Source organism: Salmo trutta, chromosome 15 (assembly GCF_901001165.1).
Source record: "Salmo trutta chromosome 15, fSalTru1.1, whole genome shotgun sequence".
In the NCBI taxonomy this organism is placed as follows: Eukaryota; Metazoa; Chordata; class Actinopteri; order Salmoniformes; family Salmonidae; genus Salmo; species Salmo trutta.
Genome location: NC_042971.1, coordinates 16,745,436 through 16,806,383, shown reverse-complemented (window position 1 = coordinate 16,806,383; position 60,948 = coordinate 16,745,436). Strand labels below are relative to the sequence as shown.

General features: G+C 41.3%; 2 protein-coding genes across 5 annotated transcripts; both read left to right on the top strand.

Annotated features, from left to right (window-relative positions):
- Window positions 1–5,752: 5,752 nt before the first annotated feature.
- Window positions 5,753–22,152, top strand: LOC115148557 (voltage-dependent anion-selective channel protein 1). 2 transcript variants are annotated; one of them, XM_029690545.1, is made up of 9 exons: window positions 5,753–5,873; window positions 9,947–10,016; window positions 10,873–10,922; window positions 13,219–13,371; window positions 13,758–13,810; window positions 14,041–14,268; window positions 18,334–18,484; window positions 18,688–18,745; window positions 21,157–22,152. In XM_029690545.1, the coding sequence occupies exons 2-9, from the start codon at window positions 9,950–9,952 to the stop codon at window positions 21,246–21,248; spliced, it is 852 nt and encodes a 283-aa protein (XP_029546405.1). In that variant the 5' UTR covers window positions 5,753–5,873; window positions 9,947–9,949; the 3' UTR covers window positions 21,249–22,152. The 2 variants fall into 2 exon arrangements, with proteins under 2 accessions (XP_029546405.1, XP_029546404.1); XM_029690544.1 differs by lacking the exon at window positions 5,753–5,873 and adding an exon at window positions 7,969–7,992.
- A 547-nt stretch (window positions 22,153–22,699) lies between these two features.
- Window positions 22,700–52,663, top strand: LOC115148556 (vegetative cell wall protein gp1). Of its 3 annotated transcripts, XM_029690543.1 has the most exons (4): window positions 22,701–22,842; window positions 42,231–42,776; window positions 43,029–43,552; window positions 51,099–52,663. In XM_029690543.1, the coding sequence occupies exons 1-4, from the start codon at window positions 22,731–22,733 to the stop codon at window positions 51,231–51,233; spliced, it is 1,317 nt and encodes a 438-aa protein (XP_029546403.1). In that variant the 5' UTR covers window positions 22,701–22,730; the 3' UTR covers window positions 51,234–52,663. The 3 variants fall into 3 exon arrangements, with proteins under 3 accessions (XP_029546402.1, XP_029546401.1, XP_029546403.1); XM_029690542.1 differs by having other exon boundaries at window positions 22,700–22,842; window positions 42,234–43,552; XM_029690541.1 differs by having other exon boundaries at window positions 22,700–22,842; window positions 42,231–43,552.
- Window positions 52,664–60,948: the final 8,285 nt, after the last annotated feature.

The following is a 60,948-nucleotide window of genomic DNA, read 5'->3' as shown; positions in this document are numbered from 1 at the left end:
ATATCATCTAGTTGGGAATCAATCTTGGGAACAAACATTATTCTCCCAGGCCTTCTGATTGGCTCAAAATAATTTAAAGTGATGGCACCCTGGAAGCGCTAAACCAAATCTGTTCTGGTTTTATGATGGGCTAGATTACAGGGTTGCTCTGGCAATGGCAGCAAGAGATTCACCACACATATATCAACTGTTGTTATTTCTCTTGATTTTCTAAACTGGAACAACTGAAAACATTCATTGAGGCTAGATAGACCTCTTATCTTTACTACTGATATGATGTATTGGTCTTGAATGGTGGTTGGTGGAGCAGTGGTTGATATAATTGCCATTGTTGTTGCATGGTGTTAAGGACTCTTGGTTTTCACATATTTGCTCCAAACTGCAGTTTTTTAAAAATATTTTGTCAGGGCTGAGCAGTTACGGTTTTGGGGAAAGAGATAACTATGTAGAGCTTTGTAAATGTGTTATTCTTACACTGAGCAAGCCAAAGATGCACCATCACTAAAGTTGGCTTTACAGTCCATAGTGACTCGAACTAGGAAGACAAAAATACATCATGTTAAATAATGTACGTCATTTCGTTATCCGGGACCAGAATTAATAAAGGGGATCTAGTGGGGCCATTGGGGAACGCTACGTCTCCTCCTCAGAACTATAAAAGATGATGGACTGAGACTGATATTTCTCATACTGAGGGGAAAAGCAATGATGTATGTTTAGAAGTGTTATTTAGGGTTGCTTGGATGTGACAAGACGGTCTGAAGATGTACTGTATGTTCGTTACTCAGAGACGCAAGCCTGGCATTTAAGGTTTCCTGTCTATCTCCTCAAAGCTAGCACATATGCCAAGCCTTGGAGTAGACATCTCCTTTTGTTGTCTGATTTCTTTACACTTTAGATAAAGGAGCTGCACATTTCTCAGTAAGGTGTTACACAACAAGCAAAACGCTTGTTTCCACTGCATAACAGTCTGGAAGTTATCATCCATCATTGCCTCTCAGTTGCTGTTTGCTGTGTTTGAAAATATGTTCATTTCAAAAGGGTCGAGTGTGATTGATTACATTTTCCTTTCTCTGTGCTACATCTTGTCAAAGTACTGTAGTATTTACTTGATAATGAATCTTAATTAGGGCTTTGTTTCTTTTGTGGTCCAACCTTACCTAAAGGTTGCAAATGGTATCAAAACATCAACCATGCAGCGGTAGAGTAATGAAATTCAATTTCCTAGGTTTCTTCTTGGCCATGTCTAGTGGGTTAAAACCAGGCTTGTTCACAGTAGTAAGTGCAGGCATAGAGATACCGTTCCATCCTTTGCCCCTTTGATGTGCAGACACCAGGGGGGGAAGAATATGGAGAATCTGTTGATTAGATGATCACATTCAGTACACATGTTGATGTTGGGTACAGTGAGGTGCAGGCCTCTCTGAGCTGTATAGCTGTTGTCCAATAACGTCAATGCTGAACACCTCTCCCTTCTCTGAGTCAAACCTGTGTTGTTGTTATCAATGGCAAAAATATCATCATTGTTTGAATGATCAGTTGTTGTGTTGAAAATATTAATCTAGACACATTGGCCCTTCATATGTTTCTATTAGTAAACAGAAAGATTGATAACATATCTATGGAATTATTACCACAGTGTTACACTGCGAGGTGATTTGGGAAATAGAAAGTGGGCGATTGCAGAAATACTTTTGTTCCCACAACAAAGCTTGTTCTATACTGGAAAAAGGTGCATCTGAGCATACCCAATTATCAGCACAGATCTCTCCACTACTGTGAAACTGTCTGTTACCCATCTTACTGCAATCCCTGGACTACAGTGCATGGTAGCTAGATAAAGATCTCAGTCTCTCACACTTAGAACAAAACATGCAGGCATAGCAAGAGTGACTCAAGGCTCAAATGTGTGTGTGTGTGTGTGTGTGTGTGTGTGTGTGTGTGTGTGTGTGTGTGTGTGTGTGTGTGTGTGTGTGTGTGTGTGTGTACGTATGCAAGAACAGCTTTGACCACAGTCAAGCCTTGACATGTCTCATACCTTCTACCAAAGTTCAGCCAGGAAACACACACACACACATCTTTTTTCCCCTATAATGTTAACAACTTCTGCGACGGTGAACTGAAGAGAAAAAACAAACCCTTTCAAAGTACACCTTTTGTCACATTCTTGAATATGATCGGACTAAGGCGCAGCGTGAGTATAGTTCCAAATATTTATTTAAGTGAAACTAACAAAACAAAATAACAAAACTTACAAAGACCGTGAGGACGTAGTGCCCAAACACACTAACAATCAATATCCCACAAAACACAGGTGGGGAAATAGCTACCTAAATATGATCCCCAATCAGAGGCAACGATAAACAGCTACCTCTAATTGGGAACCATATTAGCACCAAGATAGAAATAAACATACTAGATCACCCCCTAATCACGCCCTGACCTACTACACCATAGAGAACGAAGGGCTCTCTACGGTCAGGGCGTGACACCTTTCATATTGTTTTAGCTCATCTTTGGCATCACTAACTTTATGTGCTAGGGCAGGACAGCCAACAGTGGACTATGGGGGCTTCAAAACGTCAAGAAGTCCAGAAAAGGTTGACTGAATCTCCTACTAACTACTTATTGTATTCTGTGTCACCCCCTCTCTAAAAAACATTTCCAATCATTGATAGAAATTATGTTTTACTTAGAAAAGTGCGAGACAATAAACCATCCCATCTTCAAAAACATCAGTTACCATATTCAATCATTGCCTATAGCTAATGGAAGTTAGAAGGTCTTTGGAGAGCGGCTGTTTGAGTAGGAACTTGGGGAAAATAAAATGATTTATACAACCATAACCAGAGTCTGGGTTACGGACTTCCATTCAGCGCTGAATGGAAAAAGCATCAACATACATCAGGCTCCAGTGAAGTCATTGACTCATGAGGGGCTTGGTTGGATGGGAGGGTTTTGGACCTCGCTTGAACCGCTGTTTTGAAAAAGATGACATAGTGCTTTATTTATCCATATGTTGTAAATTATGGCATCTGTTTATAATTTCTTTATTTACTTTGTAGATGCGGGCCCTGGGTTGATTAGCATTTTCTGTTGTGTTTGTCATCTTTAGATACGTGATTGGCAGTTGGTGATGGCTGTTTGAAGTGTGCATTGGTTGGCTTTGATGCGTGGGGATGAAAGGAGAATCCAGATATTACTTGAGGATCATTTTAAAATGAATTTGGCTTCATATGCAGGCGACTGAAAGGCGACAAATGAGAAATTGGTGGTAAAATGTGATTCAGGATACAATGACACAAGAACAGCAAAATGCAATGTTGCATGTTCAAGACAAAAGAGCAGTTCAAGAATTTAAGGAAATACCTCAAAGCTAGAATCCTTAATTGAAACAAAAACAAAACCGCTTCTGTTTTGGTAAAAAACTAAGAAATGCAACCACTCTTAAATTCATAGACAGAGCTATGGATGCAAGGACTAACTATCCATGATATAAAAAAATGTGAGTTTAAACCATGTTTTGAGGCTATACATTGTTTGTTTTAATTTACATTGTTTACAAATATTGCAGCAAAACAAGATTATATTTTGGGTTCTGATGTGGTACGACAGTTGAACTAAGCTCATGAGGCATTTCTATATTCTTCAAGAATCAATGAGTATATATATATCATACATTTATAAGTCCAAAAATGGATGTAGCAACTAAGGATTGTAGCTTTAACTTGAGTTGATTAAAACAATCAGTCGCTGTTGGTAAATAAATAAATATAAGAGTCTCTACGTCAATGACAGACTGTTTGTTAGTTCTGAATCATGCTGTTTATAACTGCTCTGCTGTTATAATTAACATAATTCATTATTGTTTACTGACATGACTTACTTCAAGCCATCTTAAAGAAAATTAAATCACAAAAGAACTGCCTCAAACACTGCATGACATTATCTTGGAATTAATCAATTATTATAGAAATTAAATGACAAAAACAGCTCCTATTTACTTTGAAGAATTAGCTCAAATGAAATAACATAAATGCCACTTAAAGTACTATCAATTAAAATAAGAATTGAAATGTTGCTATTAAGATTAAGGCAAATTTAAAGAATCTATCAGATAGTTATGTAACTACATAACACTTAAATCATTTTCATAGTAGTTGTTATTTTCTGGCTGACAGTATGAGAATGTTCACATAAATTATTTAAAAATGCTGAGGCTTTTTATTTAATTTGAGGTGTTGCTATTTTATGTGATATTAATGTGTTTATTAGTCAGAGAAATACAACATGTTCCTTATTCTTTTCAACTGAGCTAAAACCCAACAGTATATGTTATTTTTAGCAGTATATTCATCATATGATTAACATTGAAACCAAATGTATTTTCTTTTTAGAAATACAAATAGTTTAAGTTCATACAGTAACTAACCTTTTCTAATCAATCAAATAACTTCAAGAAAATACTATATGAAGATTTATCAAATTATTAAAATGAATTTGAAGTTCTTAGTTGCCTTTTTTTTGTAATTTGAGGAGACTTTCACTGTGCTTTCTGGAAACAGAGAGGAGTCACATTACATTGCTTACACTGTCACCTACTGGCCAAAACAGCTCACAGCTTCTCCCATGCCCTCATTCAGTCTGCGGCCTCTCCTTTGGTTCTTTGATAAGGCAGTTTCATGGTCCCCTTGTCCTCTGAAGATATTGTAGTGCTACTAACATTCCTAGAAGCCATTCGAGCACATTAGGGATTGCAAATGTTCATAAATGCTTGCAAAACAAACGGCTTTCCAAATGTCTTTATTTGTAGGGTATTTTGCCTATTTCGTAGCAGCAAAGATAAAATATAATTCAATAAAGGGAGACATAATTACCGTAGGTGCATATCATAGTTTCGAAGATGAACATGGTACTGAATGCTCTCCATTGGCCTAGCTTTGCATTTCTACTTCCTGGGTCACCTGGGTGCCTATAGACACGTACCGTAACCAGCGATTTAATTTATATTTAAAAAAATATATATATAAATATGTTATCTTGAGCATAACTAATCTGACATCGAAAGTGAACTGCTATAGACGGTATCACATTGTAGTTATTTTCACTAGATAATAGCTGGAGGTATTTGCTGCCAGCTGCACCCTAACTATGACAGAGGAAGTCGTGGGGTTTGGCAGGGTTCCACACAACCACTTCCACACTATTCTATGAAAACAAGTTACACACTATTTCACAAAAAAGCTTTGCACCTATGCTGCCATGCACAACACTCATGAGGCTCACAAGAGTGCAGAACACAGTTTATAAACTGGCACTGATGTGACTTGTATATGACAAAAAAAAGTTCAAAATTGCAACTGCATGATAGGCTTACACATAAAAAGGCCTTCACAATATGCACATTTTGAATGTACAAATTGCGTTAAACAGCCAGGATTTGCTGGGGATACAGACAATGCCTTACAGAAGTCGACTGTGATGAGTGCTCAACGTTACCTCTTGCCTCTTCTCCTGTGCAACGTTGATGCGACATTCCTGCATTCCAGCGATTAGGCTACTCGTTGACCAGGGACGGTTTTGTTATAAGCACATAATGATGGGGTTTGGTGAGGAGGTGGGACGAGCTGATTCTAGATCGGCTGTTAACGGTGGCGGGTTTGAAGCCTACCGATGACGCGCTATGCGGACGTCAAACGATCGACAGCGCGTGCGCCACAAAGACAACGCAAGAGTCATGCCTCTTTTTTCTTTTCTTCTTCATACGCTTGCTTGACTTCTAGCGTGTGAAACGCTCTGGCACCTCCTCTCACCCCTCCCGTTGTCGAGTTGACAGGAATCTCCTCAGGCAGGGTTGGAAAGCACTGACAGAGGTATGTTGAAATGTAGCTAGTATTGTGGCATATTATGGGGCACTATTGTGATAGACATTGACCTCTTGGCTTGAGTCGGAAGAGATGGCACGCGTATCCACCACGCAACCAGTAACGGTGCGTTAGAAGCAGTCCAGGAGGAGAAATGCTGATCAGCAAACGGCTAGCTAGCCTGATGAGTTAGCTATCTGGCTAGCTAGCTACGTGAACATGGCCTCGAGTAACTACCTAATACCCTGACGCGTTCTTATTTGAATTGAATGAGCTTAGGTACTGTTCTCTGCATTTTGATTAAAGTTGCTAGCTATAGCCAGCGATAATGTGTAGTGTATGCGCTTGTCCCGCAGTCCACCAATTGCTTGCCAACCTCTGCAAGCGAGCAAGTTTTCTACTTCGTTAGCAAGTAAGCTAAAGATGTTTAAGCACAAGCAGTGATGTTTCTGCCGCCTTGTTGCATAACCCCTTGGACATCACCAGGCAGAAGGACTGCTCGTATCAGGCAGCAGGTTGCAGATTCTGTGACAACTGTCTGGGAAACGTGTACATTGCATTTCCATCTCTCTAGTGCACATGGAACGTGAGACCCGTGTCAGACAGCTGGTTTAATGCAACAATGCTAACGTTCTCAATTGACTGCTTGATCAATCTCCTATATCAAGGTCCTGTCAGTCGATGTTCCCTTGATATTTATGTTCAGATATGCTTATTTGAAAAAGCTATCGTCTGATGAGATTTCATTGGCTTTGTGCAACGAAGTATTTCTATCTCAAGAGGGAGCAGAAGGACACATTGTGTGGCTTTCCTTGAAGACCCTGTTATGTAGACTAGCTAGTACATTCCTCAAGACCCCACGGACATAATTCTCTGTATGGCCTAATATTCTAACCTCTCCCACCAATAATGATCCTCAAATGTTCAGTGCTTCTTCCTGTGTGTGTATTTGTGTAATGTGTGTGTGTGTGTGTGTGTGTGTGTGTTCTGGAATGCCTGATGTTTGACACTTCCTGTCTCCTACCGTGGTCCCCTTCGAGTGAGTGCCTGTTGGTCACTGAAGATGGCTCGTATTAAAAACTGAATGCTGAACTGAAATGTGCCTTCCGCATTTAACCCAACCCCTCTGAATCAGAGAGGTGCGGGGGGCTTCCTTAATCCACATCCAAGTCTTTGGCGTCCGGGGAACAATCTGTCGTTATGCCTTGCTCAGGGGCAGTTATGCCTTGCTCAGGGGCAGAATGACAGATCTTTACCTTGTCAGTTCTGGGATTCGATCCAGGAACCTTTCGGTTACTGGCCCAATGCTCTACCACTAGGCTACCAGCCACCCCACTGAATTTCAAAGCGTGTAGAAATGAGAGATGTGTAATAATTGGTTTTGGTTTTTGGTGTCACTAAACCATGCATTTACACTGAACAAAAATATAAACTAAAGTGTTGGTCCTATGTTTCATGAGCTGAAATGAAAGGTCACAGAAATGTTCCATACGCACATTATTATACCATTTTTCTAGTTTTGTGCACAAATTTGTTTCCATCACTGTTAGTGAGCATTTTTCCTTTACCAAGATAATCCATCCACTTGATGGGTGGGGCATATCAAGAAGATGATTTAACAGCATGATCATTACATGGGTGCACCTTGTGCAGGGCACAATAAAAGGCCACTCTAAAATGTGCAGTTTTGTCACATCACAATGCCACAGATGTCTCAAGTTTTGAGGGAGCGTGCAATTGGTATGCTATTGCCATAGAATTGAATGTTAATTTCTCTAACATGTGCCACCTCCAACATCATTTTACAGAAACCGTCTCAGGGGAGCTCATCTGCATGCTCGTCATCCTCACCAGGTTCTTGACCTGACTGCAGTTCGGCATTGTAACCAACGTCAGTGGGCAAAAGCTCACCATCGATGGCCACTGGCACGCTGGAGAAGTGTGCTCTTCACGGATGAATCCCGGTTTCAACTCTACCAGGCAGATGGCAGACAGCGTGCATGGCGTCGTGTGGGCGAGCGGTTTGCCGATGTCAGCGTTGTGAACAGATTACCCCATAGTGGCGTTGGGGTTATGGTATTGGCAGGCATAAGCTACGGACATCGAACATAATTGGATTGTATTGATGGTAATTTGAATGCACAGAGATACTGTGACAAGATCCTGAGGCCCATTGTCGTGAATTCATCCGCTGCCATCACCTCATGTTTCAGCATTATAATGCACGGCACCATTTCGCAAGGATCTCTACAAAATTCTGGGAAGCTGAAAATGTCCCAGTTCTTCCATGGCTTGCATACTTACCAGACATGTCACCCATTGATCATGTTTGGGATGCTCTAGATCGATGTGTATGACAGCGTGTTCAAGTTCCCGCCAATATCCAACGACTTCGCACAGCTATTGAATAGGAATGGGACAACTTTTCACAGACCATAATTAACAGCCTTATCAACTCTATGCGAAGGAGATGTTTTTTTATTTCACCTATATTTAACTAGTTGAGAGCAAGTTTTCATTTACAACTGCGACCTGGCCAAGATAAAGCACAGCAGTTCGACACATACGACAACACAGAGTTACACATGGAATAAACAAACATACAGTAGAAAAAAGAAAAATCTATATACAGTGAGTGCAAATGAGGTAAGATAAGGGAGGTCGGGCAATAAATAGGCCATGGTGGCGAAGTAATTACAATATAGCAATTAGACACTGGAATGGTAGATGTGCAGAAGTTGAATGTGCAAGTAGAGATACTGGGGTACAAATGAGCAAGATAGATAAATAAATACAGTATGGGGATTAGGTAGTTGGGTGGGCGGTTTACAGATGGGCTATGTACAGGTGCAGTGATCTGTGAGCTGCTCTGAAAGCTGGTGCTTAAAGCAAGTGAGGGAGTTATTGGTCTCCAGCTTCAGTGATTTTTGCAGTTCGTTCTAGTCATTGGCAGCAGTGAACTGGAAGGAAAGGCGGCCAAAGGAGGAATTGGCTTTGGGGGTGACCAGTGAGATATACCTGCTGGAGCGCGTGCTACGGGTGGGTGCTGCTATGGTGACCAGTGAGCTGAGATAAGGCGGGGCTTTACTTTATGTATCGGGCTGCATGAGGCAAGTGCTGGTCACACCAGATACTGACTGGTTTTCTGATCCACACCCCTACCTTTTTATTTTAAGGAATCTGTGGCCAACAGATGTCTTTATTCCCAGTCATGTGAAATCCATAGATAAGGGCCTAATGAATTTATTAGTAAAATCTTTGAAATTGTTGCGTGTTGCGTTCGTTCAGTGTATGACAGGGAGAAAGGTGTAGTAATTTATCATTAATATTCTATTATAGTGTTTGAAGGAAGTGATCGAGGCTGTAGGCTATGTGGCATGCACTGCTGTACAAAATAGCCATTTGGGCTATAGGCTATTCTGTTTGCAAATTAGCATTGTGCACACGTGTGTAGAGGGCAAGTGTTCTAGTTTAAGCCTAGTCTTGGACGAAAAAGCATGATCAATGCCGAAATCCTTTATGGAATCTGCAACAAGCAGATTTTTCCCTCCTGTTACTCAACATTGAAGTCTCTCCCCCCACACATTCTCTTATAGCAAGAGTGGAGTTGAGGTCGTCTAACAAGTGATAAAACACATCTAACCTTCCATTTAGAAATCACTTATTGATTCATAAGCTGTGTTTTTGCGTTTTTAATTTGGCTGTCAGTCCAGTGTATCAGGTTTGGCTGCTGTTGTGAAATCTCTAGCCTGGCAAGGCAAGCACATCACTCTTTTTCTGATGAGTCAGAGCAAACGGGTTAGTCTGTTCAGGCAGATGTGAGGCATGTCTGCCTGCCCCTCTGTCTGCCTGCCCCTCCCCCTACCGGGCCACCCCGTCCATCAATGACCTCAATCCTCTCCCACCTCCTCCCCCACACGCAGTGTTCTCTCCCCAGTTGCCTTGTCAGTGAAGGCCTAGCACACTGCTAATGCTTTATGTATGCCATTGCTATCTCACAGAGCTTTGTGCTAAGCAGTAGCCTAACACAAAGCTGTCTCCTTTTTTTTTCCCTTATGATTTTTATTTTATTTATTTTACAGATAATGGCCGTTCCTCCTACCTATGTTGACCTTGGCAAGTCCGCCAAGGATGTCTTTACCAAGGGATACGGTGAGCACTGAGCAGTACTACTTACTACCCACTATTTCCTAGATCATTCTTCAACTCAGCCTTTGCTCCTGTCCTGCAGAGAATCAGGAGTGGACTGTAGTCGTACTGGCCTAGTGTTATAGCCATTTGGTAAACCCTCTAGTTTAGACTGGCTGTCCTTAGGCAGTTATTGACTGAGAGACACAAAGCTGTACTGAGCTATTGAGGCCTAGGCCTTATTATGGGGATTCACAGGTAAATCCCCCAGGCGAGGGTGGGACGACCAGCACACTGCCTCACAGAGATGGATGGGAAGGAAGCTGGTGCGGTGAACTGTGCCTGACGTGACAATGTACTCTAGTGTAGAAACTAGGGCTGGGAAAGATGCCAGTATCGCAGTACTCGTTAGTATCGTGGCAAGGAAACAAAGCACATTTAACTTTAGGAAAACAGCCCAAATGTTGGAAACATTTATGGAGAAAAATATTGTGATACTGGTATCAAATCAATAAACTCAATCTATCAATGTAATGTAATATTTGTAATGGATGTGTGATAGGCTAGACTGGTATTTCTCAGAGAGGGATGTATTGAACAGTGGTTTACAGTGCATTCGGAAAGTATTTAGACCCCTTGACTTTTTCTATATTTTGTTACGTTGTCACTTCATAAGCACTGTATGTGTTTAGGAAGTGATTAAATAAGTCTGCAAGAGACGGCATGCTTATTTTGAAAACAGAAGCCATGCGTTAACAGATTGCTAGGAATGTTAGTGGAAATAATGAACTGAACAGGAATATATCATCAGTTTAAAAAGCACTCATAGAATATATTTTAATTACAATGGTTTGATTTAATTTTCTTCCATGCCTTTCAGGTTTTGGTCTCATCAAGCTGGACTTGAAAACAAAGTCAGAGAATGGACTGGTAAGTTCCACTGCAATCCGTATACCCCTTGAGCCAAAAGAGGTGAACAGGTCAGGGTTCCATAGCCGCAGACAGAACAGTTGAAACTGGAGTAGCAGCACGACCAGGTGGACTGGGGACAGCAAGGAGTCATCGGGCTAGGTAGTCCTGAGGCATGGTCCTAGGGCTCAGGTCCTCTGAGAGAGAGAAAAATAGAGAGAGAATTAGAGAGAGCATACTTAAATTCACACAGGACACTGGATAAGACAGGAGAAATACTCCAGATATAAAGGCATATAATAGCATCCCGACACATAAATTATTGCAGCGTAAATACTGGCGGCTGAGACAGGAGGGGTCGGGAGACACTGTGGCCCCGTCCGACGATACCCCCGGACAGGGCCAAACAGGCAGGATATAACCCCACCCACTTTGCCAAAGCACAGCCCCCACACCACTAGAGGGATATCTTCAACCACCAACTTACCATCCTGAGACAAGGCCGAGTATAGCCCATGAAGATCTCCCCCACTGCACAACCCAAGGGGGGGGGCGCCAACCCGGACATGAAGATCACGTCAGTGACTCATCCCACTCAAGTGACGCACCCCTCCTAGGGACGGCATGGAAGAGCACCAGTAAGCCAGTGACTCAGCCCCTGTAATAGGGTTTGAGGCAGAGAATCCAAGTGGAGAGAGGGGAACCGGCCAGGCAGAGACAGCAAGGGTGGTTCATTGCTCCAGTGCCTTTCCGTTCACCTTCACACTCCTGGGCCAGACTACACTCAATCATAGGACCGTCTGAAGAGATGAGTCTTCAATAAAGACTTAAAGGTCGAGACCGAGTCTGCGTCTCTCACATAGATAGGCAGACCATTCCATAAAAATGGAGCTCTATAGAAGAAAGCCCTGCCTCCAGCTGTTTGCTTAGAAATCCTAGGGACAATGAGGCCTGAGTCTTGTGACCGTAGCGTTGGTGTAGGTATGTACGGCAGGACCAAATCGGAAAGATTGGTAGGAGCAAGCCCATGTTATGCTTTGTAGGTTAGCAGTAAAACCTTGAAATCAGCCCTTGCCTTAACAGGAAGCCAGTGTAGAGAGGCTAGCACTGGAGTAATATGATCAAATGTTTTGGTTCTAGTCAAGATTCTAGCAGCCGTGTTTAGCACTAAATTAAGTTTATTTAGTGCTTTATCCGGGTAGCCGGAAAGTAGAGCATTGCAGTAGTCTAACCTAGAAGTGACAAAAGCACAGATTCATTTTTCTGCATCATTTTTGGACAGAAAGTTTCTGATTTTTGCAATGTTACGTAGATGGGAAAAAAGCTGTCCTTGAAACAGTCTTGATGAACAAAAATATAAACGCAACATTAAACAATTTCAAAGATTTTACTGAGTTACAGTTATGAGGAAATCAGTCAATTGAAATAAATGAATTATGCCCTAATCAATGGATTTTACATGACTGGGAATACAGATATGCATCTGTTGGTCACAGATACCATAAACAAAAATGGGCCTCACAATGGGCTTCAGGATCTCGTCACGGTATTTCTGTGCATTGAAATTGATAAAATGCAATTGTGTTTGTTGTCCGTAGCATAACTCATACCATAACTCCTTCTGCCACCATGGGGTACTCTGTTCACAAAATTGACATCAGCAAACCGCTCACCCACACACGCCATACACCTGGTCTGCGGTTGTGAGGCCGGGTGAATGTACTACCAGATTCTCTAAAATGACATTGGAGGCCGCTTATGGTAGAGAAATTAACATTCAATTCTCTGGCAAACGCTATGGTGGACATTCCTGCAGTCAGCATGCCAATTGCACTCTCCCTCAACTTGAGACATCTGTGGCATTGTGTTGTGACAAAACTTCACATTTTAGAGTGGCCTTTTATTGTCCCCAAAACAAGGTGCATCTGTGTAATGATCATGCTGTTTAATCAGCTTCTTGATATGCCACACCTGTCAGATGGATGGATTATCTTGGTAAAGAATAAATGCTCACTAGTAGGGATGTAAACAAATTTGTGCACAAAATCTGAGAGAAATAAGCGGCTTGTGCGTATAGCAAATTTCTGGGATTTTTTTATTTCGGCTCATGAAACATGGGACCAACACTTTACATGTTGTTTTTATATTTTTCTTCTGTTTAGTCATCTGGCTCATCGACACCTGTGAAAGACCTCTCGGATTGTCCGCGTCACTTGTGACGTGCCAATGTGGTCCTCAGCGATCCAAATCCTCACTAATAATGTCTGATGCTATAATAACGTGATCACATCTGACCTCTGTTTGACCCCAATCCCAGGAGTTCACCAGCACGGGCTCTGCCAACACCGAGACGAGCAAAGTGGCCGGCGCCCTGGAGACCAAGTACAAGTGGGCCGAACACGGACTGACCTTCACTGAGAAGTGGAACACCGACAACACTCTGGGCACCGAGATCACTCTGGAGGACCAGGTCAGGACTAAGTGTTCTTTAGATCAGGGTGTACTCTAGTCTGAAGAAAACAATCTGTCATTGTTCGAAGGATGCTATAAGCCAATGAGTAATCCCTTAGTGTAAATATAAAAAAGATCAGCACTCACTGACTTGTTTCATTGATTTTTATTCTATATTTTATGACTATATATACATAACTTTACATGTTTAGTCTTCATCGTGTGGGAGTCTGTTCCCTATGGTGCCCCCCACCCTGTTAAGTGGTGAAATGCTCATAGCAATATGCCTTTTAATTACGCAACAATGCTTTCTTAATCGTTCTTTCCATCTGTCTCGGAAATTAATTTACTTAACCTCTCCATCTTTCTTAACCTCTCCATCTTTCTCTCACCTTCTCCCTTCAGTTGGCCAAAGGGCTTAAACTGACGTTTGATTCCTCCTTCTCGCCAAACACTGGGTAAGAAGTGGCTATCCAATTCATTCATTGAAGATAGCATTTAATTGTTTCACAATGTTAATTAATTGCAATCAATGATGTCATCACACAATACATGTTGCCATTCTTTTGGTCTTGCTCAGCTCAATGTAGATTGTTGGATGTATTTGCCATTCTGTCACTGTGATTCCTATATTACTTCATACTCAAGTTTTTCCTTCCTTCCATTCCTCTCATATCCCCACCTCCAGCAAGAAGAGTGGTAAGATTAAGACTGGCTACAAGAGGGAGCACATCAACCTGGGGTGTGATGTGGACTATGACATTAACGGGACGGCTGTGCACGGCATGGCGGTGGTGGGCTACGAGGGCTGGCTGGCCGGCTACCAGATGACCTTTGAGGCCGGGAAGAACAGGGTCACCCAGAGCAACTTCGCCGTGGGCTACAAGACCGACGAGTTCCAGCTCCACACAAATGTGTAAGTAGATATTTATTTAACTAGGCAAGTCAGATAATAGCAAATTCTTATTTATAATGACGGCCTACCCCGTCATTGTATAGATACATAAATATGGTTCAGGTAGGCCTCCGCGCTTCAGCAAACAATGGAAGTAAGAAGGGGGCTCAACAACACTGACAGTAAGCCAGCGATGGGGCTTAACAACACTGACAGTAAGCCAGCGATGGGGCTCAACAACACTGACAGTAAGCCAGCGATGGGGCTTAACAACACTGACAGTAAGCCAGTGATGGGGCTTAACAACACTGACAGTAAGCCAGTGATTGGGCTTAACAACACTGACAGTAAGCCAGTGATGGGGCTTAACAACACTGACAGTAAGCCAGTGATGGGGCTTAGGGACCATATATATATGGTCTTTAAGATCCTTCTCCAAAATGATTTACAGTGATGAAGTATTTTGTATATATGGCACACCCCCAACTCTGTTGCAAGCACCATGCTCCAACCATCTGAGCTTTTTGAATGACTAGTCACTAACATTTTGTTTCCAGCTCTGAACTATGAGAGCTGACGTTGTCTGGACACTAGCAGCCCTAAGCACTTGCTGTCTCTCTGGTCCCTCAGATGCAGACTGGCAGTTATTTTATGTATCCCACATGGATGGGATTTGTCAAAGGGCTTTGTTGGTAGGATAGTAAGCTAACCTCCTGCCGCGACCTTGCCTTCCATTCATGATCACTTTTTTGACAAGGTCAATTAGCTCTGAGACATGGCTATTTAATAATTTGACAGGTCATCCTTGATATACACTGAGTGTACAAAACATTATGAACACCTGCTCTTTCCATGACAGACTGACCAGGGGAATCTAGGTGAAGCTATGATCCTTTACTGATGTCACCTGTTAAATCCACTTCAATCAGTGTAGATGAAGAGGAGACAGGTTAAAGAAGGATTTTTAAGCCTTGAGACAATTGAGACTTGAGCTGTGTTCGCATACCCATACGAACATATTGTATACTACATAATGAGTATATACTACTTACTATATACTATTAGTTAATTTTAGTATACAGTAAACGAATGGTATCCTTTCAGTTGAGCTTATTCTGTCTACTGGAAGTTGATGCTGTTGCTATGCAACCTCTTGTTAGCATAACAAATTACTAGCTAGACTTCAGGTGTGTTCGTAAATTCAATCTGGGGTGTCAGAGTGCGTTCTGGAGCGCATACTGGAATCTCTGGCCGAGGAGTAGGATTGATCCGAGTGTTCTGACCTCACACTGGTAGTCAAGCACCCAAGCTAACTGGCTAGCTACTTCCAGACACAAATGAGAGAACAGTTCTCTCTGACCATTGTACTCACCCTAGCAGAGCTGGTAGGCAGTTTTTATGTTATCCAGACTGTTGGTAACTGTAATGGTGCTGCTGGCAACAATTTAATTACACTTTTTTGACATTTACTGACACCGGCCACATTCAACGGGTGTTGAGCGTTTGTAAATTCATCAGTTATTCTGCGCTCTGGTACAGTCAGACCAGAGTGCTCTGAAATCGGAGTAGGTAGCCAGAGCGAATTTACAAACACACCCGAACCACTTTACCACTTAGCTAAGCTATAAATGACGTGAATAATCAAGTTAATAAATGTTGGGTAGTTAGCATAAAGTAAATATACTGGCAAGTCCGATATATTAGTAGCCAACTGACGTTACAGTAGGTAGCTAACATAGCATATCATTACAACAGTATGTACCGGGTATGCGGTTTGTAAGGATAGCGTAGCTAGCAAATTGTCAGCCAACATAACGTGTAATGTAACTTATTTGAAAAGTAATTACTTTATTACATTGCTCAACATTTTCTTAACATTTGTCATAATTTGTTAAAGCAACAAATTTGTATCCGCTTTCGTCAGACTTCAGCTGCATATTTTCCGCCACTTTTTTTCTGTAGAATTGAATTACTGACCCGAAAAGCACGGAAAAAGTGTCCATTGCTTGTATACTTTGTATTTTGGCGAATGTAGTACGACATCTGGGAACTTTTGGCATGCTAACTATATCCATACTATGACCAATAAGCATATACAAACACTGTTATGGATTGTGTATGTGTTCTGTTCAGAGGGTGAATGGGGAAAGACAAAGGATTTCAGTGCCTTTGAACAGGGTATGGTAGTAGGTGCCAGGCGCACCGGTTTGAGTGTGTCAAGAACTGCAACGCTGCTGGGTTTTTCACGCTCAACAGTGTCATGACGTTGGCCTGTGGGTAAGGTTTATGACCCCCCCCATAAATACCTTTCTCCCTTCCCCTCTCTCTCTGACCCTACTGAAGGACTGTTGATTAGCCTTTGTTAAACATAGAGAGCCTGGGAACATCAAATAAATGGGGAAAAGGAACCATATTTCGGTAATAAAACCAGTTGGAAATATGCGTTGGAACTTAATGAATATGGATGTCAGTTCGGTTGTCATCTGAGACATTATGACTGATGTCATAAACTGTACTTGGGAAAGTATACACCCTCTAGTTATCAGAGTCACATGGAATTGTTATGCAATTCAAATGTTTGATATTGAAATTGTTTGTTAGGAGATTAAATGTAATTTTAGCTTCCAATTGAGAGAATTGGGTTTTCATAAGGAAAGTGCCCTGCTTGATCAGTGGCCCACCCCTGTGAAGAGACAGGGGTCATAAACGATGAAACACATCCTTCTCCCCTTACCACTATATAAGAGAATGACACAATGTAACCAGTTAGTTCCACTACGTGAGGTCTGCAGCCTCTGCGTTAAAAGGACACATGTCAAGTACAGAACTAAGCCAACCTCGGCGTGAGCTTTGGTTGTGAATGGTATGAACTTTGAACGCTCATTCACTACAGAAGTGATACTTCCTAGCCGTTGAGTTAGCAGCGGCCGCTGTAGACGTGGACTAGGAAAGGACGGACGACGGATCCAGTCTAACACACGACGAAGATACCACAACGTATCCAATTTACCACCAGTGACATTCTTCGGAGGACAGGAAGATCTCTCTTGGCCAACCCGGCCAGCATCTACGACCAACCTACCGAAGCGCAGCTCAGAGTAAATATTTATTGCATTTTCCTTTTCCAAATGGGCGGTAATTTAGAATGCATACGATAATGTATTTACGATAGCATAGCTGCTGTTTCTTTTGTTCCTCAGTCTTCCCGCTCTTTCATTCAAGCCCAACCCCCTTTCTTTGTGTAACAAGCCGCCATGTCGGCTCCGTCCACCAGGGACGTTTTCTGTATGACATAATTTGTATTCTGTGTATATGTAATTCTGTGCGATTAGTTAGGTATTTAGTAAATAAATAATTAAACCCAATTTTATATTGCTGATTCAACTTGTTAGCCAGGGTTCGTGAAGATAACCAAGAATTTACAACTTTCATTATGAGACTGAAAATAAGGTGACGATTAATATTGACTGCTATCGATGTAAAATAATACTAAGTTTAAGAGTTTATTCGGAAGATAATGGTTCTATAAACACTCTTCCGTGGTGTCCCGACTTTCTAGTTAATTACATTTACATGATTAGCTAATCAGGTGATATTAATTACAGAGAAAGGATTTTATAGGATAGCATGTCATATCACTTAATCCGGCATAGCCAAAGACACGACAACAGTTTCCCGTGTGTATCAAGAATGGTTCACCACCCAAAGGACATCCAGCCGACTCGAAACAACTGTGGGAAGAATCGATGTCAACATGGGCCAGCATCCCTGTGGAACGTTTTCGACACCTTGTAGAGTCCGTGCCCGACGAATTTAGACTTTTCTCAGGGCAAAAGGGGGTGTAACTCAATATTAGAAAGGTGTTCCTAATGTTTTGTACACTCAGTTTGAGTTTAGACTGTTAATATTGATCTTCTGATTGCAATTCATGTGATATTAGGTAGTTGTAACAGTTCTTGTTTTAGTTTTTTTTTTTATTGAACATGAATACTGGAATTGATAGTGATGTTGCAATATACTTGCATACATGTTAGTTCCCCATTCTCATAGTAATAATGACCAACCTTTTTTTTTTTTTGATGACAGAAATGACGGCACCGAGTTCGGGGGCTCCATCTACCAGAAGGTGAACGACCAGCTGGAGACAGCAGTCAACCTGGCTTGGACCGCTGGCAACAGCAACACCCACTTTGGCATTGCAGCCAAGTACCAGATTGATGCCGACGCATCTTTCTCGGTAAGGGGCCACTCTAGCTAGTCCTCTTACTGGCTGAGACATGACCTCCGCCTGGGGTCACATTCAGGGGACAGGTAGAGGGAGTTACTAGGCTAATAAGTTTATAATGATCTGTGGAAGCATTGTTGAGTACATTTGAGTCCTTTTTTTTTTTTTTTTATCCTATCATAATCATGTTTCTAATCTATACATTTCTCCAACAGGCCAGAGTGAACAACTCTAGCCTCGTGGGCCTGGGATACACTCAGACTCTGAAGCCTGGTTAGTAATTTTCAAAAGTTTTATTAAAATGTCTTGTGAAATATTATTTTTCTCCATGCCAGTGTAGATTAAATGTGCAGTTGAAATACCTTTCCACTGTATTTAGGGAAGAAATGACAGAACAGCAGCGTGCACTTGATCTTTGACCTCCTCAGCCAGTCAATGAGCCCTGATCTTGTCACTTGTCACTAGGGCTGTTGCGGTGACCGTATTACCACCACACCGGCAGTCACGAGTAATGAAGGCAGGCAAATTCCACGTGACTGTTTAGTCATGGTAATTAGGCTTCTCCAAGCTCTGATGCTGCTGATGGTCATTAGTAGCCTACCAAACTTGCTAACTGCCTCGTCCTCAGCACTCTATTGTCCCTTTAATCACTCTGACATCAATGCAAATGTATTTGAAAATCTAATCAAACACTTCTTGAGAGCTCATGTTGCGCAACATTTCAGTAGGCTATGCAATTGCGTGAGAAAACAGAGTGATGGCCTCTCTTAAAAAGAGGAGCATCAGCTTTCTATAGGCTAGGCCTACTATATTTATTTCTCAACTTCCCTAATATTAATGTTTATATTTACAACAGGAGTATAGCCTACCTGGCTGGCATGAAAATAAACCACAGGGAAAAGCATCCTCCATTCTCTATTTAAGTGCATAGATTCCATGTATTTTTTTCCCGCTGTGCCTATTTCGATACAGGTGCATGATAAGGGTCCATTCTAAATCAAACACATTTCACATATGATTTAGTATATGTAAAGACAAGATTAAATCAATAATAGTCTGATGGGTGACAATATTGGCCTATCACTTGTGAATTATATATTATCTATTTTTTTGTGACTTTTTCGAATCAGTCGCACACCTCATGTAGCCTAGCCCATAGGCCTATATGTTTTAATAAGGTTTGTATCACAACTAAAGTGGCTAAATAACTTCTTAAAATGAAGCACATTAATCCGCTTTACAAGGGGTGTAGAGCCTAACTGGCATACATAAGCAGCACGTGAGTTTCAAGTTTGGGGAAGATCATTTTCACCATAAAAATGTACTTTTTATAATAAAATAATTGCATTTGTGGTCACTTGATAATGGTGTTTTCTGTTAATGGAACATTTGCGCTTATAGCCTACTACCATGTGCACATTGCTGCGCCTATAATGTGAAGAAATAGCCTAATAGTTTATCAACATTTAAAGCTAAATGTTCTGATTTGTTGCGTCAACCACATTGCGTAAAAATAGTTTTTTTGATGCTAGTGGTTGTATTAATTTGGGATCTATCGAATCCCACAACTGTCCCAGACTATGTTTGGAATATTTAGTTCTCGCTTAGAATATAATAGGTCAAACTTTTTACGATGGGGTGTATTGACATTGGCTAGTGCTTTTGCTGTTCTTTAGGCCTACTCATCTTGTTGGCTGGCAAAAAGTATATGTGGACAGTTCTTCCAATATCTTCAATATGCACCTCGGAATTGGATAAGGACGCGTGCAGTTGTGTCCCCGATGTGTCTGTCTTCACTTGTAGCCTGTGAGAAAGACCTGATCACGTAATGGAGTGCGCAGCACTCGGGGAGAAGGGCACAACGGCCACTGGCCACAAATGGCATGGATTTTTTTAGGGTGCATTATGGCCACAGAAAGGGGATGCCGCTGTGAAATTCTAAGCATTATCAAGTGCTTGTCAAATTGCGAATGAGTGACTGATGTAGTGTGTACAGCCTGTGCAAAAAACAAGGCAGAGCTCATGCCTTCCAAGCTACTTTTTCCAAATCAACATTAGTCGCATCATGCAGCCTTACAATGTATTAAAAATCAAACATATACTCCAATGTTTGTAGAACAACTAAAGTTACATTAATAACTCTAAATTATGCATATAGGCATACCTATTTCTTTGTTAACCGCTCAACACAGAATAGCCCCGTGTGTGCACTCCCTCAAATCTTTTGGAGAAAATATCCTTTCTATTTTATTCAGCTTTTTTCAATTGTATTCTTCAAACTATAAAATAATAAAAATAATGCCACGGAATTCTTAGCAAATCTTGTCTGCTAAATTAACTAGTGTAGCCTATAGCCATTTGGCATAGCCAGATCAGGACTTAACATAAGGACAACTCAGAGTATGCTATTCTGTTCTTCTGAAATAAGACTAAATTTTCTTCATATCATGCTTCTTTAGACCTGTATAAAATAAATAATGGATTTATTGGGAAGGTGTAGGCTATGTTACATGGATTTATTATACTTTTTCAAATGTAGGTATTCCAAAGGTCTGGAAGCCAGAAGATGCTAAATGTTAATTTGACATTAACTTGACAATTACCGGCTGACAATTTCGTGATCACCACAGCCGTACTTGTTACTCCCTCTTGTTGATGTATTGTCTCTGTCTCTCTGTCTACAGGCATAAAGCTGACCCTTTCTGCTCTCCTGGATGGGAAAAACATTAACACCGGCGGGCACAAGCTCGGTCTCGGCGTAGAGTTTGAGGCATAAGGCAAGGAACACAACAACCCCAAACCTCCAAATATTTTATTGAAATAGCTATCCTCACAACCTTGTTTCCCTTACAGTAGATGTGCTTTGGTTGAGGTGAGGTGGCACACGTGGGGAAATCACACTACAGTTGATATTCCACTTTTACAGGACCATTTCAGATAAAATATTTTGGAATACAGGGCCCAGTTTAGTATAAAACTATAAGATGTTTTAAAGGTTGGCAAAACATAAAAATGAAAAAGGTCTGTTAAGGTCTTATGCATTTGTATTTCACTACAATCATGTAAACATTAATATATTTCTATTTTTTTCCCAAAGCGGATAAGAGAAAATAAGATACTGTAGATAAAATAAAAAAAGGATTTGGTAAACATACAGTTTACTTTCTGTCCACATGGTGGGGCTGTTGCATTAAACAGATCATTGGTACTGGATTACAACATTAACATTCCTTGGTGAAATATTCCTCTGTAATGGAGAGTTCTCTCCTTGTAAACACTCTGACAAAGAAGGGAACTGTCTAAGATATTATATTATTATGGGATGGGTAAGTGGTCCTTCACTTAAGCAGCGTTAGCTCTGAGGCACTAAATAGGGCACTACTTTTTGGGAATATGGTGCCATTTAGGATAAAACCTGTTTTTGACTCGTCTGTCTGTGCATTTGGTGTGAATTATTTTTTATTAACAATATTCTTGAATACTTAACCTGCCTCTGAAGTTTAAGGCAAACCTCAATTGTTCCTAAAGAGAAAGGTAACCTGTCCTGCACACTATTCAGCATCCCTCTTAATACAAATGCTTTTACAAGGAATGGTAGTCTTCCGATGATGGTGTTGGAACAGACAAACTGTGTACCTGACGTTGTTACTCCCTGTTCAATAAAGAACATCTTGAATGCCTCTGTGCTTTTTTTCACCCATAATGCAATGACAATGGAAACAAAAGCCTTGGATTTGCTGTAGGCCTATATTCATATCTACCTTAGATTATAACTGTTAATTTCTCTACCATAAAACGTCTCCAACATCGTTTTAGAGAATTGGGCAGTACGTCCAACCGGCTTTACAACCGCAGACCACGTGTGACCATGCCAGCCAAGGACCTCCACATCCGGTTTCTTCACCTGCGGGTTCGTCTAAGACCAGCGCCTTGGACAGCTGATGAAACGGAGTATTTCTGTCTGTAATAAAGGCCTTTCGTCTGGAAAAAAAACTACTTCTGATTGACTGGGCAGATCCATAGATTAGGGCCTAATGAATTTATTGATTTCCTTATATGAACAGTAACTCAGTAAAATTGTTGATGTTGCGCTTATAGTTTTGTTCAGTATACATAAAGCTATCTTTCCAACTGATCAGAGAGTCCTCACCCCCACTCAGGTGTCGAGTACAAAGGAGCGTTCAGTTTCGGTTGTCATCTGTTCCACGTAACCTGTTTGCATTTTAACCACGCCCCTTAATAATCACTCACAAACAAGATGGCAACTTGCAGGAAGATGGGACGGAGCTGGAAAATTCTATGTTTCGTGTTTATCTTGTTACAACTGTTTCCTCCCAACTGTATTTCGGCTCCGCTGGCAACCCCAAACGGTATGTTTAATATTCAAAGCGAAGTTACCATGGATTAGGGTTAGTTTTATGTTGAGAGCGAGCTAGATGAGCTAACGTAGCTAGCTTTCACCTAGCTACAGTAGCTAGTCGACGACCAGTTCCTGCTGTGCCGCCGACTGAGGTATATGGGTGCCGCCTAGTAACTTGCCAAGGTGTCAGATGAGGAGCATGGCAGCCAACTCTGTCAGAAATAGAAGTCGGTTAAAATTGTACAGGTTTAATCATCTAATCTGTCATCAGTGACCATTAACGTTACCTAAGGGACGTTACAGTTTCCAATCCTAGCCACAGAGGGTTCGCTAGTTTGGCGTCAAAGTGAAAGTAAAGATTCATTATGTCACGATTCTGCTGATAATTTGCTAGTTAACTAACTAGTAGCACAATGCTTTAGTGTTAGAATCATATAATTAAATATTAGAATATGAATTTAATAGTATCTCAATGGTTAGAATACCCACTTTATAGATACTATTTTGGTGGTAACAAGCCAGCTACAGTTAGCGAGTTATGTTTGGGTCTTGGACCCTAATTCCAGGTTTGGCTCAGAGAAACGGACTGTCCGACCAGGTGTCCCTCACCATGTATCTGAAATAACAAGTATTCTGTCAGTGAAATGGAAACACTGTTCTCTAAGCAGAGGCCCACTAAGGAAATGTCAACAAAATGATTTCCTTATCACAAGCCTACTTATAAAATATTTTCGTTTCTGCCTGTACATCATTTTAATATCAACATGTTTTACTTGATAATGCTGTATATGGTATTGATATAGAGCATGTTTTCATGGGATACTTTTCCAAGGTCCTTATCGCCTTATGAAAATGTCTTGAGGATGAGGAAAATATCATTTTTTTGAGACCAGAGCAGATTTTTTTTGGATAAAACATCGTCTCATATAGCCAGTCATGTCCCTTTTGTGCTATGAGTTCCTCTTTTAGGAGCATTGCATTATGTCACATTCATGCAAAGCGAAACCATGTGGCCTATTCCTACGGGCATCCAAATTGACATGACGTGCTATCCATAACAGTGTCTAATCATTCTCAACAGTAGCCCATTCACTGTGTGGGCTGCTGAGATTGCCCCCATAGTTTATTGAGTTACGGAAAGAGAGCCCATCTGTCGACCTGTCATCCTACTGCGTTTAACCTGTTAGAAGAGCATTTCTTTACATTTACATTACATTTTAGTCATTTAGCAGACGCTCTTATCCAGAGCGACTTACAGTAGTGAATACATGCATGAAATGAAAGTGAAATGTATTTTTTTTTTTTTTTTTTTTTTTGTACTGGCCCCCCGTGGGAATCGAACCCACAACCCTGGCGTTGCACACACCATGCTGGCGTTGCAAACACCATGCTCTACCAACTGAGTATCACAATACTCGATACTAAAACGATACCACAGCAAAAAAAGGCATATTAGCCAAAGTCACAGAATGACACTTGATCCAGACATATAAACTCAGCTACTGCTCTTTGCAATCGCTGGGCATCATTACATTAGAAAAATGTTACGTCAATATTCTTCAGAGACGGCCATGTATTCATTAAATCAATTTGACTTTTACCATTTTAACGACATAACAACATAATGGTAATTTATTTGAATGGTAAAGCTCTGGGTAAATCAATACAGGTGAATGTGTATTCGGTAGGAATGTGCATGCATTGAGTTATTGAGCTTGTTTTGGCTGATGTCATCTGTAGTCTCATGAAAATCTGTTTCTCTGAAATTTGGGGCTTATTTGTATAGAAGTAGCTTATTTAAAAAAATTGCGCACTGTCTTTAGCCAGTAATCTTGGGATGTAGTTTATCAAAATAACATCAATTTTTTTTTTCTTCTTAGTTTTAACTAAAACTAACCATTTTCCTAATTATCCTAACGTGCTATGTTAATTCTACTAACCTGATACCGAGTGGCGCAGCGGTCTAAGGCACTGCATCTCAGTGCTAGACACAGCCTGGTTCGATTCCAGGCTGTATCACAAATGGCCGTGATTGGGAGTTCCATAGGGCGGCGCACAATTGGGCCCAGCGTCGTTGGGGTTTGGCCGGGGTAGGCCGTCATTGTAAATAAGAATTTGTTCTTAACTGACTTGCCTGGTTAAATAAATGAATACCAAATTCTCCTAACCTGCTACGTTAATTCTCCTAACCTGCTGCGTAAATTCTCCTAACCTGCTACGAAAAGTCAATTCTGAGATCCCTTGTACCCAAATCTGACCATGGGATCCCTAGTCAGTTCGCTGAGGCAGTAGAACATCTTAGAGATGTGAGAAAGAGACTGATTTTTAAGTGAATTAATAAAGTTTTGGTGGCAATCATCTTTGAAATCAGCATATTTTACATTATGGTTTGCAAATTATCACAAAGTACTAGGCTAGTGAATTTATCTGTCAGCTAGTATAGCAAGGAAAGTTAGCCTACAAAGCTGGAAGCTACTGGTATCTTCTTGCATTGTAAAGTGTTCTTGCATTGTTATGCGAAAAGTAATTACATTTCAACTAATTAAACTACTGATACCTCTCACCAATTCACCTATGGGACAGTTCAACATTTTATGACCACAAATAACAATAACTGTAGTTAAACCTACAATACAATCAGAGCCGGCTGCAGACAATGACCAGCTAGGTGGAGATCTGATTTTCAACATTTTGATGCAATATATAAAATGTATGCAACGAATTTTCCACCAACGGGTTTCTGCACAATAACCAATAGGCAAAACATACAGACTTTGGGCGCTTCAACATGGTTTGCATTTTCAACACTAGAATCTGCACAGTTTGGCTGCTGGAATTATATACTGAACAAAAATATAAAATGCAACATGTAACAATTTCAATGATTTTACAGAGTTACAGTTCATGTAAGGAAATCAGTCAATTGAAATAAATCAATTAGGCCCTAATCTATGTATTTCACATGCCTGGGCAGTGGTGCAGCCATGGGTGGGACTGGGAGGGCATAGGACCACCCACTAGGGAGCCAGGCCCTGGGATCTTGTATTTCAGCTCATGAAACATGGGACAAACACTTTAGATGTTGCGTTTTTATATTTTTGTTCAGTATATTTTGGACGAACGTGCACAGGTAGCCTACAGGAGACTTTTGAACTAGCCTAATCAGATTACAACTTTGACTAGTTGTGTTTATGCCACGCATAAAAGGAAATACATTTTTAAAAGTTAAATGACAAATATTTAGGCTTATATGCTGTTGAAGAGTTATGGGTTCTAGATGCGCGAAGAATAGCTGGTCGGAACGGAAAGGCAGAGCAAGCTTTCCTGAATAACTGGGCCTGCGGGGAGCATACAGTGACAAGAAAAAGTATGTGAACCCTTTGGATTTACCTGGATTTCTTTATAAATTGGTCATCAAATTTGATCTGATCTTCATCTAAGTCACAACGATAGACAATTATAGTGTGCTTAAACTAATAACACACAAATTATTGTAAATTATTGTATTTGATCTGATCTTCATCTAAGTCACAACGATAGACAATTATAGTGTGCTTAAACTAATAACACACAAATGATTGTATTTTTCTTGTCTATATTGAAAACATAATTTAAACATTCATAGTGTAGGTTGGAAAAAGTATGTGAATCCCTAGGCTACTGACTTCTCCATTGAAGTCAGTCAGCTGACCTGGAGTCCAATCAATGAGACGAGATTGGAGATGTTGGTTAGAGCTGCCTTGTCCTATAAAAAAACCCTCACAAAATTTGAGTTTGCTATTCACAAGAAGCATTGTCTGATGTGAACCATGCTTCGAACAAAAGAGATCTCAGAAGACCTAAGATTAAGAATTGTTGACTTGCATAAAGCTGGAAAGGTTTTCAAAAGTATTTCTAAAAGCCTTGATGTTCATCAGTCCACGGTAGGACAAATTGTCTATAAATGGAATGAAGTTCAGCACTGTTGCTACTCTCCCTAGGAGTGGCCGTCCTGTAAAGATGACTGCAAGAGCACTGCCAGAATGCTTAATGAGGTTAAGAAAAATCCTAGAGTGTCAGCTAAAGACTTATAGAAATCTCTGGAACATGCTAACATCTCTGTTGACAAGTCTACATACCTAAAACACTAAACAAGAATGGTGTTAATGGGAGGACACCACAGAAGAAGCCACTGCTGTTAAAAAAATCATTGCTGTATGACTGAAGTTTGCAAAAGTGCGTTACTGGCAAAATATTCTGTGGACAGAAGAAACTGCAGTCCAAACACTATGTGTGGAGAAAAAAGGCACAGCACACCAACATCAAAACCTCATCCCAACTGTAAAGTATGGTGTAGGGAGCATCATGGTTTGGGGCTGCCTCAGGGCCTGGACAGCTTGCTATCATCGACAGAGAAATGATTTCCCAAGTTTATCAAGATGTTAGGCTATCTATCCACCAATTGAAGCTCAACAGAAGTTGGGTGATGCAACAGGACAACCACCCAAAACACAAAGTAAATCAACAACAGAATGGTTTCAACAGAAGAAAATACGCCTTCTGGAGTGGCCCAGTCCTGACCTCAACCCGATTGAGATGCTGTGGCATGACCTCGCGCAGTTCACACCAGACATCCCAAGAATATTGCTGAACTGGAACAGTTTTGTAAAGAGGAATGGTCAAAAATTCCTCCTGACTGTTGTGCAGGTCTGATCTGCAACTACAGAAAACGTTTGGTTGAGGTTATTGCTGCCAAAGGAGGGTCAACCAGTTATTAAATCCAAGGGTTCACATACTTTTCCCACCTTGCACTGTGAATGTTTACATGGTGTGTTCAGTAAAGACATAAATGTATAATTGTGTGTTAGTTTAAGCAGACTGTGTTTGTTGTGACCTAGACGAAGATCAGATCACATTTTATGCAGAAATCCAGGTATTTCCAAAGGGTTCACATACTTTTTCTTACCACTGTATTTGGCAATTGGCCACATTGTCAGTAGCAGTGCGTGGGTAAAATCACTGGGGAAGCCAAGATGTTCATTCATATGCCTTGCGACCGTGATATATACAGTTGAAGTCGAAGTTTACATACACCTTAGCCAAATACATACACCTTAGCCATATAAACTCAGTTTTTCACAATTCCTGACATTTAATCCTAGTAAAAATTCCCTGTCTTAGGTCAGTTAGGATCACCACTTTGTTTAAGAATGTGAAATGTCAGAATAAAAGTAGAGAGAATGATTTCTTTCATCACATTCCCAGTGGGTCTGAAGTTTACATACACTCAATTAGTATTTGGTAGCATTGCCTTTAAATTGTTGAACTTGGGTCAAACGTTTTGGGTAGCCTTCCACAAGCTTGCCACAATAAGTTGGGTGAATTTTGGCCCATTCCTCCTGACAGAGCTGGTGTAACTGAGTCAGGTTTGTAGGCCTCCTTGCTCGCACATGCTTTTTCAGTTCTGCCCGCAAATTTTCTATAGGATTAAGGTCAGGGCTTTATGATGGCCACTCCAATACCATGACTTTGTTGTCCTTAAGCCATTTTTCCACAACTTTGGAAGTATGTTTGGGGTCATTGTCCATTTGGAAGACCCATTTGCGACAAAGCTTTAACTTCCTGACTGAGATGTTGCTTCAATATATCCACATAATTTTCCATCCTGATGATGCCATCTATTTTGTGAAGTGCAGCAAAGCACCCCCACAACATGATGCTGCCATCCCCGTGCTTCATGGTTGGGATGGTGTTCTTCGGCTTGCAAGCCTCCCCCTTTTTCCTCCATAACAATGGTCATTATAGCCAAACAGTTCTATTTTTCTTTCATCAGACCAGAGGACATTTCTCCAAAAAGTACAATCTTTGTCCCCGTGTGCAGTTGCAAACCATACTCTGACTTTTTTATGGCGGTTTTGGAGCAGTGGCTTCTTCCTTGCTCAGCGGCCTTTCAGGTTATGTCGATATAGGACTCATTTTACTGTGGATATAGATGCTTTTGAACCTGTTTCCTCCAGCATCTTCACAAGGTCCTTTGCTGTTGTTCTGGGATTGATTTGCACTTTTCACACCAAAGTACGTTCATCTCTTGGAGACAAAACGCGTCTCCTTCCTGAGCGGTATGACGGCTGCGTGGTCCTATGGCGTTTATAATCGCGTACTATTGTTTGTACAGAAGAATGTGGTACCTTCGGGCGTTTGGAAATTGCTCCCAAGGATGAACCAGATTTGTGGAGGTCTATAATTTTTTTTATGAGGTCTTGGCTGATTTCTTTGGATTTTCCCATGATGTCAAGCAGAGAGGCACTGAGTTTGAAGGTAGGCCTTGAAATGCATCCACAGGTACACAGCCTAACTGACATCATTTGAGTCAATTGGAGATCAGAAGCTTCTAACGCCATTACATAATTTTCAGGAATTTTTCAAAGCCGTTTAAAGGCACAGTCATCTTAGTGTATGTAAACTTCTGACCCACTGGAATTGTGATACAGTGAATTATAAGTGGAATTATCCGTCTGTAAACAATTGTTGGAAAATGTACCAGTCATGCACAAAGAAGTCCTAACTGACTTGCAAAAAGTATAGTTTGTTAAAAAGATATTTGTGGAGTGGTTGGAAAAATGAGTTTTAATGACTCCAACCTAAGTGTATGTAAACTTCAGCTGTAGGCCAAAAGGCTGAGACAATAAGATGCCACAGTGGCAGAATAAATGGTCATGTAAGTTAATGTTTCCTACTTTTTCGGACCACTAAACAACTATTGATTTAGAACCACAGAGAGTTACCGCAAGTCACAAAGAAAACAGGAGCTGCCTCCACTATTCCAGCACCATTTCAACATCATCAAATCACCTCTGCTTTGTCTAATCTAGTGACAACTGAAACATATCAACCTTTTAGTCCAATTAATGTAAGCTAAATATTATGTGGCTGTCCATGGCTCTGATTGCTGTGTGTGCAAGTAGAAAAACATGTTGACTCACCCTACTTGTAGAGAAACGGCAATGCCATCCTCTCTTTCTTTCATGTTGATCACTCTGTCGTACAGTACATTTTTTTGTTGTCCTAGGCTTCCTGGCTAAAATGCTTGCTCGCTAGCCTAACTTCCATTCATGGGCAACGTTAGCTAGTTAACATTAGCGTTCTACATCTAGCTTCTTATTGAACTTCCATCCTCTCAGGCCAGGGGCACAACAATGTATGAATTAATGATTGAATTATAATCACTGGCCACTACAGAGAATTAAGTAAAACCACAAGTCCCTATCTCCATCCATGGCTAATTTAGGAAAGGGCCAACTTTAGCTAGCTGGCGAGCTAGCCACTGGAGGACAACAACACAAGTTTTTTCTGTCAATGATGTATGCTCTCAATAGGATTAGTTGGGAGTGACGCCAAATCCAAGCTGGCCTCCCTTAACTTTTTTTTTTGGTGCGCCAGGACCATTCAGTTGAGTTTGCTCAGTTTAGCTCAACGCTGATTGGCACATTTTTGTTTTTTGTTAAGGGAGGCCAGATGCTCCGTGGCTTCCCTTGCCTTCAATGCTACGGGCGGCAACAATGTCATACTTGTTTGGAACAGACAGCATCAGATAATGGCCTACACGTAGAGAGACAGAGGGGCGCTGTTTCACTCGCTCGGATGCTTTCTCCTGTGAGATGCATTCAGCCTCTTGCGAATTGAAGGAAAATTATCAAACACAGAGAGACGAAAGATGCATTATATATACAGTACCAGTCAAGTTTGGACACACCTACTCATTCCAGGGTTTTTCTTAATTTTTTACTAATTTCTACATTGTAGAATAATAGTGACGACATCAAAACTATAAAATAACACATGCAATCATGTAGAAACCAAAAAAGTGTTCATCAAATCAAAATATATTTGAGATTCTTCAAAGTAGCCACCATTTGCCTTCATGACAGCTTTGCACACACTTGGCATTCTCTCAACCAGCTTCATTAGGAAGTAACCTGGAAACCATTTCAAATAACAGATGTGCCTTGTTAATTAGTTTGTGGAATTTCTTTCCTTCTCAATGAGTTTGAGCCAATCAGTTATGTTGTGACAAGTTAGGGGTGATATACAAAAGATAGCCCTATTTGTTAAAAGACCAAATCCATATTATGGCAAGAACAACTCAAATAAGGGAAGAGAAATGACAGTCCATTACTTTAAGACATGAAAGTTAGTCAATGTGGAACATTTCAGGAACTTTGAAAGTTTCTTCAAGTACAGTCGCAAAAACCATCAAGCGCTATGATGAAACTGGCTCTCATGAGGACCGCCACAGGAAAGGAAGACTCAGTTACCTCTGCTGCAGAAGATAAGTTCATTAGATTTACCAGCCTCAGAAATTGTAGGCCAAATAAATGCTTCACAAAGTTCAAGTAACAGACACATCTCAACATCAACTGTTGAAAGGAGACTGCGTGAATCAAGCCTTCATGGTCAAATTGCTGCAAAGAACTACTAAAATACCTCAATAAGAAGAAGAGACTGCTTGGGCCAAGAAACACGAGCAATGGACATTAGACCGGTGGACATCTGTCCTTTTGGTATAATGAGTCCAAATTTTAGATTTTCGGTTCCAGCCAGCGTGACTTTGAGACGCAGAGTATTTAGAATTCAAGGCACACTTAACCAGCATGGCTACCACAGCATTCTGCAGCGATACGCCATCCCATCTGGTTTGCGCTTAGTGGGACTGTCATTTGTTATTCAACAGGACATTGACCCAATACACCTCCAGGCTGTTTAAGGACTATTTGACCAAGAAGGAGAGCAATGGAGTGCTACATCAGATGACCTGGCCTCCACAATCACCTGACCTCAGCCCAATTGAGATGGTTTGGGATGAGTTGGATCGCAGAGTGAAGGAAAAGCAGCCAACAAGTGCTCAGCATATGTGGGAACTCCTTCAAGACTGTTGGAAAAGCATTCCAGGTGAAGTTGGTTGAGAGAATGCAAAGAGTGTGCAAAGCTGTCATAAAGGCAAAGGGTGGATACTTTGAAGAATCTCAAATATATACAATTTGAGATTTAACACTTTTTTTGGTTACTACATGATTCCATGTGTTATTTCATAGTTTTAATGTCTTCACTATTATTCTACAATGTAGAACATAGTAAAAATAAAAACCCTTGAATGAGTAAGTGTGTCCAAACTTTTGACTGGTACTGTATGTTCGCTAGCTGGACAGGCAAATGCCGCTGAGTACTAAACTGTAAACCAATCACAATTTGTGTACTATCTCTGCTTATCACGTCTGCCAATCACGTTATTTGTATCTAAGGTAGTAGACAGCTGCTCACATCTTGAGAGGAATCTCTGTCCGACAAACTGCTGTCAAGTAAAGTATTTTTAGTTATTTGTAATCAAACTATGAAGTTATTGATTGTATCACGTTTCTATGCAAGCTGTAAAATGACTCTGAACACCGAAACTTTAGCTACATTACTATCTTGCTCGTTTTAACAAGTAGGTCTGTTGCTAGCTAGCAGGATCAGATAGCTTTCTCGCTAGCTTGTCATTTCGGTACATGGAGCATTTTAGCTTTCTGTTTATTCCAAGTAATAATTTAAGACTACAAAAATCTATAGGTAGCCTAGCGGTTAAGATTGTTGGGCCAGTAACCTGAGCCGACTAGATGAAAAATCTCTGTGCCCTTGAGCCTCCTGTAAGTCGCACTGGATAAGAGCGTCTGCTAAATGACTAAAATGTGAAAAAGGTAAACGTCCCCCCGGTCACCATGGTGGGATCTTTTCAATACGCGTATGTGGCCTGGACACACAAATGCTACTAGAGAGAAGCATGTGTTGATGACAGTTCTACATTCTCCATCAAGAGGCCCAGGCTTTTGGCATAGATGGTAAAGCTCTCATTTCTGGACTGTAAGGTTGTGCCCTCCATTGCACTCCACGACTCCAACACCATCATTAAGTTTGCCGATGACACAACAGTGCTAGGCCTGATCATCGACAATGACGAGACAGCCTTTTGGGAGGAGGTCAGAGACTTGGCCGTGTGGTGCCAGGACAACAACCTCTCCCTCAATGTGATCAAGACAAAGGAGATGATTGTGGAATACAGGAAAAGGAGGACCGAGCACGACCCCATTCTCATCGTTGGGGCTGCAGTGGAGCAGGTTGAGAGCTTCAAGTTCCTTGGTGTCCTCATCACCGACAAACTAGCTAGCATGGTCCAAGCATCCCAAGAAGGTTGTGAAGAATCCCCCTCAGGAGACTGAAAATATTTGGCATGGGTCCTCAGATCCTCAAAAAGTTCTACAGCTGCACCATCGAGAGCATTCTGACGGGTTGCATCACTGCCTGGTATGGCAACTACTCGGCTTCCGACTGCAAGGCACTACAGAGGGTAGTGCGTACGGCTCAGGACATCGCTGGGGCCAAGCTTCCTGCTATCCAGGACCTCTATACCAAGTGGTGTAAGAGGATGCCCCTAACAATTGTCAAAGACTCCAGTCACCCTAGTCTTAGACTGTTCTCTCTGCTACTGCATCGCAAGGGGTACCGGAGCGCCAAGTTTAGGTCCAAGAGGCTTCTAAACAGCTTCTACCCCCAAGCCATAAGACTCCTGAAGATCTAATCAAATGGCTACCCAGACTATTTGCATTGCCCCCCCCCCTCCTTTACACTTCTGCTGCTCTGTCATTATCTATGCGTATTCACTTTAAAAACTCTACCTACGTGTACATATTACCTCGACTAACTGGTGCCCCCGCACATTGACTCTGTACTGGTACTCCCCGTATATAGCCTTGCTATTGTTATTTTACTGCTGCTCTTTAATTATTTGTTACTTAAAAAAAAATTTAAAAATGTTTTAAATATATTTTTCTTAACTGCATTGTTGGTTAAGGGCTTGTAAGTAAGCATTTCACTGTAAGGTCTACCTACACCTGTTGTATTCTGCGCATGTGACAAATACAATTTAGATACTTTAAATACTGCCTGAGACGCCTTTGCGATTTGTTTCCGTCCTTAATAAATGGGGAAACACTTTGGTGTTATTTTTTCCGCATATATGTGCATGAAACAAACATTATGGAAAACATGTCTGACACTCATAGTTAATGGATTGGCACCGTTAACTTTTAGGTTAGTAGGAAAGTTAATCATTTAAACCATCTAAATATACACACATTCACTGAACAATTAGTATTTGAAACTCAAACATTAATTTCCCAACTACTTTTTATATAATCCTACAGGCTCTTTATCATTCTCCATATATTATATTCTAATGCTTCCAACATTATGTATGCCCACCATGGAATTGGGCAGCTGCTGTTTGAGAACTCATCTGGTTTACAAATCAAACTCTGATTATATTATTGCAGAGCATGACTGGTCCACCACCCAAAGGACATCCAGCCAACTTGATACAACTGTGGGAAGCATTGGCGTCAACGTGAGCCAGCATCCCTGTGGAATGCTTTCGACACCTTGTAGTCCATCCCTCAACGAATTGAGGCTGTTCTGAGGGCAAAAGGGGGTCCAACTCAATATTAGGAACGTGTTTTGTGCACTCGGTGTATAGCCAAGGCTACTAGTTTACGAGCTAGAGAGAAGGGGAAGAGATGGGCGAGTTACCAGCGGAGATGCATGAATTACAGTGAAATATCCGCCGCAGTTTAGGCTACTCTTTTTCAATAAGTGGTTGCACCAATTTTAGAAAAAGCAGTCAAATTAAAATGTAGGCCTAGTGTCAACAGAACCACCCATTGCTTCACTAAAATGTATTGATCAATGGCTGATAGGCTGTGGACAGGTTGCATGTATGTTTGTATTTAATGGTTGTCAATTTCCAATTCATATAGCCTAGGCCAGTGTTTCCCAACCCTGGTCGTCGAGTACCCCCAACAGTACACCGTTTTGTTGTAGCCCTTAACAAACACACCTCATTCAACTCATTGAGGGCTTGTCGGTTAGTTGACAAGCTGAATCAGGTGTGCTTGTTCATTGGCCTAAGCCTATATCACCAACCTGTTCTCAGAGCATTTCGTATTATTCTGTACGGAAATGCGGGACACTCCATTTAGTATTATATGTTACGTTTCATATGGTATGTATTCATTTGTGGATTTCTATCCATTTCATATATGTTACAAATTACAATTCGTATGATAATTTGCGAAACGTACAATATGTAACGCTTTACGTTAGCTAGCTCAAGTGGCCTTGTGGTTAGTCTGCCCTGAGATTGGAAGGTTGTGAGATCGATTCCCCCGGCTTATACCAGACTGTAAAAAATGGGACCTGAGGCTTCTTTGCTTGCCACTCAGTATTAAGGGGATAGACTAGCATCCTGTCCAGGGGGTGTACTTGTAGATCTAGCTGCCTCACGCTGTAGAATCAGGAGATAGTTGGCAGGAGGCTATGGGCATTCTGGCTTGCTCTAGCCAAGGCTTGTGCAAGGCCACTTACTAACATTAGCTAGAGGTTAGGGGAAGGGTTAGCTAACATGCAAAGTAGCTAAAAAGTAGTAAGTAGTCGAACAGTTGCTAAAATGCTAAAGCTGTCCGTGATGAGATTCGAACATGCAACCTTTGGGTTGCTAGACATTTGCGTTATACTCCCACCCATGCACACTCCTTTTGTTTTTTGCCTTAAGTAACCTTCTTTTGTATGTAACCATACCAAACATCTTACTAATTTGAATCTTGAATTTACATTTACTATGTAATGTCTAGACTGAGACCAGGCTAATATCACTGCTGTCTATCTTCCCCTTAACTTTCCTTGTTAATTTATATGATGGGCTACATTGATTTTTAACATTTTCCTATAATGTAGACTCATTTTTGATTACCTACAGAAAGGAGTTGAAGCTAAGGCAAGGTTTTAATGTGATTTGCTTGAGTCTGAGTGAGAATCGCTGCAGGCGGCTTTGATTGATGGATCATTTTAGTTGGGTGGGTGTGAATGTATGGTTTGCTAATTCTCTCTATGTCCATTCCAGAAAGTTTCCTAAAATAGGGCTCTCTTTAATTAGATAGAAAGAGAACTGTAGGCAGCGCCAAGTCTAGGTCCAAGAGGATTCTAAACAGCTTCTACCCCCAAGCCATGACTCCTGAACGTCTAATCAAATGCTACCCAGACTATTTGCACTGCCCCCCTCTTTTACGCTGCTAGTACTCTGTTATTATCTATGCATTGTCACTTTAACTCTACCTACATGTACATATTACCTCAACGAACCGGTGCCCCCTGTATATAGCCTCGCTATTGTTATTTTACTGCTGCTCTATAATTATTTGTTACTTTTTTTTTATTCCTTTTTTTGTATTTTTTCTTAACTGCATTGTTGGTTAAGGGCTTGTAAGTAAGCATTTCACTGTAAGGTCTACACCTGTTGTATTCTGCGCATGTGACATACAATTTGATTTGAATGACGACAGCATTGGTGTCAGTTTTGCATTTCGTCTCTTGTTAAATGAGGCGCAAAGAATGAAACGTAGCCAAGCTCCTTTCATGATTTGTACTATACGATGGTTATCCTAGTATTTTCAGTAGCATATTATTTTTCTAGTAGGCCTGGTATATGATTTTTCTCTCATTACTGCGTCCTCTTTAGCCACTTTCAACAACATAAAATCGAATGTTATTGGTCACATACACGTATTTAGCAGATGTTATTGCGGGTGTAGCGAAATGCTTGTGTTTCTAGCTCCAACAGTGCAGTATTATCTAACAATATACACAAATCTAAAGTAAAATAGAAATATTTCAATATTAGGATGAGCAATGTCGGTGTAGCATTGACTAAAATACAGTATATACATATGAAATGAGTAAAGCAGTATGTAAACATTATTAAAGTGACTAGTGTTCCATTATTAAAGTGACCAGTGATTCCCTGTCTATGTCTATAGGGCAGCAACCTCTAAGGTGCAGGGTTGAGTAACTGGGTGGTAGCCGGGCAGTGATGGCTATTTAACAGTGTGATGGCCTTTAACAGTGTTTTTCAGTTTCTCTGTCCCAGCTTTGATGCACCTGTACTGACCTCGCCTTCTGGATGATAGCGGGGTGATCAGGGCGTCGCTCAGGTGGATGATATCCTTGATGATCTCTTTGGCCTTCCTGTGACATCGGGTGCTGTAGGTGTCCTGGAGGGCAGGCAGTGTGCCTCCGGTGATGCGTTGTGCAGAACGCACCACCCTCTGCAGAGCCCTGCGGTTGCCGGCAGTGCAGTTGCCGTACCAGGCGGTGATACAGTCCGACAGGATGCTCTCAATTGTGCATATGTAAAAGTTTGAGGGTCTTAGGGGCCAAGTCGAATTTCTTCAGCCTTCTGAGGTTGAAGAGGCGCTGTTGCGCCTTCTTCACCACACTGTCTGTGTGGGTGGACCATTTCAGATTGTCGGTGATATGTACGCCGAGGAACTTTAAGCTTTTCACCTTCTCCACTGCGGTCCCGTCGATGTGGATAGGGGCATGCTCTCTGCTGTTTCCTGAAGTCCACGATCAGCTCCTTCATTTTGTTGAGGGAGCCTATTGCCACTGAAAATGACCGCAGCAGTATATACTTTGCAAGTGACTGACTGACGCATTACATTTTTCTAAATGTTATTTTAGGGAGGGGGGGGGGGCTTATGACACGAATATGGCTCATCTATCAGGTAACAGTAGGCTGTAACCAATTGATCAATCGATTCGAGTTGTAATGTCAGCAATATAATAATGATGTTGATATGAGGTAGAAAGATCCTAGCTATATATAGGCTAGGATGATGATAGGCCTAGAATGGATTGATGCATGTCGCATATAATTACTCTTGGAGTGCGTAATTGCCATGCTGTTTACATCAAATGCAATGGTGCCAAAAATGTAACAAACTGCGGAATAAAAGCTACAGTTACCAGTATGCTTCCTTTGAACCTAAAATAAATAAAATCTAATCAAAATTCCGAGGTGGAAAAAGTACTCAATTGTCATACTTGAGTAAATGTAAAGATACCTTTAATATAAAATGACTGAAGTAAAAGTAACCCAGTAAAATACTACTTGAGTAAGTCTAAAAGTATCAGATTTGAAATGTACTTAAGTACAGTGGTGGAAAAAGTACTCAAATGTCATACTTGAGTAAAAGTACAGAGTAAATGCTATACATCAAATTCCTTATATTTAGCAAACCAGATGGCACGACTTCCTTTTTTTGACAGCTAGGGCTAACTCCAACACATCATTTACGACGGAAGCATTTATGTTTAGTGAGTCCACCAGATCAGAGGCAGTAGGGATGACCAGGGACGTTCTCTTGATAAGTGTGTGAATTGGACTTTTTTGTCCTGTACTGCTAAGCATTCAAATTGTAACTAGTACTTTTGGGTGTCAGGGAAAATGTATGGAGTAAAATGTACATAATTTACTTTAGGAATGCAGTGAAGTAAAAGTAGTCAAAAATATAAATAGTGAAGTACAGATATGCCCTTCCGCCTGCGGAACCCCTAGCCAACAGCCAATGGCATCGCACGGCGCGAAATACAAAACCAACTAGAATACCACAATTCAATTTTCTCAAACAATCAACTATTTTACACCATTTTAAGATAAGACTCTCGTTAATCTAACCACATTGTCCGATTTCAAAAAGGCTTTACAGCGAAAGCAAAACATTAGATTATGTTAGGAGAGTACATAGACACAAATAATCACACAGCCATTTTCAAAGCAAGCATATATGTCACATAAAACCAAACCACAGCTAAATGCAGCACTAACCTTTGATGATCTTCATCTAATGACACTCCTAGGACATTATGTTATACAATACATGCATGTTTTGTTCAATCAAGTTCATATTTATATCAAAAACCAGCTTTTTACATTAGCATGTGATGTTTAGAACTAGCATACCCACCGCAAACTTCCGGTGAATTTACTAAATTACTCATGATAAACGTTCACAAAATACATAATTATTTATGTATTTACGGCGTCATCTGGATATGTGTGCAACAAAAGTTCAACATTCACCTTCTGCTACCATTTCTGTCAAGCAGTCTGCATACAGTTTTGATGCATGCATTAGATAAATCCAACATACTGTATGCACCACACAGAACGCACTGCAACTGCCTTTGCAGCGCAATGCTGCAAGGAAAACGCAGCGTTCCATTGGAAATGAATGTACTTCTGGTGTACCAAAATGCAATGGCGCGATAGAGATGTAAGTGGAGCAGGCACGTTGCGCGCTCCAACTATAACGGGGACATTGGCTGCTGCGCTGATAGACTTGATCCGTGACCAAAAAATAAATAAATCTACTACCGAACCGTTTTTCATATTTTGGTATGCAACACTTGACTAGGTACAGAGATTGCAAGAGGGAAGAAATCATCCCACTTAAGGATATTGACGAGACAACGTGTTGCGTGATGTCTGGATGTCCCTACACAGAGCAGATGGGCCATACTTTCCAGTCATTTACTTGGCTATTTAAAGAGGTGTTTTGTCTCACACCCGTCTTTCCATAGCCACGGGAAGTAGGGCTGCTGAGCGTGCTGCAGCACTCCCTGATTTAAAAAAAATATATATTTTTTCTTCCCACAAAAGTAGTGCACTGGGCCTTTACTACTGTTTGAGCGGATCGAAATAGCCGTCTGCAGCATGGGGAGAAATAATTATCCCAACCCACCCCCGTCCCTAATCATCTTCTGACGGCCATGCCTCTTCTTATTCAATGTTGATGCTGGCAGTAGCTTCCAGGAATGAATACTCCCGTTCTTTGTGGCGACTGCTAACTTGGCCTCAATTCCTCAGTTTCCCCGCCCATCTTAACCCACAGCATGGCCGATGCCTATAAAAGTCCCATGAGTATAAAATCATGTTGACTCTCTGGTTGAATCGGGTCATTGATTTAAGAGGACCGGCCAAAGGCGTGAGATGGCAGCAGCTAGAACAAACATCCCTCTCATTGTACAAAACGTTCAGTCAGGCATCCAGTGACAGAATGCATATGAATTAAGTTGATATTTACTGTACAGTACACTGCATATTTCTACCGTGAGAAGTGTATACTGATAAACTCAGAGTAGGGTGTCCACCCGCTCTGCCCAGCGTGGGTGAAAACACGCTTTGGTGATGAAATTTCACTTCCTTATGTTATTAAGACAAGTAAGATTATTCATGTTCTGAGTTGCTCAGTGGGGTCCTTTTCTAACATATTGAACGACCCTAGGTTTATAAGTGGGGATATCGACTCTGCCGCACGAGCATGCTTTTGCGGCACAGTCGATAGCGCGCTGGACTTCGGGCTAGAAGGTGGAGGGTTCGAGACCTGCTCCCTGCCTGTTACATTACACTATCATTAACATTATATCCAAAAATTCCGATTTTTCATAACCTAATACATCCGATAATAAGCACCGAGCTCTGATACAGTACCAGTCAAAAGTTTTTCCTATTTTCTACATTGTAGAATAATAGTGAAGACATCAAAACTAAGAAATAACACTCATGGAATCATGTAGTAACCAAAAGTTAAACCAATCAATCATATTTTATATTTGAGATTCTTCAAAGTAGCCACCCTATGCCTTGATGACAGCTTTTCACAATCTTGGCATTCTCTCAACCAGCTTCATGAGGTTGTCACCTGGAAGGCATTTCAATTAACAGGTGTGCCTTCTTAAAAGTTAATTTGTGGAATTTCTTTCCTTCTTAATGCGTTTTCAGCCAATCAGTTGTGTTGTGACAAGGTAGGGGTGGTGTACAGAAGATAGCCTTATTTAGTAAAAGACCAAGTCCATATTATGGCAAGAACAGCTCAAATAAGCAAAAAGAAATGACAGTCCATCATTACTTTAAGACATGAAGGTCAGTCAATGTGGAACATTTCAAGAACTTTGCAAGTTCCTTAATGTGCAGTTGCAAAAACCATCAAGCGCTATGATGAAACTGGCTCTCATGAGGACCGCCACAGGAAAGGAAGACCCAGAGTTACCTCTGCTGAGGAGGATACGTTTTCATTAGAGTTAGCTGCACCTCAAATTGCAGCCCAAATAAATGCTTCATAGAGTTCAAGTAACAGACACATCTCAACATCAACTGTTCATAGGAGACTGTGTGAATCAAGCCTTCATGGTTAGATTGCTGCAAAGAAACCACTACTAAAGGACGCCAGCTGTATCAGATGACCTGGTCTCCACAATCCCCCGACCTCAACCAAATTTAGATGGTTTTGGGATGAGTCAGACCGCAGAGTGAAGGAAAAGCAGCCAAGAAGTACTCAGCATATGTGGGAACTCCTTCAAGACTGTTGGAAAAGAATTCCAGGTGAAGCCGGTTGAGAGAATGCCAAGAGTGTTCAAAGCTGTCAAGGCAAAGGGTGGCTATTTTGAAGAATCTGTAATATAAAATATATTTGGATTTAACACTTTTTTTGGTTACTACATGATTCCATGTGTGTTATTTCATAGTTTTGATGTCTTCACTGTTATTCTACAATGTACAAAACAGTAAACATAAGAGAAAAACCATTGAATGAGTAGGTGTTCTAAAACTTTAAGACTGGCACTGTAGGTGGGCAGGTTTCTCATAACTTTTGAGGCTTTTACATTTTGTGTGCATTGTTTCCGTGGGTCAGAAAAAGCTAAATAAGCATGACACGAGCTGAATTAAATGTAATAGGCTTTGAAAATAAAAAGCTTGGTATATCCCAGTTGACATTTCAGAGAGAGGTGCTTGTTTTTGAAAAAGGACAAGGATTTCAATTTAATATGAAACGCATATACTAAAATGCTACATGTCATGTCTCAATCGATATCCCATCATACGTCTATATTTTATGTTCTGCGGATTCGAGATGAAAGATGAGTTCAACGGGAAAGTGAGCATGTCAGGTAGCAAGTAACCTTAATTCTTGCACAGAATCCAGCCTATTTTGTTTTATTTTTTCTCACTTTTTCTCTGGCCTCCATTGATTTAGTCACTATACTTTTAGCCATCTTACAAGGGTAAAAACTCGTTAACGGATTATGAGGTTTGGACCATTGGTACACTTTTTTTTTTTTTTTATGCATTTTTGATTGGACACCCTACTCGGAGGGCAAAGAGAACCTACAATTTTCTTTTATCTAACACAAAACACATTCAAAGGGATGGTGCTATGACAACCATTACAGGTCAGATGTAGAGTGGTAAGATGTGTGTGTCATGTACAATGTGATGATTAGGCCTAGGCTATATAACTTGGCTACAATGTGATGATTAGGCTATATAACTTGGCTACGTTTTTCCACTAAAGATTTCACCACGCTTATTTTCAAATCTCCTGTAGGCTACGAAAAAGACTAAACCTCGTGACTTGTTTTGTAAAGTGTAGAATGTGAACAGATGTTCAAATGAGTGTGGTGACCGTTTTCAATTCCTACTTCTCTACTTTTCAGCAGTTTCTCTGGATCCAGGAGTTGATGGTTTAGAACCCTTGCCTTTGGCACCAGCCAGCAATGATGCAGAAATGGCCATCAGCACTGGTACAACAGACGGCAAAGCAGACACAGTAACCAGTGACAATGCTACAACACCTAATGCAACAGTAATTAAGGCTGTAACAGCAGATGCAAAGGACGCTGCTGCCCCACCCATCAAGGACGCTGCTGCCCCGCCCATCAAGGACGCTGCTGCCCCGCCCATCAAGGACGCTGCTGCCCCGCCCATCAAGGACGCTGCTGCCCCGCCCATCAAGGACGCTGCTGCCCCGCCCATCAAGGACGCTGCTGCCCCGCCCATCAAGGACGCTGCTGCCCCGCCCATCAAGGACGCTGCTGCCCCGCCCATCAAGGACGCTGCTGCCCCGCCCATCAAGGACGCTGCTGCCCCGCCCATCAAGGACGCTGCTGCCCCGCCCATCAAGGACGCTGCTGCCCCGCCCATCAAGGACGCTGCTGCCCCGCCCATCAAGGACGCTGCTGCCCCGCCCATCAAGGACGCTGGTGACCCGCCCATCAAGGACGCTGGTGACCCGCCCATCAAGGACGCTGGTGACCCACCCATCAAGGACGCTGGTGACACACCCATCAAGGACGCACCTATCGATGGTGTAATGGCACGTGAGGATGCACCATACGCCAAAGGGGAGGGTATAGCTGAATCCACTGCCATTATTGCTGAAACAACTGTTGGCAAGTATGCAATTACTGCAGACAAGAACAAAACCAAATTGGATAAAGCAGGACTGACTCCTGAAAAACTACCTCCCAAACCTGCTGATTCAGATGCTGCCCCGGACATGACTGCAGCTCCAGCCACCAGCACCACCACAGTCAAAGCCCCAGAGCCTGCAAAGCCCATCCTGGAGAAACCAAGCCCTGCCTCCAACACCAAGCTCGTCAGCCCCATGGACCCTACAGAGGATGAGCAAGGGCCTGTCAACACCCTGGAGTCTCAGACAGAGACAGGCATGTACAACAGAGACAATGAGGAAGACGGTGGTGAAGACGACTATGACCTGGGACCAGGTGTTGAGGTCCCTCTGAACCAGAACTTTGGCAGCCAAGACCTCAACGAGGAGAACGACGACGGCATAGTGGACGCCGACGATGACCAGGTGGTGCTCAGCCCAGCAAAGAGTGCTGGGAAGATAGACGTACGTATGAAGGACACCAACATCTACACCACCCAGGACGAGGACTCCCACTTCTTCTTCCACCTGGTCATCCTGGCCTTCCTGGTGGCCATTGTATACATCACCTACCACAACAAGAGGAAGGTAAGCAGAGGGGGAATACTTTATTAATCCATACGAGACTGTTTGTTTGATTTCTGATGTACCGAACTGCTTCAATATACAGACACAAATGTGTACTGTTGTGGGTACTCGGAGTTGTGAAACACCTGGCCTAGGCTTATAAAATTGACAATTAAATCGGCTATGGACAGAAACATACATGCAACCTATCAGCCATTGATCAATACATTTTAGTGAAGCAATGGGTGGTTCTGTTGACACTAGGCCAACATTTTAATTTGACTGCTTTTTCTAAAATCGGTGCAACCACTTATTGAAAAAGGGTAGCCTAAACTGCGGCGGATATTTCACTAATTCGTGCATCTCCGCTGGCAACTCGCCCATCTCTTCCCCTTGGCCTCTTTAAAAAGAGGAGGATCCTGTCAGCTTTCTATAGGCTAGCCTTTCTATATTTATTTCTCAACTTTCCTAATGTTAAGCACATTGCTTATCTTTACAACAGGAGTATAGCCTACCTGGCTGGCATGAAAATGAACCACAGGAAAAGTGACCTCCGTTCGCTATTTAAGTGCATAGATTACATGTATTTCTTCCTGCTGCCCCTGTTTTGATACAGGTGCATGATAATTGTCCATTCTAAATCAAAACTAATTTCACACATGCACTACCTGTCAAAAATTTTAGAACACCTACTCATTCAATGTCTTTTCTTTATTTTTACTATTTTCTACAATGTAGAATAATAGTGAAGACATCAAAACGATGAAATAACACACATGGAATCATGTAGTAAACAAATCCAAATATATTTGAGATTCTTCAAATAGCCACCCTTTGCCTTGACAGCTTTGAACACTCTTGGCATTCTCTCAACCGGCTTCACCTGGAATTCTTTTCCAACAGTCTTGAAGGAGTTCCCACATATGCTGAGCATTTCTTGGCTGCTTTTCCTTCACTCTGCGGTCTGACTCATCCCAAACCATCTCAATTTGGTTGAGGTCAGGGGGATTGTGGAGACCAGGTCATCTGATGCAGCACTCCATCCCTCTCCTTCTTGGTAAAATAGCCCTTACACAGCCTGGATGTGTGTTAGGTCATTGTCCCGTTGAAAAGCAAATGATAGTCCCACTAATCTCAAACCAGATGGGACGGTGTATTGCTGTAGAATGCTTTGATAGCCATGCTGGTTAAGTGTGGGGAAACGATGGGAAATACACATGCGGAGATCATCCATTCACCCACACCACACCCGTCTCACAAAGACATGGCGGTTGGAACTAAAAATAACCAATTTGGACTCCAGACCAAAGGACAAATTTCCACTGGTCTAATGTCCATTGTTCGTGTTTCTTGGCCCAAGCCGGTCTCTTCTTCTTATTGGTGTCCTTTATTAGTGGTTTCTTCGCAGCAATTCAACCTGTGAAGCATTTATTTGGGCTGGAATTTCTGAGGCTAGTAACTCGAATGAACTTATCCTCTGCAGCAGAAGTAACTCTGGGTCTTCCATTCCTGTGGCGGTCCTCATGAGCACCAGTTTCATCATAGCGCTTGATGGTTTTTGCGACTGCACTTGAAGAAACTTTCAAAGTTCTTGACTTTTTCTGGATTGACTGACCTAAAAGTATTGATGGACTGTCGGTTTCTTTGCCTATTTGAGTTGTTCTTGCCATAATATGGACTTAGCCCTATTTGGTAGAAGACCATCTTCTGTATACCCCTCTACCTTGTCATAACACAACTGATTGGCTCAAACGCATTAAGAAGGAAAGAAATTCCACAAATTAACTATTAAGAAGGCACACCAATTAATTTAAATACATTCCAGGTGACAACCTCATGAAGTTGGTTGAGAGTATGCCAAGAGTGGGCAAAGCTGTCATCAAGGCAAAGGGTGGCTACTTTGAAAAATCTCAAATATAAAATGTATTTTGATTTGTTCAACTTTTGATTACTACATGATTCCATGTGTGTTATTTCTTAGTTTTGATGTCTTCACTATTATTCTACAATGTATAAAATAGTAAAAATAAGGAGAAACCCTAGAATGATTAGGTGTCCAAACTTATGACTGGTATTTTGTGTGTGTGTGTGTGTGTGTGTGTGTGTGTGTGTGTGTGTGTGCGCAGTCGAAGTTTACATACACTTTGGTTGGAGTCATTAAAACTCGTTTTTCAACCACTCCACAAATTTCTTGTTAACAAACTATAGTTTTGGCAAGTTGGTTAGGACATCTACTTTGTGCATGACACAAGTCATTTTTCCAACAATTGTTTACAGACAGATTATTTAACTTATAATTCACTGTATCACAATTCCAGTGGGTCAGAAGTTTACATACACTAAGTTGACTCTGCCTTTCAACAGCTTGGAAAATTCCAGAAAATTATGTCATGGCTTCAGAAGCTTCTGGTAGGCTAATTGACATAATTTGAGTCAATTGGAGGTGTATTTGTGAATGTATTTCAAGGTCTACCTTCAAACTCAGTGCCTCTTTGCTTGACATCATGTGAAAAACAAAAAATCTGTCAAGACCTTCCAAATGCCTGAAGGTACCACGTTCATCTGTACAAACAATAGTACGCAAGTATAAAAACCATGGGACCACGCAGCCGTCATACCGCTCAGGAAGGAGACGCGTTCTGTCGCCTAGAGATGAACGTACTTTAGTGCGAAAAGTGCAAATCAATCCCAGAACAACAGCAAAGGACCTTGTGAATATGCTGGAGGAAACGGGTACAAAAGTATCTATATTCACAGTAAAACAAATCTTATATTGACATAACCCGAAAGGCCGCTCAGCAATGAAGAAACCACTGCTCCAAAACCGCCATTAAAAACGCCAGACTACGGTTTGCAACTGCACATGGGGACAAAGATTGTACTTTTTGGAGAAATGTCCTCTGGTCTGATGAAACATAAATGGAAGTTTGGCCATAATGACCATTGTTATGTTTGGAGGAAAAAGGGGTAGCTTGCAAGCCGAAAACACCATCCCAACCGTGAAGCACGGGGGTGGCAGCATCATGTTGTGGGGGTGCTTTGCTGCAGGAGGGACTGGTGCACTTCACAAAATAATGGCATCATGAGGATGGACATTTGTGAATATCTTGAAGCAACATTTCAAGACATCAGTCAGGAAGTTAAAGCTTGCTCGCAAATGGGTCTTCCAAATGGACAATGACCCTAAGCTTCTTCCAAAGTTGTGGCAAAATGGCTTATGGACAACAAAGTCAAGGTTTTGGAGTGGCCATCACAAAGCCCTGACCTCCTATAGAAAAAGCGTGTGTGAGCAAGGAGGCCTACAAACCTGACTCAGTTACACCAGCTCTGTCAGGAGGAATGGGCCAAAATTCACCCAATTTATTGTGGGAAGCTTGTGGAAGGCATCTCAAAACGTTTGACCCAAGTTAAACAATTTAAAGGCAATGCTACCAAATACTAATTGAGTGTATGTCAATTTCTGAACCACTGGGAATGTGATGAAATAAATCATTCTCTCTACTATTATTCTGACCTTTCACATTCTTACAATAAAGTGGTGATCCTAACTGACCTAAGACAGGGCATTTTTACTAGGATTAAATGTCAGGAATTGTGAAACTGAGTTTAATGTATTTGGCTAAGGTGTATGTAAACTTCTGACTTCAACTGTATATATGTGTGTGTGTGTGTGTGTGTGTGTGTGTGTGTGTGTGTGTGTGTGTGTGTGTGTGTGTGTGTGTGTGTGTGTGTGTATATGTAAAGACAAGACTAAATCAAGAATAGTCTGATGGGTGACAATATTAGCCTATCACTTGTGAATGATGCCCAGCACAACGCAAAGAACAATGCCTTTTTTCGAATCATTGTCGCACACCTCATGTAGCCTAGCCCATAGGCCTATATATTTTGCTAAGGTTTGTATCACAACTAAAGTGGCCAACTAACTTCTTAAAATGAAGCACATTTATCCGCTTTACAAGGGCTATAGAGCCTAACTGGCATACATATGGGGCGGCAGGTAGCCTAGTGGTTAGAGCGTTGGACTGGTAATTGAAATGTTGCAAGATCGAATCCCCGAGGTGACAAGGAAAAATGTCGTTCTGCCCCTGAACAAGGCAGTTAACCCACTGTACCTCGGTCGTCATTTTAAATAAGAATTTGTTCATAACTGACTTGCCAAGTTAAATAAAGGTAAAAAAAATATATATTTATAAAAATAAGCTGTGTGTGTGTGTGTGTGTGTGTGTGTTTCAAGCTTGGGGAAGATCATTTTCACCATAAATTGCACCTTTTTATAATAAAAGTAATACAAGCATTATCACATTTGCTGTCACATTTGATAATGGAGTTTTCCTGCTAGTTATAGTTTATTAACATTTAATGCGAAATATTCTGATCTGTTGCGTCAGCCACATTGCGTAAAAAAGTTTTTTGATGCTAGTGGTTGTATTGATTTGGGCTCTATCGCATCCCACAACTGACCCAAACTATGTTTGGAATACTTATTTCTCGCACAGAATAGAAGTGTGTTTTGTTTTTTTTTTTCCTCCTTTTTTAACCATTGGGGATAGTAGATTGACTTAGGCTTTTGCTGTTTGTTTGGCCTACTCATCTTGTTAGCTGACAAAGTAAATCTGGACAGTTTTTTTCCAATATCATCAATATGCACATCGGAATTGGATAAGGACGCGCGCAGATGCGTCCCTGATGTGTCTGTCTTCACTTGTAGCCTGTGAGAAAGACCTGATCACATGATGGAGAGCCATCTGAGTGAGAGGTGCTTCGGAGCGCGCAGCACTCCGGGCCAAGGGCACAACAGCCACTGACCGCAAAAGGCTTGAATTTTTTTGAATGCATTACAGCCACTCAAAGAGGAAGCCGCCGTAAAATTCAAGGCATTATCAAGTGCAAGTCAAATTGTGAATAAGTGATTTGATGCAGTGTGTGTGTACAGCCTGCGCAAAAAACAAAACAGCGACTTTTTTAATATCATCATTAGTCGCATCATGCAGCCTTAATTAAAAATTAAAACGTATAGCATTTTTAGAACAGCAAATTACATTAATAACTCTAAATTAAGGAGCACCTATTTCTTTCTTAACCGCTCAACACAGAATAGCCGCATGTGCGCGCACTCCATCAAATTGTTTGGAGAAAATATAATTTTTATTTTATTCCATTGTATTTTTCATACTATAAAATAATGCCACGGAATTCTAAGCAAATCTTGTCTGCTAAATGAACTAGTGTAGCCCACAGCCATTTGGCATAGCCAGATCAGGACCTAACATAAGGCCACCTAACATAAGGGCAACTCTGTTCTCCTGAAATGGACTACATTTCTTCTTGTCATGCTTCTTTAGACCTGTCTACAATAAACAGTGGCTTTATTGTGAAGGTGTAGGCTATATTACATGAATTTATTAGACTTTTTAAAATGTAGATGTTCCAAAGGTCTGCATCAGTGGCTTGTAGGCTATGTGTGGAAGCCAGCAGATGCTAAATGTGTTATGTTAATTCATGTCAATTACCGTAAGACCGACAGTTATTTGCTTGACAATCACTGGCTGACAATTTCGTGACCGCCACAGCCCTACACAGCCCTATTCGCACCCCCTTTTGCCCTCAGAACAGCCTCAATTCGTTGAGCCATGGACAAAAAGGTGTCAAGCGTTTCACAGTGATGCTGGCCCATGTTGACTCCAATGCTTCCCACAGTTGTCAAGTTGGCTGGATGTCCTTTGGGTGGTGGACCATTCTTGATACACATGGGAAACTGTTGAGCGTGAAAAACCCAGCAGCATTGCAGTTCTTGACACACTCAAAATGGTGCGCCTGGCACCTACGACCATATCCCGTTCAAAGGCACTTAAATATTTTGTCTTTCCCATTCCATCTCTGAATGGCACACATACACAATTCATGTCTCAAGGCTTAAAAGTCCTTCTTTAACCTGTCTCCTCCCCTTCATCTACACTAATTGACGTGGATTTAACAGGTGACATCAATAAGGGCTCATACTATAGCTTTCACCTGGTCAATCACTCAGGGAAAGAGCAGGTGTTCCTGATGATTTGTACACAGTGTATACACACACTGTAATGGGAATTTCCAGGTGAACAAAAGACGAGCAGTCGCAGATAATGTCAATCAGGTTTATTTACAAGTTGCAATAGGGAGACGCCACCCAGCACAGATGCAGAGAAAATGTCTAACTGCCCTCTTGTAGATAGGTCCTTTTATGTCCTCCTAATCAGACTGCACCAAATGTTCTCCAAACACCAGCCCAAGAGGCCTGTGGGAAGTCCAAACAAAAGGGCGTCTTTGTCAGCTGCTACCGAATCACAGTGTTCATAGAATGTCATCAATACGACAGTGAATAATCAGTGTGTCCTCGGTCCTTGTACCTCCAGTCTGGCGTCAATCACTATCAACATATGAGAATAGTCCATTACAAGTCTAGTGACCATCAACCCGCACCTTGAGTGTTACAAACAGAACACTGAAAATGTGATGTATTACAGAAACTCAAAATATGCTAAATATTGTTTTGATCACTAAATCAGGGATGGGCATCTGTCAGGGCCCCCCTTTTTGTAGGCCCGTGGATCAATTTACAACAAAAATAATAATAATTTGTGGGGGAGGGATTCAGTCAAGGTCTCAACTTACTGTTGAGAGAGAATGGTACAATACACAAAGTGCCTTTTAAAAAAAATATATATATATATATTATTTGCTGAATTTTTTTAATATATATTTTATTTTTTTATGTCAGCTGCTGACAGTCACTTAATCAGCTAACAATTATTTTCAAGGTAGTCTAGACTGCTATCTAAACTTGTAAACATGGTTGAATTACAGACCAGGGGGCCCCCATTTTTTTTAAATTTTGTCACTCATTCAGATATAATATTAAAAACTGCAAACATTTCTCTGTCAAAATGTGTAGAATTTCAAGAAATTAGCTGTAAAACTGAAAAATGTTCTCTGCCCCATGGCAAAATTTGTAAACTTGCAGCAAATTTACTTTTAAAACAAAATTTCACTTAGGGGCCCCAAAAGGTTAGGGCCAGCTCTGACTGCATGTGAGGGGATGGATGTGGGTACACAGTCCCACGAGCCAGATTTTTTTTTGGGGGGGCCCCACCCTGGGGGGGCCCCACCCCTATAAAAGTTGCCCAATTTTAAATATGAACTTTAGTCATCTTAAATATTAACATTATGCAGAAATGCATATTGAGTTAACTTTTGTTATTGAGAGACAATTTACTTCCCTTTTAGGTAGCCTAGCTACATTGTTAGCGTGGGTAGTCTCCATTCATTGTCCTTTTTGTGTTCCTTTGAACATCACCCTGATGGCGCTTATTTTAGTTACTTTTGGTTCCGTATGTATCAAGCATCTCAGAGTAAGAATGCGGATTTAGGATCAGCTTTGCCTTTTTTAGATCTTGATGAATAGGGTTACATGGACAGTGGGGACCTGATCCTAGATCAGCACTACTACTCTGAGACGCTTTATGAATGGACAGCCCAGTATTCAATAAAAAGGTTAACTTGAATATCCACTCTCCCCTCTCTCCAGATCTTCCTGTTAGCCCAGAGTCGGCGCTGGAGGGATGGCCTGTGTTCTCGCAACAATGTGGAGTATCATCGGCTGGACCAGAATGTCAACGAGGCCATGCCTTCCCTCAAGATGACTCAAGATTACATCTTCTGAGCAGAGAAGGAAGTTGAAAGAACTAAACAAGCCTTTTTCCAGCTGCATTGTTCAAACGCTTGCTTGCCCCACTTTTCCTTGCTTCAGGAAATCCTGGGCAGGAGGGAGTTTGATGTTACTACCACTCTGTAATCTATACACGTTTTCAATGTTTGCCCACGTATGCTGGAAATATTATTTTCTGTTTTGTTAACCATAGTCCTAGTTTCTGAAATGAATTATGATTTAGTATTTGATTTATTTGGGTGGCCTATACTGGTCTGTATGAAATATGTTCTCACCATGCCTTACTGTCCTTCTACACTTATTGTTTTGCACACTCTTAAGTGTTTGTGCTGATTGCAGATTATACACTCAGAAAATTGGAATGTAAATATTGTCAATCAATACCAAGATTAACAACCAATGATACTGTACTTTACTTGCTAGTCACTAATCTGCCCTGCAATGAATGAATGAAGGCCATTTGTAGTGGTTCGCCTCAATCCACAAAGCATTTGCGGTTGTAAAAGTTAATTGTACATATGTAGCGTACTACACAATATACATTTATGTTCAGAACTTGTGGTTATTTCTTACGCTGAATCCGTTAGACAAGTGAGGACTTTTGACATGACAGAGCCCACCACATTGATATGGTGGCAGTAATTCCCTTGCCTGAAATTGTATTTTTCCATAATCTGCCATTTTACTGGTTTTCTTATTAACATGTTGGCCAGATTGTGCTATGCACTAATCCCAGTGCTGCCCCCCCCCCCCCCTTTTTGTATTTGTTTTATGACTTTGAAGTCTCAGATGTCAGGTAAATTCCTCACTGAGATTTCTCCATTCGTTTCTCAATGACTTCGAACCATGTGGACTCGACCGCAGTGCTCTCCTTCTGTAGGACCTTTTCCCCCCCACGCTGCCTAATGTGCATGTAAAACGCATTCTACACAGATTACTTTAGGGGACAGAGAACTGATTGTTGAATCTGGGGACGTACCCTATTCCTTATGTAGTGCACTACTTTTGAACAGGGCACTAGGGCTCTGGGTAAAAAGTAGTGCACTACAGATATAGGGAATATGGTACCATTTGGATAACAACCACCGTCGCTCACTCGTCATTACCTTAACGAGTCTTCAATTCTAATGCCATATCCTGTGACGTGAATCCAGAATCAATCAATTCTCATGCACTTATCAATCCCCAATACTTTTCCAGCTGTCTTTTTCAGGACCGTGGAAAAGCATTGTAATCGGAGTGTCACGACAATAGCTAAAGCATGGAAGGGAGGTTTTGTCATGCATGGAACAGGAAGTATATTGTGTAGCTTTCATATGGCATTTGGTGGATGGACACTGCCTTTGCAATCAGCTGTAGAGATTGTACAATCGTTTGCCGATGAAGCACAATTGTATGTCAATAAAGCACAATTGTATTTGGGGGCCCCTTTTTGTTTTTCCTCTTGCTAATGCTTCGTTTTCTAAGAAATCTGTTTAGTCTGCTTCTTGTAAGTGAACATAATGTCCACACCAGGTTTTAGGAGTCATCAAAAAACTGTTCGTCATGAGTATTGAATGCTTTGGAAATGAGCCTGTCGTGACCACATGACTCTACCCTATCCACTCAATCATTCCATTGCTATTGTTTTGTGTGATGACAGCAATACTTACCTCTGTCATATCCTTGTTTGTTGATCGATCCAAGCACCCCAGTGAGTAATCCTGAATATTAAGCAGTGTCAATAGCATTTTGAACTTTCATGGTGGTTCTGCGTTAGAAGAGGTTGGTATGAGCTGTGTCTTGGGGGGGGGGGGGGTGTTCTTGAAGGAGGCACATACCAAAGGGCCTGTACTACAGGTAAGGCTGCAGTTAGTCATATCACCCTTGGATGGCAGTAGAGACCTACAAGTCAGTGATCAGACAATTGCACAGCAGCTCAACCATTCAAGAGAACATTCAGAAATGCACTTCCAGCTTGAGTACAAGACTGTTTTAGCTTGAACGGTTATTCCATCATCCTAAAACTTAGTATGTTAATAACCGTGTAAGCAAGTAGAACGTACTTATGTAGTTAATTAAAAATAAATAACGTATTTACATGGTTGATTTGCATGTCAATTGAATTGAAACCAAAGATTCTATTTATACATGAAAGCACAAGATGGTGGGTAAATGAGACAAATCTGTAGTGATGTTGAAAAAAAAAATGGGATGTCAAGGTTATGCAGGGTGGTTGATTCTGGCTGATATTGGGAATATAAAGCTTTCCAGTTTGTAGTGCTAAAAAACGTAACATGAAACTGGTTCGTTCAGCCTTTCTTATGGGGGAAATGAATGGGGTTTTGGGATGAATGTCAAAAATAAGGTCTGAGGTTAACACAGGTTTAGGAGATCTTAAATGTATTGTTCTATGATAATATCAGTCAGTTAACATGGCCTTTAAGAATTATGAAGCCTGTATGTGCTTTATGGACTTATTTTGATTACATAAATTCACAAAAAGTTACTTTAGCTGATGAAGATTATCTCATAGAACAAAATGTTTAAGATCTCCTAAGCCTGTTTACCACAGACCTTATTTTCGGCATTTATGTTTATCCAAAACCCCCATTAATTTCCCCATAGGCTTTGGCCAGTGAGCCATGGCGGAGTCAACCCCCGTTAGTGCCTCCAAAAAAAAAAAAAATCCACACAAACTACAAAAAAAGGAATTAACAATAATAAAAAATATATATATACACTCATACTCTGCTCAGGCTCTAGGGCCTGAGAGGGTGGGACCGCACAAGATCATATAACTCGCCAGATATGAAGTATTTTAATCCTAGAAGTAGTTCAGCTGCATAAACAATGAAGTCGATCTTTCTTGACTTCTTTTCAACTTGTGCAGTGCCGTTTACCACCATCGCTATAAAAGACACAAAGTCCACTTTCTTCACATTAAGATTTTCTAGGTCCTGTTGGTGATTCACTACCACAGGACCTTCAGAGATACTCAATCTCTCTACCCTTTTGACAGCCTCTGCATTGGAGACACTTTCAACTGCACTGATTTTGGCAACCTCAGTCTCCTTCACCCTACTCAGGCATTCCAAGGATTTCGCCCTATGTTCTCCACCACAGTTACAACACTTACTGCTTGGTCAATGGCCATTCTCTTCTGCTACACATTAGGAATCACCTTCAAAGTGATCTTTCCCACACATCCCACATCTCGGCTTCTTCTGTCTGCAGACACATTTTACAACGATGACATTGTAAAGGCCTGGATACAAAAGCTCTGACAGGATAGTACACATATCCCAGCTGCACTCATGTTGGGAGGGACTCCACATAAAATAAAAAACTTTACTGCCAATTGACCACCATTAATATTCTTTAGTATATCCAGAAATTACTCCCTTGACAGGTGCCCTTCTCCGTAGCTCAAAGAACGACACAGCATAATCATCAACTCGAGTGAGACCCAACCCACACCTTTTCTGATTAGCAGAAACACAAGAAATCAAAACAAGCACACTTCTCATAATCTTTACTGATTTTACTTCACCCAAGGCTTTCTCCACCATTTTGGATATGTTCAACAGATTCACCAAGTCGGGCACCAATACACCCTGAAAACGTACTCCTACCAGATATGATGGGGTATTATCAACACTACACATTTTCTTTTCAACTTCAATTTGGCTTATTTTCCCATTCTTTTGGACAAAAGTCTCTTCATCCCCACTTCCACCGCCATCCGATTCAAGTTCCACATCCGCTTCAGCCATCCTTCTTGATGGCTCCTTAAAAAATCTAAATCACTAAATGCTGTCATTAAACCTGGATATTTTGGCAGAACAGATGCCACGGGGGCTCCCCGGTGCTGACATTTCAATATATGGACTGGGTTCAGGGGGGGAAGCCTCCCACTCGCAGATAAAAAAATCGGGAATAAAACCAATACTTATCAAAGCATACCTATCCGATATGTTCTGGCTGTTGCTTTATCTTCAGAGGGAGGTCAAGGTGTGCGAAAGTTTGCTGTTGACGGAAATAGTTGGGATTTATGGTATTTTCATAGGTGCTGTATGTTTCAAAGAGGACATTTGTGGACCAATGTGTGCGCACATGGGTGAATGCAATATGTTAATGCAGAAAAATATCCCTTCTCTTCATATCCTCAAAATGTTGTTTCGGTTCACAGAGGCCTGTGTCCTCTATGGATCATTATTTTTTATTAAAATTCTTCGTAATGGATTTTCATATTGTGTGAGACTTGGTTCCGACGAGGGACTAGTACGAAAAAAATATCTGAACATTTATACACTCACTACGGTAAGTCACTCTGGATAAGAGCTTCTGCTAAGTGACTAAAATGTAAAATGTAAACGTGGTTGATGCTCCACAGGAAGTGCCGTTTACCTTAATTTTTAGAAATTAACATAGCCAAGTAGCCCTACCACAAAATGTGGCAATTGTCGGTAGTATGCAGTAAGATGGATATCTCTGATCTCCTCTACCCTCTAATTACTTCACCGAGACTTAAAATGTCCTGTCCCTGTTGCTTTCAAACTAAAAATCACCTGGATGACATATACTGTACTTTCCTTTGTATACACCAGGGTTCCCCAGCTGGCAGATTATTTTTTGGGCCCCTCAAGTTTTATTTTCTGCAGATCCTCTCAAGCTCTGTCAGCTTGGATGGGGAGCATCGCTGCACAGCTATTTTCAGGTCTCTCCAGAGATGTTCGATCAGGTTCAAGTCGGGGCTCTGGCTGGGCCACTCAAGGACATTCAGAGACTTGTCCGGAGGCCATTCCTGCTTTGTCTTGGCTGTACTTAGAGTTGTTGTCCTGCTGGAAGGTGAACCTTTGTCCCAGTCTGAGGTTCTGAGCACTCTGGAGCAGGTTTTCATCAAGGATCTCTCTGTACTTTGCTCCGTTCATCTTTCCCTCGATCCTGATTAGTCTCCCAGTCCCTGCGGCTGAAAAACATCCCCACAGCACGATGCTGCCACCACCATGCTTCACTGTTTGGCCAGGTGATGAGCGACGCCTGGTTTCCTCCAGACTTGATGCTTGGCATTCAGGCCAAATAGTTTAATCTTGGTTTCATCAGACCATCAGATCTTGTTTCTCATGGTCTGAGAGTCCTTTAGGTGCCTTTTGGCAAACTCCAAGCAGGCTGTCATGTGCCTTTAACTGAGGAGTGGCTTCTGTCTGGCCACTCTACCATAAAGGCCTGATTGGTGCAGCAGAGATGGTTCTCCTTCTGGAAGGTTCTCCCATCTCCACTTATGTAAATAAGATATTTCTGTTTTTTATTTTTAATACATTTGCAAAAAAATCTAAAACCTGATTTTACTTTGTCATTATGGGGTATTGTGTGTAGATTGATGAGGACAAACATAATTTGAATCCATTTTAGAATAAGGCTGTAATGTAACAAAATGTGGAAAAGTGAAGGGGTCTGAATACTTTTCAAATGCATTGGATGTGATACAATTAAGTGATAATGCCCAAGAAGCCGGTGCATTGGCACTATATCCAATACATCCTCCAAACACCGGCTTCGAGGGCATTATCACTTTTATACAATGGGTTACCAACATATTCAAATAATGATTGACATATTTTCATTAAAAACGTTATTTAGATTACTTTATTCATACTATTTCATCCTTCCACAAGATATAGTCCTGACACAAATCTAGGGTTTCTACCCAGTCTGGCTGGTCGTTTGTTCTATTGGTTTGGTTGCTAGAGACGCGACCTAGTCGTTCGTTCTAAATGTTCCATAGCCATACCGGTTGGCAACATTCTTATTCCCTTGCTTGCTAGCTAACCAACTACGGCTAACTTACAGTCACGCAAAAAGTGCAATCAGAATAACAGCAAAGTAGCAGCATTTACTTTTGTTTAAGCTGTTTTCTAGAGACATTTATTTGGACACATCCATAACAATGAGGCGTGATTTCACCTGGCATAGAAAATGTGCTCGCTCGTCAGGACACTGTTGTTCAGAGGAGCTAGCCAACAACACAACTAACACAATCACTTCAAACTGAAGCTGGAAAGACGGCAAACTAGCAGCACTTCGTTTCGTTTAACCTTTCTTCAATTTACATTCCTTTGTATATATCCATAAAAAGCTGATTCATGATTTCAACTGGTTGAGAAAAGCTGCCTGCCTGTCTGTCTGTCTGCCTGTCTGTCTTTCTGTCTCGTCCCGACTCCCGACACGTTCATTACTATGGGACAGCTGGAGATTGAATTTGAATATTGAAACAATGTTGCAATTGTTGGAGAGACAGACAGTAAGGTTTATACAAATCCGCTGTTGAAAACTAAATGTTAGTCTAAAAGAAATGTGACATAATGTCTCGATGCTTTTTATAATGGAGATCAAGTTTATAAATTGCCTGGTTGGGCTGATGAGACAGTGAATAGGCATTTTAATGTCATAGATTTAGCCGGTGGTAACTTGTGGAATAGACACCTGCTGGAATGCGGTTTTAACCAATCAGCATTCAGGATTAGACCCACTCGTTGTAGAAATGTAAGCAAGGTTTGAAATTATTATGTTTTACTCAAATATTATATCTGTTTGGGCTTCTTGCGGTCAATTTGCAGTCTGCAAATGATTTTTTATTATGTTCCTGCCCCCTGACCATCCGCTCAAGAAAGAATCAGCCCGTGGCTGAATCTAGTTGATGATCCGTGGTCTAGACTGTCTAGTCCTGTTTACCTTATTTTATCTGGGTGTGTGGTTTTAATATTGACTATAGCTTTACTGTCCTGAGTTTCTGTCTGGGGAAAGCCTATAGAGTGTACAGTGTTGACTCTTGGATTACCTCTTGTTTATAAACACCACACCATATGTCTTCTTTGCTGTAATGAAGGGGCCCGTTCTCTGAGGGGCCCGTTCCCCTGGAGCCTCCCTAGCTTCTCTCATTATGTTGTCATCCTCCCCTTCATTACTCACTCACCATCAAAGCACCTCCCTTCCTTTAAACCCTCCTCCTTCTTCTCTAACAAACTGTTGGCTCAGAGGTTGCCATTGGTTTGTTGATTTAAGATGATGAAACGGTTATCATCCGTTAAAAAAAATGTTTAAATGTAACCTTCTGTCTTCTTCAGCAACTCTTACGTATTAGCAACTCCCCCTTCGTAGTCTTAATTAGCATGTTGGTCCGGCTGCCTCCAATTCTGCTCTCAGCTTGTGTTTGTGTGTGTGTGCTTCTCCTCGCTCAAGAAAAAAATTGGCCTGCCGCTGAAACAAGTTGATGATCCCTGCTATATGGCTTAGCTTGGGATGGTTGGTGGAGGCCAGAGGAGGCTGGTGGGAGGAGCTATAGGAGGACGGGCTCATTGTAATGGCTGGAATCGAATACATATCCGTGTGTGTGCTTCTCCCTTGCCTCCACCTACCTTCCCATGCTAAGCCATACAGTGTCTGGCTGCTTGGTTCTGTCAGACCTACTATGTTAGCTGCTTCATGCCTTAAGTTCATTGTCAGCATCTCCCCAATTTACTTTTCTCCTTCCGTCCTCTCAGAATAGTGCATTCGCTCTTGTTGTTTGTCTTATATCTCCTCTTCCCTTTCTCTCTTGTAGGAAGGAGTAAGTTAGTCTACGCTGTCTGTCAACTCTGTATGGGCTATTCAAAATCCTCTCTACTCTCTCTACCAGTAGTGTCTTCAGAGTCCCGCAGGATCCATATATCTCTCTTATTCACTTTGGATCTAAAATCTTAGCTCTGTCCAAATCTCTCAGACTAGCTTCTTCTCGTGGCTTTATATGTTACTTTGACCTTACCTTCAGTCTCTGATGATGAGGTGCAGCTTTTCTGTCTGTGTATTTGTAGGTATGTCTATGCATTAATCGGAGGGAGATTTCTCACTGACACCATCTGCAGTTCCCTCAACATCTTGTCCCTCCCATTTTAAATCCATGGGATCACCTTGTGACGAGGCAGGGTGAATTTATTGGGGAGTCATGGCCTGGACGTTATAACTTCTTTCCAAACGCATTGTTTGTCCCTTGTCAGTCACATCAACATGGACATGCGTCACCCTCTGTCCCCCGGGCAATAAAACACCTGATTAACAGGCTCGGGCATGACCAGTGACTAGAACACTGAGCAATCTCAGCATTCTGAAGGAACAATGTGGTCTCAGGGCAATTCGTATTATTCTGTAAGTAAATCTGTAACACTCCATTTAGTATCATATATTACATTACGGTAGGCTACATTATGAATGGAATAGCGGTCGTACAATATCATACAAATTATCGGATGTATAGTATCATACGTCCTACCCGGTTGTACAATAGCATACGAATTGGATGACATAACTTATCATACAATTTGGAGGACAGGTTGCTTGTTGTACTGTAACAACAAATTAAAAATACAGGGATAATTTACATTGGTGGTTAGGGGAACTAAAATGACAAAGGTTACAGATGTAGGATCTTCATTTGAGCCAGTTTTGCTACCGGAGGAAAATAATCCTGCAGCAACAGGAAATGCAAATTATTATGTGTATTATAATTAATGGACATTTTTGTAGGGGTTGATACATTTTCCATCAGGGCAAATCAAGTCTGAAGTTTCAAAGTGGAAATGAAGAACTTTAGAAGCCTTTTATAAACTCAAATACACTAGAAGTTTGCATTTCTGCTGTGCAGGAAGATTCTCTGCAACAAAATAATTATCAAACTAAGATCCTACATCTGTAGGTGAATTTACTTAGCAGGATAGATGAATTGGGTTAGGGGAAGGGTTAGCTAAAACGCTACGCACTCAAACACACAACCTTTTGATTGCTAGACTGTCACGGATTACGCCCACCCGTCCTTCTCAACCATCCTCCCTGCTTTCGTCTCTGTCTAAAGTAACTAGACCATTAGTAGGTATCATATGTCTTGGAGGTGTTCAGAAATACGTAAAGTATGTTTCATATGGCTCGGAGACCAGGCTGAAAGGAACACCATTAAAATTCCAGTCATTGACTCTATGGAGTTCCTTTTGGTTGATACAGGTCCTATAAGAAAGAGGGGGAAATCCAGCTGAGCATGTGGGATGGAGGACGGAGGTACGAAGGCCCGTGGTCATGCCGACGCTGCAGAGGAACAACAATAATGAAGAACAATATATGGATGGAGGTGTGCAGAGGTCACATGCTGCAGCCGAAATAAGAATGAAGTAAATTCCAATGTCAGACTCTGTAATGTCCCCTCCCCCCCATTGAGCTGGTGCATATTCAGCAAAGGAGGCCCCTCACACACCCTCTTCTCCACCCACCCAGCCACCCAACTGCCGGACGTTCCCTCATGTAACAGTATTTCTGCTGCGTTCTGCTGTCACACAGACGACCTTTCCACCAGGCTCTCAATGTGACAGCGATTACCAACGCCTGAGTAAGCAAGAATTTCACTCATACCAGGTCAAACACAATGGTCCCAAATTATTGCCCCTATTAATGTTTTATGGCCGCTATGAAATCCTGATATATACATTATGCAGACCTTGCTTGGTGAGAGATTTTTTTTAGGGGGGTCCTCAATGTTTCTGACTATATTGCATTTTGGGAGTAAAAAAAAGGGATCACCTTGCTTTCCATGTGTTGAATGAACTTTTGTGGTTTGCTGATATTACTTCTCCCTAGAATAAATAAAGGTTATTGAATTCACTGTGACACCCAGCCCATGTCTGCTGTTTACTCGCCCATCGAAACC

Excerpts from the sequence above, each read along its gene's own strand:
- LOC115148556 (XM_029690541.1), top strand. The coding sequence starts at position 22,731 with ATGGCAACTTGCAGGAAGATGGGACGGAGCTGGAAAATTCTATGTTTC. Across the intron at positions 22,843-42,230 it reads TCCGCTGGCAACCCCAAACG|CAGTTTCTCTGGATCCAGGA; the intron begins GTATGTTTAATA and ends TCTACTTTTCAG. Across the intron at positions 43,553-51,098 it reads CCTACCACAACAAGAGGAAG|ATCTTCCTGTTAGCCCAGAG; the intron begins GTAAGCAGAGGG and ends CCCTCTCTCCAG.
- LOC115148557 (XM_029690544.1), top strand. Across the intron at positions 10,017-10,872 it reads TGTCTTTACCAAGGGATACG|GTTTTGGTCTCATCAAGCTG; the intron begins GTGAGCACTGAG and ends CATGCCTTTCAG. Across the intron at positions 13,811-14,040 it reads TCCTTCTCGCCAAACACTGG|CAAGAAGAGTGGTAAGATTA; the intron begins GTAAGAAGTGGC and ends CCCCACCTCCAG.